The 72,089-nt window shown below is 35.0% G+C and overlaps 1 protein-coding gene across 1 annotated transcript; it reads right to left on the bottom strand.

The window, feature by feature from the left end:
• Positions 1-29,842: 29,842 nt before the first annotated feature.
• LOC131860463 (BURP domain-containing protein 5-like) lies at positions 29,843-55,138 on the bottom strand. The gene is made up of 2 exons (XM_059214865.1): positions 54,929-55,138; positions 29,843-30,805 (listed from the first exon to the last, which is right to left on the bottom strand). The coding sequence occupies exons 1-2, from the start codon at positions 55,136-55,138 to the stop codon at positions 29,843-29,845; spliced, it is 1,173 nt and encodes a 390-aa protein (XP_059070848.1).
• Positions 55,139-72,089: the final 16,951 nt, after the last annotated feature.

Raw genomic sequence — 72,089 nt, forward strand, 5'->3', positions numbered from 1 at the left:
TCTACTCCCCAAAGATATGGGGTCTTTCCATGCCCACAAGGGGCATGATATTTTAAATTTTTGCACATAGAATCCCCGTGTAGGATAACATGCAAGTTATCATACTCTGGTAGGCAACAATGTGCTGATTATAACATGTTATTGACCCTATGTCTAACATCAACATATCATGTCAATAACATGTCATGTTATTGACTGCCTTGAGTATGTGGGAAGCATGTTATTGATCGTTGGGGCAGCGACAGGTGGCTAAATATATTGCAGCATAGGATGAAGTCTTTTCAAGCTCCAAAAATCTATTTTTTAGGTTGACCGGTCTAGCCAGTCAACTCACTTAAGCTTCGCTGTCTAATGGGTTTCATACCATTGGTCGGCTGGTCTCCTAGGCTCATCATTACCAGCTGGCAGTAACATCATTTTTTATCTCGTGAGACAACATGACCAGCCAAAGTGTCATGCGGGATGAGGAAGGTGAAGCAATGAATGGGAAATTTCCCTTATCCCGTAGGGTAAAAGGCGATGAACAAATGTTAAGTGGGATAAGGCCCAAAAGGCAATAAAGGGAAGGAAAGGTTTTCCTTATTCTGTGGAGAAGAAACCAACAAACAAGGGTCATGCTGGACAAGTTAACAAGGGAAAAGTAGAAGGTTTTCTTATCCTTCGTGTCCCCATGGGGATAAGAAGGAACTGAGGTAAAGGGCAAAAGGCTTATCCTGCATCATCATAGAACATGATAAAGAGACATGATCAAGAAGGGAAAATATAAAAGGAATATGAGCAATCTGGGATAACAAAATATCAAAGCAAGAGATGAAAAGACTTATCCACATGGCAACAAAGATCAATACTGCTAGTGTATGAAGACACAAGGAGAGAACATGAAAATACAACATGTGATAAGAATGATCGAAAGATACTAAAGAAATACTTGTCTTGTAAAGGTTCCCATCAACCAGTTAAGGCCAGTGGGATAAGAAAATGTTAAGACAAAAGATAAAAGGGAGACTCGACAGGCTTATCCCATGGCGATAAGGAAGATCTCTCCAAAGGATGCGGGATAAGGAAACATGAAGGTGATGGAGAAGGGGCTTATCTCGTGAAGGAAATAAGAGTACCCCCATGGCTTGTGGAATAATAAAGCAAAGGAAAATAGAGATGAATTTCCTTATCCCCCACATCCCCGCGAGGGTAATGAAAAATGTTGAAGTTGCAGAGGGAGATAGAGCTCCCCATTATCCCACAATATGAAAGAAATATAATGAGGGGCTCGCTGCATAAGTAAGAACAAGGAGAATGACGTAACTTGCTAAACCGTAGTGCTTAAGGCCATGAGATGGAGTCATAGTGCACATGACAAACATGTTATGCGACTTGTAGACAACACTGCCATGCAACCCGATTGTTAAATTGTCCACGTGAAGGGTTGATGAAGGTGGACTAAAGGGTAGGGGGAATATTTTGGAGATGTGGCATGTTCAAATTGGCCAAATTTGATCTATCAAAAGAGGAGATGATGCCAATGAAAATAATTGTGCCGACATGTTGTGCGTAGTTTTCTATGACCGAATCAAATCAGATCACAGCGACAAAGCCCAAGAGGGAGATAACATTTAATGAGGATCGGATAGATGACCAATTGAGAAGCTCCATGAAATTTGAGGATCCTTTGTCTATGATATTTCACTACCTCGAGCATGCCAAACAATCACTGAACAAGGAGATGAGAGGACACAAAGATATAGATTGCTAAGTATAGTAATTTAGGTTTAGAGATCGGTCAGGATGTAGCAGAGGACGAACTTAAGGCAAATTTTTGTGTGGATTAAAACACTTATAATTGTCCTCAAGCTCATGGTCCCAAGTCCCAAAGGCTATCTTCATACCTACTTGCATTAATTGCCTCTTGATGGATTGTGTACAAAGCAAGAAAATAGACATATAGTGGCCCATCTATGTCCGAGGCAATCAAATTTTGACATGTGTATCTCACTTGGCCTATGACTTGTTTTTCTCCCTTGTTCTTATAAAAGGGAATTCAGGGCCATTGTGAATGGGTTGATTTTGAATGTAATTTCTCCTAGAAGAAAGGCTTCCATGTATAGTGCAAGTTTTAATGCTATTTTGAGTTTTCTTTTAGTTTGTAGTTCTTAATGTTTCAAACAGCTGTAACTAGAGTACAAGCAGATTTAGAGGTTTTATTTGCAGCCATCTCTCTTACGTATGCTCTATTTTATGAAATGAAATGATCAAGGATATTTTGTTTTGTCCCTGCAATCCAAGTGTATATCTTGTTGTTTTCTTCTCTTCCAGGAAGAGATTGATTTGCTTCTTCAGGGTGTAGGAATAATGTTGTGTATATCTCAGATTCTTCAGTATGGTTGTTGGTGAAATCAAAAGGGAGAATGTTGATGTAATGCATTAACATTCAAAGCTCAAATGTTGAATTTTTCCCTATTTGACTATTAAAATTTCATGTTGTGAGGTTAACTCTATTTCCCATACAAGGCACTAGTCATATTTGTTGCTTCCAGTTTTCAGAATCATTCCTTAAATCAATTTGTTTTTACTTTCTACATTTCCTTTCTACATTAGGAGTAGGAGTAGTTTAGAAACCTCCTCAATGAGTGCTTAGATGCTTACAAACTAAGGTCAAAGCCATAAAAATGATTTTATACATCTTCCTTAGTATCTTTCATTCAAATGATCTATTGTAAGTTGTAGTTTTCTAAGTAGTGTGAAGCTAAAAGTTGTTAGACATTGCATAGGTTCACTCACCTTGGTCTCGCAAAGCCAAAAGTGCATGAGATCTTAATCTTGTGATTGAATCCCATTCGTTGGCCAAAAACCTTCACCGAGTTTGTCAATGAGTTAGTGGCAATTCCTCTAGGGCTCAAGGACTATTGGTTTCGGAACCAACAAGTTCTATTCCTATTAGAGATCCTAATTTTATTAATCTTGATGAAGAATGGGTGAAAATGTTGTTAATGATGAAAATTTTTATCCTAACATTTTTTATGATGAATATAAATATGTTGATGTTAACAATGATTTATCTACAAAATTTTCAAAAGCATTTATCCTAGCTCCTAGTAACGAACATAGTGAATCATTATTAGAGCATGGTCCTTGTTTGGAACTTGCGATAGCTCCATCTACTGTGCTCAATGTTGCTAGGACAATGTTGTGTTGTCCACCTTCCCAAAATGATGATCAAGAAGATTGAGTGGAGGGTGGTGGTGTAGGGGAACTCAAAGGTGTGCTAGCATCTTTTCAATATGTATTTGAATGCAACATAATGTGTTGCCTTGAAGGTTTCTTTATTAGGTCCAATGCTATGTAATTAGCCCTAAGGCTCCAAGGTGTTTGTACTTGGTCAAAAGCCTTGTATGGGAATTTTATCTATGTTTCTGGTGTTTAGGGGTCATAGAGGTTTTGTGTGTCCACTTTGTAACCTTTGGTGTGAAGGCAAGTTTGTAATGTAATAATTCATCCAAAGTTGCCATGTTGTCATAGGCAACTTTGTCAAAATTTGAGTTGTGGCTACCCAACGGCTAATTTCTTGAACTTGTATGTTGGGAGGTGGTTAGAGGAGTTCTTTGGCATTATTTAATCCTGAGGAATGATTCCCAAAGGTTAGATAGAGACTTTGAATGAAATTTATGCTTCCAACAACTCAACAACTATCACTTTTACTGCATTTTCTTGTGTTCCTGACTTTGGTATGGATTTGTATGGACATCTAGAAGGGATAATTCCTTGAATAAGTTGTAATAGTGAATCATATTTCATTTGATTTAGGTTTGAGGACTTGAAACTCAGTGGTTGCAAAGTTATTGAATTTTCTTTCTCGTTGCCTGGGGAAAAAAATAATGGTTTGGATGCAAAAGGTGCCACCATTCAACATTCCTATATGGGGATGGTCTAAAACCCTGGGGAATGTTGGTTCACCATGTATACTAAATTATTTTCTTTTTTTTGGAAGCAGGAGACTTCATCTTGCATTTTTGGAGTGATGCCCTAGACTTGACATTTCCCATGTGGCAAGTCTGTGCAGTGAAGGATTGATTGAACCCTTGGTACAATGGACCAAATAGTGGTCAAAGCTTGCATGGAGGGGACACTTAGACATTTTCATACCTTTTCCTAAAGTCCAATATTCATTCCCATATGACTGGTGAAGACTTTGAAGCCAAAAACCTCTATGTCGACTAACAAGATCAAAGTAGGCACAATAGGGTTTGAATATTTACGTTCAAAACCCAGATGCATAAGTTTAAAATCCTTTAGGGGATCCAATTGGGTGTCTAAATATAAAAAAATTTCAAGGGTTTGTTTGAAGAGATTGGTAGATAAAGAGGAAAAATCCCAAACAGAGGCCTAATTGCTTGTAGCCATGTTTGCTAGGTCACTAAGAACAAAGGACATAAGGGGATTGTAGAACAAACCAAGGAGGTCCAAATCAATAAAAATACCATGTCAAACATGTTCAAACACCAACACATGACATATTTCACCATTTTAATAAAAGGTCCTTTTGGCAAGGATTTGGGGTTGTGAGGTGCCTTGGTTTAGGGGGTTGAGCACATAGGAGTAGGAGTCTCCTTGTGAAACCAAGTTTTCCTAAGTGGATTGATACTTGGAAGGGGTCAAGGGAAAGTTTAATAACCTTTGGAAGGATGAAGGTATTGGACCATTGGTTAGTGCCAAGTGCTAACCCATAGAAGAAGCACAAGGAGATTGCTCATTATCACCAAACCCTTTGCATCATATTGTACCAGAGTTATACCAAGGGTGGAATAGTGTATTTCAGACACAAAATTTGGAAGTGAGGCTGATACAATGCCTCCTAAGCCAATGAACCCATAGGCCATCAAGAAGATGGTAGAGGAGTTTCTTGAAGAGAAACTCAAAGAGACCAGACAGACCAAGGGAAATGAAAAAAATTGTGATGATGAAATAGAGGAGGAGAATGAAGAACAAGAGGCCATTTATAAAGAGGCTCAGAATATGGCACCTGATCAAAAGATTCTCTTGGATGCCTCAAAATCAGTAAATAGAGACAATGTGGAAAGTTTACCTATCTATGGTGGTAGCTTGAATTGAGAAGAGGTTCTTGAATGGATAGAAGCACTCAACAACCACTTTGATTACAAAGAAGTTTTTGAGGAGAAAAGAGTGAGTTTGGAAAAGTCTAGACTCAAGGGGTCTACCTTGTTGTGGTGGACAATGTTTCAAAAATAAAGGATAAATATAGGGAAGAAGAAGATATCCTCTTGGGAGAGGATGAAAAGAAAAATCAAGGATCAATTCCTACCAATAGACTATGAGGTTAAGATGTACAAGAAGCTGAAAAATATCATATAGGGGGAGTTAGATGTGAATGCATATACTAAATAATTTCACAAACTAAGTCCTAGGTCAAGGAAGCATGAAGAAGAGGCAGAGAAGGTGGCTAGATATCTGAATGGGTTAAAGTAAAACATTCAAGATGAGATCAACATCATGGCTTAGGACACTATGCAGAAATGTTTCCAATTGGCATTAAGAGTGAAGATAAGATAAAGAGAAGAGGAGAGAAAAACAATAGAGGAAGAGGAGGTAGGAACTTTATAGGTAGAGGTGGCTATGGAGGAAGTATTGAGATAATCGATGAACAAATGAGAGAGGGGGGTGAATTAGTTGTTAATAAATTATATCAATCAAACCACTTAATAACCTTTAACCAAAGAACATGAACATTGAATACGGGAATAGAAGAAAAAGATATTGGTAAGCAAAAAACCTTAAGAATGAAATAGATAATTAACACAATGCAACCATAGAACATAACACCCTGATTTGTACTTGGAAAACTTAGTAAAGGGAAAAACCATGGTGGGAAGCCTACCCACAGTCAGATGATACTTTTGCAGAAAGTATGCGATACAATAAGGGGCCTATACATGTAGGAAGGAAAATTGCCTAGAGCGTACTTCTCATTACAAAGAGGTTATAACCACCTTAAGATAATTGGACAATAATCCAAAAGAGTGAACTACCAGAGATAACATCTACCATGCCTGATTACAGTCCCAATTAAGCTCAATACTAGAGGCCTTTGACCTCTTCCTTAAACCCAATTCAATTACCTATGATCAACCAAATATCCTTCACATATGATATTTCATTCCATGACCATGACACACTTATTTCATTCTCATACCATACCATGATCTACAACGAGATCTTACATTAATTTATACAAACCCTAAGGCCTAAACAAATTAGGTCAACCACCTAAAGATATTATAATAAGATCATTACATACATCCATATTACAATGATATGCCATGTCAGATTTAGACCAAAACAACAATAACTAATCCATAAATCATCCCAGTAACGTGTATAGAACATGTTAACATGAGACCGATCCATAACCTAGATAGGTACCAAACCTAGTCTCGGTCCACCACGCCAAAGAAATGTCTTCAATCAGCTGAGGCACAATGAAGGATCACCTTTTTCATCCTGGATTCCATCTAGAAGCCGCACCAACACCACTTAGCATTCTATCAAGGATTCTCAGTGAAAGCTCTATTGGTTAAACCTTAAACCCATGTCAGTAAGGGTTTACAAGAGTGTATGATAGCATCCAATCACCAAGTCAACACCAACTGACCAAAATATCCTCCAAAAGCATGTAACACATAAAACCAAACATACTCCATTGATACAAACATGCCGAAAGTGTCCAACAGATTGTCCCTTCGACTGGTAACACTAGATCTTCTGTCGGTAACCAACCATAATAGCTAGTGTTGACATCAATGACAAAATATCAATGCAACACATAATTAATTCATCCATATTGCTAACAATCTCCCCCTTTGGCATTGATGGAAACACTAGATGTGAAAAACATCTAAGTAACAAGAAATGCCAAACAAGTCTCCCCCTATAGAAGACAACCAGCAATCTCTTGAATATCAATAACTCTCCTCCTGTGAATAATATTTTTGTAAAGTTATTTTTCACATCACTATCACTCCCCCTTTGACATCAATGCTAGAAATCTGACAAAAATATAAATGCAAGAATATAAGCCTTTAAATCTCAAATCTGACCACTCCCCCTGAGTAATAGGACCACTACATTAGTGTCAAAATGAATAGTATCTCTGATAATGCATGTCAGATTGATTCCAAACTGCATCAATCAAGTCTCTAGCAGAGGGACAGAAACCCATAACCTATCTCTCAAATACTCAAATGAATCCTTAGATAGTGGTTTAGTGAATATATTTGTGATCTTCTCTTTAGTGTTCACATAAACCAATTTGACTTCCTTTTCTTCTACCTTGTCCTTCAGAAAGTTATATTCTATTTATATGTGCTTAGTCTTAGAGTGAAATACTAGATTCTTAGACATGTTAATAGCTGCAGAGTTATCATAATAGATAACTACTAGTTCACTATAATTTACCTTGATATCCTTCAACATTTGCTTCATCCACAAGACTTGAGTGCAATTAGTTGTTGCTGCAACATATTCAACTTTTGCAGTAGATAAAGAAATGCATGACTATTTTTTGTTGATCCATGAAACCAATTTCTTTCCAAGAAAGAAAGCTCCACCAAAAGTTCTCTTCTTTTCATTTGTATCTCCTACCCAATCTGAATCTGTATATGCACATAAAGTGAAGTTATCATCTCTATAATACCATAAGCCATATTCTGTTGTTCCTTGCAAATATCAAAATATCCTCTTTACAACACATTCATGATTTTCTTTAGGATTACTTTGATATCTTGAAACAATACTTACTACATTCATAATATCTGGTCTAGTCTTAGTTAGATATAACAAGCCACCAATCATATACTTATACCTTTTTTCGGATTTACTAGTGCAGATGTATCTTTGATAGATAATTTCTCACTTGTCAACATAGGAGTACTTACCGGTTTGGAATTATCCATACCAAACTTCTTCAGCAATTCCCTTAGATACTTAGATTGATAGATAAAGATGCCTTTGTTAGTTTGATTAATCTCCAAACCTAAGAAAAATATCATCTCACCAATCATGGACATTTCAAATTCATTCTTCATATTAATAGAGAATTCCATGCACAATTTATCTTCTCCTCCAAAAATGATATCATCAACAAATACTTCAATAATCTGAATATCATCATCAATGATCTTATAATATAAATCAATATCATCACTACCTTTAGTAAAACCAACATTCAAAAGATATGCATCTAACCTTGCATACCAATCTCTAGGAGCTTGTTTCAATCCATATAAAACTTTCCTTAATCTAAAAACCATATCTTTATCATCCTGTTAGTGAAAATCCATTAGGTTGCTTAATATATACTTCTTCCTCAAGTTCACATCCATTTGATAGACCTTATAGTTCTTATAAGTTGCATAAGAAAGAAGTAGTCTAATAGCTTCAATTCTAGCTACAGGTGCAAATTTCTCACCATAATCAATTCCTTCCATTTGAGAATATCTTTTACAAACCAGTCCAGCCTTGTTTGTTACAACTTGACCATCCTCATTTAGTTTATTCCTAAAAGACCATTTAGTTCCAATAACATTCTTATTTTTAGGTTGGGGAACTAAAGTCCAAGTCTCATTCTTCTCTATCTGATCTAATTCATCTTCCATAGCCTTTAACGAATTTTTTATCTTTACAAGCTTCAATAACAGATGTCATTTCAATTTGAGAAATAAGACATACCTCTTCATTTTCCAGTCTTCTTATTGTCATAACTCCCTTGTTCCTATCTCCAATAATTTGATCTTCAGAATGATTTAACCTCACATACCTTGGTGTCTTCTAAACTTTAGGTTCACTGATCTGATCATCAGTCACAGTTGAAATTTTAGATTGTGTTGGTGTAACTGTCTCAGTATCTTGTATCGATTGAGGCATTGTTGGTTTAGTTATGATCATTTCCACTACCAGTTCCCTACCATATGATATAGATTGATTTCTATATTGCTCATCCACTTTCACATTTGTGCTCTCCACAATTTTTTGCAATCTTTTTTTATAATATCTATATGATTTACTTTGAATTGAATATCCAAGAAATATCCCTTCATCACATCTAGGATCAAACATCCTAATTGAATCATTCCTTTTGATATAACATTTACTTCCAAAAATTCTAAAATATATAATAGTAGGTGTATGTCCAAACCATAATTCATAAGAGGTCTTACCGATTTCACCTTTGATGTGAACTCCGTTGAATGTGTAGACTGTTGTACTCACTGCTTCTCTCATGTAGATGTGAAGCAATTTGGCTTCCATCACCATAGTTCTTGTTACATCCAAAATGGTTATGTTATTTCTTTCCACTACTCCATTATGCTAAGGAGTCTGAGGTGCAGATAATTGTCTCCTAATTCCATTTGTCTCACAATAACTATTAAATTCATGAGAAGTGAACTCGCCGCCTTGATCTAATCTCAGACATTTCATTTTCAATCTGGTTTCTGTTTCTACCTTAGCTTTAAGATCTTGAATTTCTAAAAGGATTCAAACTTCTCCCTAAGAAAAGTCACCCACATCATCCTAGAATAGTCATAAATTATCAGCATGAAATACCTATCACCTTGAAAGATTCTAGTCGTTGTCGGACCACATAAGTCAGTGTGGATCAAATCAAGTACATCATTAGATTTATCATGTATGCTCTTAAAATAATTTCTAACTTTCTTTCCCAATTGACATTCCTTACATGCCGAATTATGAGGCATCATAATCATAGGTATATCTCTAACTGACTTAGTTGAACTGATCTTAACAATAAATTTTTTTAAATTAACACGACACCTCTTATTCCATAACTAACTCTCATCAATATGAGCAATCAAACATGTCTTATTACCAGTGTTCAAGTGAAAGATATTACCTCTAGTTTGAGTACCAGTTGCAATCTCCAAACTAATTTTTTTAATGATTTTGCATTTTCTATCATTAAACTGAAGTTGGAAACCCTTGTCCACCAATTGACCAACACTTAAAAGATTATGCTTTAAACCTTCTACATAATAGACATTATCAGTATTATGCTTTCCCTCTAGAGAAATAATACCTCTACCTTTGATCATACATACTGTGTCATCTCAAAATCTGAATTGACCACCATTGTATTCTTGCAGGGACAAAATTTTTCTTTTATCTCTTGTCATATGATGCGAGCATCCACTATCAATTACCCATTCATCCTTGTCTTCAACTTTTACTGCCAGGGCCTTTTCTTCATTTTTGATATCCGGTTCTAGTTCATCTTCCTTTAAATCATAGAACACCCATTCCTTTCCATTGCCAGATCCACTAGCAGAGTCTGTTGTTGGTTCATCCTCAAGTCATCACTTACTCCTTCCTCATTTGCTATGTAGCATTGTTTTCTTTTCTTGAATCTATATCTGTTCTGATTAGGCTTAAATGATTTCTTAACTCTTTCTTCAAATCTTACATTCCTTTCAAGACATCTAGATGCAAAATGACCAATCTTATTACATGCAAAACATTTAAAAGGTGCTTTTCCTTCATACTCACTTCATGTCGGCCCTTTAGGTACTGTTCTAGCAAATAAGGCTTCAAGTTGCTCAGATTCTTCATCCTCTTTCCTCATATCTTCCAATTCCTTTGCATATAAGGCTTTCCAATCACTTTTACCGATAGATGATGATGCATGAAAAGAAGGTTCAGACTTTGCAGCTTCAAAAGGTCCAAATTCTTCAAGCTTAAAAGCAGATAATTTCCCAATCAGAATATCTCTATTAACTAAAGAGTTTTCCATTGTTCTCAGTTCATTAATTGCAGTTGCCTTCATCTTGTAAGTCGATTGAAGGGTTCTCAAGACTTTGGAAATTATTTCATCTTCACTTAGAGATCCTCCACAATATAGAAATCCCATGACAATCTCATTTACTCTTTCCATAAATGTAGCAATTCTTTTATTATCTTCCATCTTCAAGTTTTCATACCTTACTCGGTAACCATCAAGTTTAGCAATTTTGATAGTAGGACCACCTTCATTCAGAGTTTGCAATTTATCCCACATGACCTTTGCCAATGATTTATCAGTCAGTCCCATGATTTGTTGATCAATAAGTGCACACAAGAGGGCTTCTCTAGCTCTGCAATCATTTTTAATATTCTTGTCCAGGTCTGCAGGAGTAGGATTTCTAGATGCCAGATCATAAGGTGTATATCCTTTTTCAGTGATCTCCCAAATGTTCTTTCCAATACATCTAAGATGAGTCTCCATTCAGATTTTCCATATCCCATAATTTATTCCATCAACCTTAGGAATTTCTCTTCTGAAAATAGTTGTTGGTGGATTTGAAGTATTAGGTACCATAGGATCTACCTCAAGAGGTTAAGCTTCTGCAACAGAGGACCAAATCTCTGATACCAATTGTTAGGATAATTGGTGAACAACTAAGACGGGGGGGGGGGGGGGGGGGTGAATCAGTTGTTAACAGATTATATCAATCAAACAACTTAATAACCTTTAATTAGAGCACATGAACATTGAATACCAGAATAGCAGAAACATATAACAGTAAGCAAAAAAAATTAAGAATGAAATAGAGAATTAACACAATGCAACCATACCACATAACACCATGATTTGTATGTGGAAAACTCGGTAAAGGGAAAAAACATGGTGGGAATCCTACTCACAGTCAGATGATACTTCTGCAAAAAGTATGTGATACTACACATGCAAAAAGGCACACTACCTAGAGCGTACTGCTCATTACAAAAGAGTCTCATTGACTATAGAGAGGTTATAACCACCTCAAGATAATTGGACAACAATCCAGAAGAGTGAAATACTAGAGATAGCATCTACCATGCTTGATTATAGTCCCAATTAAGATCAATACCGAAGGCCTTTGACCTCTTCCGTAAACCCAATTTGATCACCTATGATTGACCAAATTTCCTTCATATATGATATTGCATTCCACGACCACGACACACTTATTTCATTCCCATACCATACCATGATCTACAATGAGATCTTACATTAATTTATACAAACTACAAGGCATAAACCAATTAGGTCGGCCACCTAAAAGATATTACAATAAGATCATTACATACATCCATATTACATTGATATGTCATGTCATCTTTAGACCAAAACAACAATAGCCAATCCATAAATCATCTTGATAAAATATAGAGAACACGTTAACATGATACCAGTCCATAACCTAGATAGGTATCGAACCTAATCTGGGTCTACCATGCCAAATAAATTTCAATTAGTTGAGACACAATCGAGGATCACCTTCTGCAACCAGAATTCCATCTAGAAGCCACACCAACACTGCTTAGCATTTTGTCAAGGATTCTGAGTGAAAGATATGTCGTTTAAACCTTAAACCCATGCCGGTAAGGGTTTACAAGAATGTATGATAGCATCTGATCACCAAGTCAAAACCAAGTGACCAAAACATGCTAAAGAAGCATGTAACACATAAAACCAAACATACTTTATTGATCCAAGCATGCTGGAAGTGTCCAACAGATAGTCCCTTTTGCCGGTAACACTAGATCTTCTGTCGGTAACCAAAACCATATTGCAACACATAATCAATTCATTCATATTGCCAATAGGAAGAAAAACTCCTTCAAAAGATGGTGACTCTAACCAACAAGAGTCCAATGGAGAGTTCAACAATAAGAATGGGTGCTTTAGAGGAGGAAGAAGACCCTTTGGTAGGGGTAGACAAGGAAGTCAAGGCAGAGGTCCTGGTGTTTTCACTAGCAAGTGCTATAATTGCAACCAAGTGGGTCATACCATGAGTAGATGCTTGGAGAAAGCTTCTAGTTCACATGGACCAAAAAGAAGGAATCAACTTGTACAAGAAGATGATGGAAAAAGTGTCAATTCACCCATGGGAAATGTAGGTCCTACCTTGGATGGAGAAAGCCTCATGCTAAGGAGGACATTATTGAAGGTACCCCAACATAAGGAGCCACCACAAAGAAAGTCACTCTTCAAGACTACTTGTAAGTCTCATGGTAAGGTTTGTAAGGTGATTGATCCATTGAGAATATTGTTGCTTTGGAAATTGTAGAGAAGTTAAAATTGAAAAGGTTACCACATGTGAGACCTTATAGGGTATCTTTGCCTAAGAAGGGGCAACATGTAGTAGTAGATGAAAAAACTTGGGTGGATTTTGAACTAGGAGACTATAAGGATAGGATTTTGTGTGAAATCCTTCCTATGGATGCTTGCCACGTGTTGCCAGGCCACCCTTGGTAGTATGATATCAAAGCCCAACATGATGGGGAAAAGAATCTGTATGTCATTTCCAAGAATGGTAAATAGTTTAGGATGAAACCTTTTCCTAATCAAGGGGAAGAGAAGATTGTTAGTCCAAGTGTCATCATGGTTAGTGGGAAACAATATCAGATGTCCTTAAGAAAGAGGAGACCCAAGGCTATGCTTTAGTCTAATACCCAAAGGATAAACCTCAACAAGAGAATGGTGCAAAGAGGGATATTCGTAGTGAAGTACAAACCATTTTGGATAGGTATTAAGGAGTTATAGCCAAAGACATGCCTGATAACTTTCCCCCAATAAGAGAAATTAGTTATCAAATTGATTTGATCCCTGGTGTAACCTTGCCCAACAAAGTTGCCTACAAGATGACTCCCAAACAGAATGAGGAGATATCAAGGCAAGTGCAAGAACTACTGGATAAGGGGTTGATTAGGAAGATTTTAATTCCATGTGCTATACCTATTATGTTGGCATCCAAAAAATATGGAACATGGAGAATGTGCACTGATTCTAGAGCCATTAACAAGATCACAATTAGGTACTGATTTCCTATGCCTAGGATTGAAGACCTAATGGACTATCTTGGGGGATCTTGCTACTTTTCAAAGATTGATTTGAAATAAGGTTACCATCAAACTAGAATCAAACTTGGTGATGAGTGGAAGACATCATTTAAGACAAATGAGGGCTTATATGAGTGATTGGTGATGCCCTTCGGGCTCCCAAATGCACCTAGTACCTTTATGCACCTCATGAATGAGGTATTGGTTGAATTTATTCGCAAATTTGTTATTTTTTATCTTGATGACAAATTTGTGTTTAGCAGGTCCAAGGAGGATCATTTGAAGCATTTGGATCAGGTTTTGAGGAAGCTTCATGAGGAGAAAATGGTAATCAATCTTGAGAAGTGTGACTTCATGAAAACTGAATTGGTGTATCTACATTTTGTGGTTTCTAAGGGATGTTTAAAAATGGATATTTCAAAGGTTGAGGATATTATCAATTGTCCTACACCTAGGATAGTAGGTGATGTTAGGAGCTTTCATGGATTGGCTTCCTTTTATAGAAAATTCATCAAGGGTTTAAGTCATATTTGTGCTCCAATTCTTGACACTATAAAAGGAGGAATCAAATGCATGTTTGAATGGATAGGGAGGGCATCCCAAAGCTTTGATATTTTGAAGAGGAAGGTTGCAAAACTTCATACCTTGAGGCTCCCTAATTTTGATCAACTTTTTACAATTGAATGTGATGCAAGCAAGTAGGCAATAGCTGTAGTTCTTAATCAAGAAGGGCATCCAGTGACATTCTTTATAAGAGAAGTTGAATGAGGATAAGAAAAGGTATTCAACCTATGATTTGGAGCTCTATGCTATTGTGAAAGCACTCAAAACATGGCACCATTACCTTCTTCCAAAAGAGTTCATTGTTTATACTAATAACCATGCATTGAGTTTTCTTAATGGGCAGGAGAAGTTGAATCAAAGGCATATCAAGTGGGTTAAACAAATCCAACCTAAAACCTTTAATATCAAGCATAAGAAGGGTGTGTCTAATAAGGTTGTAGATTTCATGAGTAGAAGAGTCCTCACTATCCAAGAAATCCAATGGCAAAGTGTTGGTGTTGATTCTCTTAAAACCATGTATAAAGAGGATAAATATTTTAAGGATGCTTATGATGTATGTACTAAGTTTTTTTATTCCTTTCATGTTGAGTTCCCTGATTTCATGTTGCAGGATGGATTTCTCTTTAAGGGGAATCAACTATGTATTCCTCAATGCTCCATGAGGGAGAATGCCATTAGGGAAAAGCACAATGGCAACCTTGCCGGTCATTTTGGTTTGGATAAAACTTTGGAGTAGGTATCAAGGTTTTAATTTTGGCCTAAGATGAAAGTAGAGGTAAGAATATTTGTGGAGAATTGTCCCATTTGTCAAAGGGAAAAAGGATTTTCTACTAATTTTCGATTGTATCAACCTTTACTGGTTCCTACTAGGCCTTGGGAAAGCCTTAGAATGGATTTTGTACTTGGTTTGCTCAAAAATCCTAGAGGGTTTGATAGTGTCTTTGTAGTTGCTGATAGGTTCATCAAGATAGCTCATTTTGTGCCATGTAAATGCACAAATTATGCATCTCATATTGTAGGTCTCTTCTTTAGAGAAGTTGTAAGGATACATGGTCTACCTCTCAATATTGTCACTGATAGAGACTCCAAGTTTGTGGGTCATTTTTGGAGGACTCTCTGGAAGAAATTGGGTACCAATCTATCATTTTATTTAGCATAAAATCCTCAGACTGATGACCAAAGTGAGGTGGTTAATAGATCTCTTGGCAGTCTTCTTAGATGTCTTACCAAGAAGCATGGACAAAGTTGGGATTTGGTGATTGGACAAGTTGAATATGCATATAATGATTTAGTTAATAGAAGTAAAAAGAGAAGCCCATTTGAGGTTGTATATGGATTACATCCTAGAGGGATACTTAAACTTAGAGACCTTGGAGGTATGGAAAGAAGGAGTTCCCAGGGAAAGGACTTTTCCATCACTATGAAGGAGATCCATGATCAAGTAAAGACTTCACTTCACCAAAGTGCAAAAAAATACAAACTCAGGGAAAATGTTAAGAGAAGGGATGTTTAGTTTAAGGTAGGACATTTTGTGATGGCCTACCTAGGGAAAAAAAGCCTACCCAAGGGCCAACCATATAAGATACTCATGAAGAAGATAGGACCTCTCCGGGTGGTTCATAAATTTGGTAATAATGATTATGAGGTTGAACTTCTGGCAGATTTGGGGATCTCTCCTATTTTCAATATATGTGATTTGACAGCCTTCAAGGCTTTTCTACCTAATGTAACACCTGGTTCATCTCTTGTGGAAGAGGATGTAGATTGGGTGAAGAATTTTCCACCTAGAAAATCATTGGAGTTGGAGAGTATCCTTGATTCCAAGGTAATCAAAAAATCTAGAAGAGGGGTCTACAAGGACTACTTGGTCAAGTGGAAGGGCCTCCCTAAGTTTGAAGCTACTTGGATGTCTGAAAGTAACATCAGAAAGTATGGAACCTCAGTCACCCAATTAGCAACTCAAGGGACTTGAGTTTTCTTGTCCTAGGGAGTATGGTGTAGGGGAACTCAAAGGTGTGTTAGTATCTTTCAACATATGTTTGAATGCAACAATTAGTGTTTCCTTGAAGGTTTCTTGAGTAGGTCCTAAATGGATGTGGTAGGTCCAATGCTATGTAATAAGCCCTAAGGCTCCAAGGTGTGTGTACTTGGTCAAAATCCTTGTATGGGAATTATATTTATGTTTTTGTTATTTAGGGGTCCTAGAGGTGTTGTGTGTCCACTTTTTAACCTTTGGTGTGAAGGCAAGTTTGTAATGTAATAATTTTTCCAAAGTTGCCATGTTGTCATAGGCAACTTTGTCAAAATTTGAGCTGTGGTTACCCAATGGCTAATTGGTTGAACTTGTACATTGGGAGGTGGTTAGAGGAGTTCCTTGGAATTATTTAAGCCTGAGGAATGATTCCCAAAGGTCAGATAGAGACTTTGAATGAAATTTATTCTTCCAACAACTCAGCAACTGCCATTTTTACTACATTTTCTTGTGTTCTTGACTTTGGTACAGATTTGTATGGACATATAGAAGGGATAATGTCTTCAATAGGTTGTAAAAGTGAATCATATTTAATTTTATGTATGTTTGAGGACTTGAAACTTAGTGGTTGCAAAGTTATTGAAATTTCTTTCTCGCTGCCTCTCGAAAAACCCAAAAATCAAGGTTTGGATGCAAAAGGTGCCACCATTCAACATTCCTCTATGGGGATGGTCTGAAACCCTGGGGAATGTTGGTTCACCATGTATACTAAATTATTTTCTTGATTTTGGAAGTAGGAGACCTCATCTTACATTTTTGGAGTGATTCCCTAGACTTGACATTTCCCATGTGGCAAGTCTATGCAGTGAATGATTGATTGAATCCTTGGTACAATGGACCAAAAAATGGTCAAAAATTGCATGGAGGGGACCCTTATACATGTGTAGACCTTTTAATAAAGTCTAATCTTTATTCCCATATGACTTGTGAAGACTTTGAAGCCCAAAACCTCTATACCAACTAACAAGGTCAAAATAGGTAAAGTAGGGTTTGAATACTTACATTCAAAACGTAGATGAAAAAGTTTGAAATCCTTGAGGGGATCCAAATGGGTGTCTAAATATTAATTTTTTTCAAGGGGTTGTTTGGAGATATTGGTAGGTAGAGAGGAAAAATCCTAAATAAAGGCCTAATTGCTTGTAGCACTATTTCCTAGGTCACTAAGAACAAAAGACAGAAGGGTCTTGTAAGAATAGACCAAAGAGGTCCAAATAAATGCAAAGACCATGTCAAACATGTTCAAACACCCATGCATGATATATTTCACCATTTGAACAAAAGGTCCTTTCGGCAAGGGTTTGGAGTTGTGAGGTGTCTTAGTTTAGGGGGTTGAGCACATAGGAGTAGGAGTCTCCTTGTGAAACCAAGTTGTCCTAAGTGGATTGATCCTTGGAAGGGGTCAAGTGAAATCTTAAGAACCTTTGGAAGGTTGAAGGTATTGGACCATTGGATGGTGCTAAGTACTAACCCATAGAAGAAGCCAAGGAGATTGTTCATTATCATCAAACCCTTTGCATCTAATGGCATGCTTGATTAGCTTCATTAGCACCATGGACTCTCTTTCTCTCTCCTCTCTTTCTTTTTTGTGGTCCTTCTTCTATTTGTTTCCCTATTCTTCTATTTGTTGTCCCTAGTGTTTTCTACTTGAGGATGATGCAAAGAATTGAGATATCTTTTGGTCTCTCCCATGTTGTCTCAAAAGACACATGTGTTCCCTTCTTCCATGGTGGTTTCCTTTCTTTGGGGGATGATGACAATTCTATGTACACACATATATATGATGTACATGAGCTATCATAAAAAGCATGCTGAATCCAAAATTAGGTGAAACCACCTCGTGCTTTGTGTTCTTCATTCATTATCTATTGATTTTCTCTCTCTTGGAAGCTAAATTATTGTGATAACATGCTTGTCTTTTGGGTGAATTCTACCTTAAAGCCATTTCTCCTAGCAAGGCATGTGCAATTTCTTTAACGTGGGGGCATACACTTTCCTCATGACTCTCTCTTTTTCATGCTTAGTGTTACTTAGCGAACTTTGTCTTTGCTTTGTAATTTTTGGTATTTCTCTTGTTCATGACTCATAGTAAGAGAACCTTAGTATTTCTAGTCATGGTTCTTTATTTTCCTCTCATGATCTTCCCTTCTACCTTATCATTGAAGTTGTAAGATCTTGAAATCAACTAGGGGCTTGGTGTATCTTTCCTCTTTGACATGGTGAAAGTCTTTCAATCTGAAATCCTTGTACTTTACCATGATTATTTGCATAAGCTGATACTCTCACTAAAGTGGGGGCTAAATGTAGCATCCTAAAATTGCACCCCTTGCAATTTTCGATCGCATTTGGGTCTTTTCCTTAGTGTTTTGTGCCCCTTGACCTAAATAAATACCTAATTATGCTCATACAATTCAAAAACGTCATCTAACTCAAAGTGCACTTCACATGCCACCTTGATCCCGCCCCAAAATAGGGCATGACTAAGGTGTGGCACCTTGGTCCTCCTTAATGGGGACCCATTTTGGACCCCCTAACCCATCTCAAATTTAAGTGGAAAAAACTCCTCCATGTCGGCTCATGTTATAAAATTAGTCAATTAATCCGACAGGCAAGTGTAACATCCTAAAATTGCACCCCTTTCAATTTTTGATTGTATTTGGGTCTTCGCCTTAGTATTTGCACCCCTCAGCCTCATCGAAGACCTAAATATGCTCATTCACATCAGAAACACCTTGTAACTAAACAATGCACTCAAAAGATACCTTGATCCTGCCTCAAAATAGGGCGGGACTAGGGCGTGGCACCCTGGTTCCCCTTAATGGGGACCTATCTTGATCCCCTCCCCTTGACCTAACTCAAACTTATAGCGAGAAAATCCCCCCTATGTTGGCTCAAGTGAAAAAATCAGTCAATTAATCCTACTGGAAAGTATATATGAGGGATTTCCCCTCTCATTTGACATAACATGAAATCCATCGGCAATCATTATCAAGAATTTGAGCATTCAAGAGCAATTGAACATTTTCAATCTTCCTTCAAGATATGAAGCAATAATAGAGTCAAGAATGCAAGCATTGAAGAGGAGATCATCATCCTATTACATGAAATCATAATTCCATGTGGAGGCAACAAAAAATTCACAAGGAAGTATAAGCATTTCATTTTCAGTCAATTCAACATCCCCTCAAAGAGCAGGATTTCTACTTTCAGTCATTTCATTTACATTATTTCAACCACTTGGTTAATTCCAAAATTGGGGTTTGACCTGAAGGCAAACCCCTATTCCCAACATATTTCCCTTTCTTTATGTGTGCAGGAAATAGATCTACAACTGTACTTATGGAATTAACCTTTATTCACAAATATGAAAAACCCTTTTCGACATGCGAAACATTTGGAGGACTGATTGGAGGGTGCCCCTGTCCAAACACATGGTCTCTACAAATTTTTACTGATTTCATGGAGCAGCTCCGAATCATCTCAAACTTCTTTGATCCATGTGCACGACTAAATCCCGAATATGTATCTCATTGTTTTCTCATACTTTGTCTTTATTTCTAGCACTTAATCTTAATTCAATTAATCAAGTTATAAAAGAGGATCAATTGCATTCTAATTTCAACCAATATACATAGTATTCAGTCCTCGCATGTCATTTAGGATTGGATCTAGTAAATTCAACCCCTCTTTTGAATGTAAAGTTTCCCCAAGTGAAAATTGAGCTTACTGAATCCGCATTTCCCATGTGGAGAATTAGCTAAGCTCTCCAATTTTTTGCTTTACATTTTGGTGAGCCCAACTCCTTACACCCTTAATTCTGATTTTATTTTTCAGATCTGAGTGTATGCAATTCAAAATTCAAATTTTCATTTACAAGTTTAATTTCCTTACAATTTTTAAAAATTTAGAGGTGGAATTCACAAAAATCCTAATTTTAAGATTCAAAATTGAGCTTGTCATTTGTCTAAATTGGATTGATTGTTTCAGATCTGAGAACTCTTCAATTTTGTAATTCAAAGTTTTCATTTACACTTTCAATTTTCAAAATTTTAATATTAAGTGGTTAAATCACAAAACCCTAATTTTTAATTTTAAAATTGACCTTGTGGATTGTGTAGATCTTGAATTTGGTCTTTGCTTCAATTTCAAAAATTCATTTTCCCTCCTTGCAAAATTCAAATTTTCAAATTTAAATTTTTAAAATTAAGTGGTTTATGCAACAAATCATAATTTTTAAAATTAAATTAATCTTGCGTAATTTCTTATTTTCCTTTAAGCATTTAATTGGCTGAATTATGTCTAAGGCCTCTTGTTTTACTATTGGCAATTGACACTCATCCTATGAATTTTGTTGCATGGATAATAGTTTTTGGGTTGTCATTGATGGAAACTCTTCATGAGAATCATATCTAGTAATCACAAACCTTGATTACCGGAAGTGGATGTGAATCGATAACCAATTAACCCATATTTCAAGTTGAGCAAAGCAGTTTTGGTGTGGAAGCTTTCTAGTGATTGCGTTGTTATGAATCGTGCATGGGATGATAGGGATAACATAGAGACATCATTTTATCATCTTTTTTATGATCCACTTTTGTTTTTGGTTATCCAATCAAGCCAATTCAATTCTACACTTTACACTATGGGTCGACTTGATAATTATCTATTTTGTGATTGTGGATATATAAGACCAATAGAGAAGATCTTTTTTGATGTATGGTATGAGGTAATATGAGTGAGTAGTGATCAAGAATCCCTTTTGGCATAGTTACACATGCACATTCTTGATCTGGTAGCTGACTGAGATAGTAAATAGAGTAGAGTAGCATAGGTGATACAATCAGAGTTTTGCACTTAATCAGAACTCATCCAGGCATTGTTAGGTTCTATTTTGGAGTTCTTTCATTTTAATTCATCATTGTAATTGATATGTAAAGCAGTGATCCTTCTGGGGTTGTAGCCCTTATTGTAATTAAGTTGTAAGCTCTAGGCAATGTGCTTGAATGCTTGTGCATTCCCCTTCATGTAATATTGTTTTCCTATTGGCCATAGTAGAATAATATTGTGGGTTCAAATCCCACCATGGTTTTTCCCATTTGGGTTTCCACATAAAAATCCTAGTGTTATGATTTTGTGGTTGATTTTTTTATGTTTTTGCATTTCAATTTCATGCTTATGCTTCTAGTGGTTTAAGGTTAAGTCAAAAATTTAATAACTGATAGAACACTAATTCACCCCTCCCCCTCTCAGTGTTCCTTGATTCCAACAATTGGTATTAGAGCCTAACTTCTTGAGGAAGGTCCAAGAGATTGAGTCAATGGATTTCAATTTTCAGAGACAACTTAGTGTGGCACTTGAGGATCTTGACACAACAAGAAATGAGATAAGTTCCTTAAAGACAAACCTGAATGCAGCTGAAGACTCCATTAATGATTTGAAAGATAAGGTCAACACTTCAAGAGACAAGAGGAAATTGTTGATGAACAAGCTATAGGAGAAAGAAGATCAATGCATGGAGAATGAGGACAAAGGTGACAAGCTTGAGAGAGAGACTATTTTTTTGAAGAATAAAATACAATCCATTGTGATGAAGCTAACTAAGGATATTGAAGACCGAAAGAAGAATGAAGAGAATTTGACTCAATCATTGAAGGATAGAGAAGAGGAATGATTTAGGATTACCTATGAGAATGATCAATTGGAGCTTGGGTTGACACAATCAAAGAATAATGGTCAAGAACTTGAGTGACAAATTATTGCCCTAAGAGATGAACTTTCTACTGCAAATGAATACAAAGAAAAATTCAATGCTAGCTTCGCAAGGCTTGATGAGATGCTGGAAAGTCAAAGACATGGAAAGGAAATGAGAGGAATTGGATTTTAGAAAGGAGAATCCTCCCAATCTGGACAAAGCAATGCAAAGCCAAATCAGAAGAAGAGAAAGAACCCTTTGGTAAGATAGCCTAATGATCATAAATTCAATGGTAGATTTTTTATTTGCAATAAATTTGGTCATATGGCAAATCAATGTAGAAGTAGGATGAATAATGAAATGAATAATATGAACAATGGTCCTACCTTTTCCGGTCACTGTTTCATATGCAATAATTTTGGTCACAGGTTAAATATGTGTAGTGCATTAATGAATAATTTTCAAAACAAGAGATGCTATGCTTGTGGGATGTTTGGACATATCTCTAACTAGTGTAGGATGATCTCATCTTGGATGTTTATCCTTAGGTTGTTCAAGTACCTGGCCACTTTCTCTGACTTTTCTTCTCGTCTCTTTGATCTGAGACCAAGTTTATGAAACTCTTCTGTATATGCATTCACATCAAGGTCTCCCTGTTTGAGGTTTTGCAATTTCCTATACATCTGCACTTCATAGAAAATGGGCATGAATTGTGCCTTGACTTTATCTTTCATCCTTTCCTAGGAGGTTATCATACTCTTTCCCTCCTTAACTCTATCCCCTTGTACATAGTTCGACCATGTAAGGGAAAACTCCTTCAACCTCATTTTTACCAACTTAACTCTCTTATCTTTAGGGATTTCTTTGTACTCAAAATGATAGGTCAATGCCTCAATCCATCCCATCACCTCTTCTACTTCCGTACTTCCACTATATATAGGCAACCCATCAATGGTGTCCCTATTGACTAACCTCAAGGCATCTACAAATACCCTCTGATCTGCAGGTATATCCTCTACCCGCTTAGAGGATTCCCCATCTTCTTTATCCCCTTCTTCATCAGTGTCACTTTTGTCTTCCTTATCCTTAGTCTTTTTCAATTCTTCAAGCTTGGACTGAAGCATCTCTTCAATCATCTTCACCGCATCTTATGACATACTCTTAGGAGGCATTTAGTCAACCCCTATTTCAATCTCTTCCTCTGACATACACTAAGACCACACCACCCAAGTGATCTTCAAAAATCCTTCTCTGATACCAATGTGATGAGGAGGCAACAGACCAAAAGGAGGTAAACCTTGAACCTGCCAAACTCTAAGGCTCATAGACTCAACTGGTAATCCCTGTTTCCAAATATCCTTACAGAACATCAATTCAAGAAATAGTTCAATGACACCAAAAAACACCTTGGACAACCCCAAGGCTCTACTATGTCCACTTACAGACAACTAGCACTTCTCAATTTTTCATGTGACTACACACACCTTTGCATACAATGAGTGGGCTACTACTAGGCTTAAGGGTTTGAATGGACCACTTAACCAATTCAAAACACCAATCCTTGGAAGGGTGTTCTCACAACACCTGAACACAAATGAAATAGGATTTCATGGTTTAGTTCCACAGGAATATCCAATTTGACTCACTTGCCCACAAACTTGATCCAATTGCTATTAGGCCTCCTTTTGAACTATTCTAAACAATATCTCAGTTTTCAATACCGGATTAACTTGCAAATATTCCAACCGGTGGTGCACTAACATACCTAATAGGGCTTTCAGACTTATTTGACTGAATGCCTTTCACAAACTAGTTTTCTTCTCCTAATGAGTGACCATAACTGACCATGAAATGTGATGTAAACCTCCAAAGTACTCTTCTACCACATTTAAACCCTTTTCCAGTGCTCTACGACTCAATTTTCACGCACTGCACTCATCAAACCAATTTATCACATAGAGATGTTAGACCTAGGGTTAGTTCTCCATCCTCTTCGACCTATTGTATCCTCTTAATGGATTTGGCTACTGACGTATGATATAGTGGCCTATCATCTCCTATAATGACAAAGTGTTCAATTAAGGATTGATAGGCCAAAACCCATTATTGCAGTCAAACCCTAGGGATTTAAGGGTTTAGGCTACCTGGTAGAGATTTGCTTGTAAAATGGGGAAGCGATCACTTCAAGACTTCACACTGATAGAAAAAAAAAGGTAAAACAATCTAATTATAGGATTTATGCTATGAGAACTCTTACCAATCCACCTTCAGTATGCAATCAATAGAAATTAGACAGTTTTTCCGAGTTTCCAATAGTTCTTGATGCTTCAATTTCTTTCCAAAATCAACCAATAGAACCAACATACATTCTTATATTTCTGGGGCCTTTAAATGTGTTTTCCAAATGACAACAACCTACTCCAAATTTTTTTCAAACCGAACTCACCATTGTAGAATCACAACTTACAAAAAGTGCAAAATTGTCAAGACAAAAAATTGACAATATGACAACTTTTGCATAATTCGACCAACTTAGACTGTAGAGTGTCATAGTCCACCAAAATGATTAAATTTGATTCTAAAACATCAAAAAGGACTCAAATAGACTTGTGGTCACTTGATCCCCCAATTTAGACCATTGTGACCCTTATTAACTCAATTTGCTCTACCAAATGCTAGATGACAATTTGACCCAAACATGGACAAACTTGTCACACTCCTAGGAAATTGAATTACAAAAGGGACCCATAGGGTCTTATTACATTTCTTCTAACTAATAGAAAATCATCTTTTTCCTGGCTCATGCCTTCATAGGTAGGTTCTCCTACACCAATTACACCTCTGGGAGTTTATTGATTTATGATTAGCCTTGAGATGTGAGTTGATTATCAAGCTCTTGGTTATTATTTTGTGGGTGTCATGTTGATTTCCTTGGATGTTAGGTGTCAACCTAGTTCTTGAGTGTGAGCTGGAACCCTATGTCATCTCCTAGCATGAGGGGTGGTTCCTTATGGTTCCCCATGGTCAGGTATTTTGATGCCTTCTTCCATTGGGATGTTCGTGTTGGATACTCTTGTGCATGGATGTGGAATTCTTATCTCTACAGCTTATGGATGGATATTGTAACAGATGGATGCACATGATTCATATAGCATATGTGTTGTGGATCTCCTAAGATAATTGCATATGTAGATGAGAACTATGACCCTATGATATATATGTAATGATAGCAGATATATTGGGATATAGTTATTACTCTAGTAAGAGAACACATTATTGTGTTTTTTGTATCTTGGATATTGATTCATTGATGGAAATGATGTGAATGGATCTATTTATGTGAATTTAGTGTTGTATGTATGTCTAATGTGGTTGGAACTAGATTAGGATGTGGTAGGATGTGACCATTACCCTTGTAATAAAATATAGTGTAGTAATCCTTGTTGCCCCTATATTGTATCCTAGTTAATCAATATCTATGCTATTAGGGATTAAGGTTCATGAATGAATAATGAAGTTATTGGATTGGGAATATGTGTATCTTATGTGATTGAATTGAAAATCATTCTTTCGACTTGTGTTCAATCTTCTATCAGAAATGAGAAAAGTTTACTTTTTAGAATTGAAGATTGGATATGTATGGATAATTGATGATTAGGAGATTGTGTAACTAATATCCAGTGATTGCACATGATAGGACTTGTTGTCAGTTGAGATCATGATATGTTGTAATAGATTATGAATGTCATAAATGGATATTCTTTATGTATGTAGTTCTAGATTGGAAATGTGATTTGGTTATCTTGTGAGTGTGTATCGATAGTATGAATGAATTGGACGTTAACGGTATCAAGGTATATGGATGTGTTTATGTGTTAATGATAGTTAAGTAATGGTGTTGAGATACCCTAGAGAATGATTGCTAGTGAGATGTATTGTTATTCCGTCGGCGTACTATGTTCATTTGTTTATGATTATGAATTAGATGTGTATGTTTGGATGTTTGCTTAGTGAATAATGGGATGAATATGTTGTATTGGTAGATACTTTAAAAAAAAAAATTCTGTTAGTTTAGTTATTTTATCTAGGGTATTTTGGTGGGCATTAGACCCCTCTATTTCTAGGAAGAATGATGCAGTTGTTCAACATGATACAAATAGACCTATTCTTGGCCCTTAGTCTAGAACTCAAAGTTGGGACAAAGGTAAGACTGTTCAAGCCCGGGTTTTCTAGGATGTGCTAAATATCAATGAAAATATTATTAAGAAGAATGCTGAAATTCTATAGGCTATTGGGTTGGGTCGCCGTACTCTTTTTTTGTCTTTTATTTAGTTGGAGCTAGTTGTTGGTTATCTTTTGGCTCTTTACGGCTAGTTGTCTCTTATTGTCAAGAGTTTCAAGTCCTTTCAAAACCTATTTTACTCTAATCAAAAACATAAAAAATGGATAAGCTATATGAAAAATAATAGATAAAATGGAGTGATTGTTTTATATCTTAAAAATATATTTCAAAATAATTATTAAGTAATTAAAATAAAATCATATTATTAAAATAACATCACATTATAAAATCTTTTGGAAACTCATTTTCCTTCCTTGGTTTGAATGAATGTGTGTATTTATTTTATCTTTTAGATATTGATTCATATATGAGGTGTATTAAAAAGAAAGGAATGGTTTTACATAGAAACGTTGAATTAACATCTTACTTGCTGGAACTAGATTAGGATGTGGTAGGATGTGACCATTACCCTTGTAATAAAATATAGTGTAGTAATCCTTGTTGGCCCTATATTGTATCCTGGTTAATCAATATCTATGCTATTAGGGATTAAAGTTCATGAATGGAGAATGAAGTTATTGGATTGGGAATATGTGTATCTTATGTGATTGAATTGAAAATCATTCTTTAGACTTATGTGCAATCTTTTATCAAAAACGAGAAATGTTTACTTTTTAGAATTGAAGATTGGATATGTATGGATAATTGATGGTTAGGAGATTGTGTAACTAATATCTTGTGGTCATAAATGACAGGACTTGTTGTCAGTTGAGATCATGATATGTTGTAATAGATTATGAATGTTGTAAATGGATATTATTTATGTATGTAATTCTAGATTGGAAAGGAATTAAACAATTAAGTAATGCGATTTGGTTATCTTCTGAGTGTATATGGATAGTATGAATAAATTGGAGGTTAATGGTATCATGGTATATGGATTTGTTTATGTGTTAATGATAGTTAAGTAATGGTGTTGAGATACCCTAGGGAATGATTGTTAGTGAGATGTATTGTTATTCCACTAGCGTACTACGTTCATTTGTTTATGATTATGAATTAGATGTGTATGTTTGGATGTTTGCTTAATGAATAATGGGATGAATATGTTGTATTGGTAGATGTTTAAAAAAAAAAAATCTGTTAGTTTAGTTATTTTCTCTAGGGTATTTTGGTGGGCATTAGACCCCTCTATTTCCAGGAAGAATGATGTAGTTGTTCAACATGATGCAAATAGACCTATTCTTGGCCCTTCATCTACAACTCAAAGTTGGGACAAAGGTAAGACTGTTCAAGCCCAGGTTTTCTAGGATGTGCTAAATATCAATGAAAATATTATTAACAAGAATGTTGAAATTCTATAGGCTATTGGGTTGGGTCGCCATACCCTTTTTTTGTCTTTTGTTTAGTTGAAGCTAGTTGTTGGTTATCTTTTGGCTCTTTAAGGTTGGTTGTCTCTTATTGTCAAGAGTTTCAAGTCCTTTCAAAACCTGTTTTACTCTAATCAAAAACATAAAAAATGGATAAGCTATATGAAAAATAATAGATAAAATGGAGTGATTGTTTTATATCTTAAAAATATATTTCAAAATAATTATTAAGTAATTAAAATAAAATCATATTATTAAAATAACATCACATTATAAGATCTTTTGGAAACTCATTTTCCTTCCTTGGTTTGAATGAATGTGTGTATTTGTTTTATCTTTTAGATATTGATTCATATATGAGGTGTATTAAAAAGAAAGGAATGATTTTACATAGAAACATTGAATTAACATCTTACCTGCTGGAACTAGATTAGGATGTGGTAGGATGTGACCATTACCCTTGTAATAAAATATAGTGTAGTAATCCTTGTTTGCCCTATATTGTATCCTGGTTAATGAATATCTATGCTATTAGGGATTAAGGTTCATGAATGAAGAATGAAGTTATTGGATTGGGAATATGTGTATCTTATGTGATTGAAATGAAAATCATTCTTTAGACTTGTGTGCAATCTTCTATTAGAAAGGAGAAATGTTTACTTTTTAGAATTGAAGATTGGATATGCATGGATAATTGTTGGTTAGGAGATTGTGTAACTAATATCCTGTGGTCACACATGATAGGACTTGTTGTCGGTTGAGATCATGATATGTTGTAATAGATTATGAATGTTGTAAATGGATATTATTTATGTATGTAATTCTAGATTGGAAAGGAATTAAACAATTAAGTAATGTGATTTGGTTATCTTCTGAGTGTATATGGATAGTATGAATAAATTGGAGGTTAATGGTATCATGGTATATGGATTTGTTTATGTGTTAACGATAGTTAAGTAATGGTGTTGAGATACCCTAGGGAATGATTGTTAGTGAGATGTATTGTTATTCCACTAGCATACTACATTCATTTGTTTATGATTATGAATTAGATGTGTATGTTTGGATGTTTGCTTAATGAATAATGGGATGAATATGTTGTATTGGTAGATGTTTTAAAAAAAAAATCTGTTAGTTTAGTTATTTTCTCTAGGGTATTTTGGTGGGCATTAGACACCTCTATTTCCAGGAAGAATGATGCAGTTGTTCAACATGATGCAGATAGACCTATTCTTGGCCCTTGATCTAGAACTCAAAGTTGGGACAAAGGTAAGACTGTTCAAGCCCAGGTTTTCTAGGATGTGCTAAATATCAATGAAAATATTATTAACAAGAATGCTGAAATTCTATAGGCTATTGGGTTGGGCGCCATACCCTTTTTTTGTCTTTTGTTTAGTTGGAGCTAGTTGTTGGTTATCTTTTGGCTCTTTAGGGTTGGTTGTCTCTTAGTGTCAAGAGTTTCAAGTCCTTTCAAAACCCATTTTACTCTAATCAAAAACATAAAAAATGGATAAGCTATATGAAAAATAATAGATAAAATGGAGTGATTGTTTTATATCTTAAAAATATATTTCAAAATAATTATTAAGTAATTAAAATAAAATCATATTATTAAAATAACATCACATTATAAAATCTTTTGGAAACTCATTTTCCTTCCTTGGTTTGAATGAATGTGTGTATTTATTTTATCTTTTAGATATTGATTCATATATGAGGTGTATTAAAAAGAAAGGAATGATTTTACATAGAAACGTTGAATTAACATCTTACTTGCTGCAACTATAGATGCTAACAGACATTAATAATAACGTTTTATTGTCTATAAATGCAATATGTGTACATGTGAGACAGTGCTAATTGACAGAAAGCTACTGCTTCTCACTACAAACGATAGTGCTAAATGACAGAAAGAGAGCTATTGCTCCACTCAACAAACTTGAAAAGCATGTTCTGCTGCTCCTTAGGCTGCAAATTCTTTATTTATATATAGCGAGCGCACTTGAGCAGTGGCCTGGATCTCAGTCAGCGGTGAGCCACAAAACGTCCCCTTGGCGAGCGAGATGACAGATAGAAGCGGCACCAGGCTTCACGTTCAACACCTGGAATACCATGTTGTCAGGATTCCAGGAACTGGTTTTCGTGTGACAGATGGCTGCCGCCTCCACCGTGCTGCCATCTTCGCCCTTCACCCAAACTCTTGCGGTCCTCGTACCTTGCAGATCGTGGCAGAGATACACCGCATATGGATATTGTGAACTGTGGCAGTAATACACTGCCTTGTCTTCTTTGCTCTCGTATTTCACTCCCGTAATGGTATACTCCTGCCTTACAGATTTTGACGTCTTTGAAAAATTCGTCGCCAGCACAGTCAAGCGATTGCTTCCCAGCTTCGACGTGGTGAAATCAATCATGGCCTCCAACGATGTTGGGCAGAATTTGGTTTCGCCCTTCATAGCAGGACTTTCACAATCTTGTAAAGTCTCCTTCATAGCCAGGGCCGTGATGGAATCTGGCGCTATGTTGAGCTCCTTCAACGCTACGGAAAGCTTGTCGGAGGAGAAAGGGATTTCGTCTGCAACGGCGCGTGGAAGAAAATACTTCTGATGAGAATTGGGAATGCTTTCGTGCAGAAAGGTGAGAGGCACTTTGGTTCCGCCTACCAAATCTTTCTCCAGCAGAAGCATGCACAGCGATATGTCCCTTGGCATTTGCGTAATTGCAGCGTAATTGATGCCCGCGACGCACCTCCCAACTCCTTTTGCCTGTTTTTGCGTCCCAACTTTTCTCGGAGGCATCCCCACGTTCACCTTCACTCCTCCCTTGCCCACGTTCACCTCCACTTTCTCATCGTTGGCTGAGATGAGTTCCTTCAGAGCTTCTGGCATGGGTGTTGTGGGCAGCTTCTCGTGCCAGTACGCCATACTCGGAGTCCAAGAGACCCTTTCACCCTGCAAATGCGCCGCTCGGATAGCTGCTACTGACTGTCAATTCCAAACAACAAAAAACTCATAAGCAAGCTAGCAAAGAAAAATTGTTTAGATTCGAGTCAAATTAATTACAAACTATATGAACTTTCTTGAGAAAGCATACAATAAGAAGAATGAAACTAGTTAGAATTCCCATCTTGTGAAAGACACCAAGTTCAATGATTCAGACATACCAAGTGAGAGAGGACTTTGTCCATATAAATACTGAGCTTAAGACGAGGGAAGCCGCCATTGTGGATGCAGGCATACCATACATGCATATGCATGCCCATATCTCAAATCATTTCATCCTATTTGTATTGTGGGACATTTTGATATTATCTAGTTTTACTAAGATATTTCTATGCACTCTTACTTTTATTTGAGCTTTATTTATTAAAAAAAAAATATTTATAGTTTTAGCAGCACGACTCTTTTGAAAAGATATATATATTTTTATAACTTTAAGATAGAAAATATTTTATTTTTTCCATAATGTTATTTTGAATAGTTATTAGTTGTATATTTTTTCAAATTATAAATAGACATGAGGTGGCATATGTGGAAGATATCAGATCAGATCGTATGCTACATTGGTTTACAGTGTCGACCAACTTTAGGCAACTTCAAAAATATCAACGTCCATATCAGCTGATGAAGCGGGAGCCACCTTATTGATAATCACGGGCTAGAATTCAGTAACATTATTTTCTCTCACTTGCAAAATTGAAAAGCAACGCTATCAAAGTAAAGTTATCAGATTAATCACAAATTACGTGAATTCTTTTTTCTGTTTTTTCGGTGATCTGAATTATTTTGTCAATTCAAAGGACAATACCCAAAGCAGAATTTGTGGTATTGTAAACACATAACAAATCATATAAAATTTCATTTCATTGAAAATATATAAGAACCATACAATTTTTGGCAAATTCTGTGAAAGAGAGTTGTGTGCCCTTGAATCCATCCCATTTGGGCAAACTCTATAAAAGAGAGTTGTATGCCTAGAATCTATCCAATTTGGGCAAACTCTGTAAAAGAGAGTTGTATGCCCGAGCCTGTACAATTTAGGCAATCTTGTGAAGGAGCGTATGCCTATAACTCTGTAACTCTATAACTCTCCAACTCCTTGCAATTGGATTCGAATTGGGCTTATTTATAAGCTTTCAAAGAAGCTGAACAACCACCACATTTTTGTCCTCATCAGAAGTTGAAAAGATTTAAGGAAGCAGACCATTTTGTTTGCGAAAAGTTTCCTAAGAAGACTGCATAAATACAGGTATGATTTGTCAGCAATTCTTAGTTGCAGAACGCTACCATTGTTTCTCTGTTTTTGTTAGTAAAAATTTTCATTATTTGTTTTTTAATTAAAACCCCTATTTTTTTTATTGCTCAACTTCATTGTTATTACTAATGTGGGTATTTTCCAAAATCGCTGATTATTGCCTGAGACTTTCATTCATTTATTTGTTCACTGACAGGGGTTTTAGAGAACAGTATCCAGACTTTTTTGCAGGAGCTTTGTTTACTGTGACTTAATTTGAAGAATTTTCATTTAGCTTCATTTTCATTTTCAAGACTTTTGGCTCTATGGCCAATGCATAGGCTAAGGCTACTGATATCCTTCTGCACAGACACTTTGTCCTCAATGTCGTTCTTGTGTTGAGAAAAATTCTCCTTACAAAATCATAGATTTCTCGCTTGAAACGAAGCAGAAGAGCGGAAATGTTTTTTTTTTTATATTCCGTTGTCCACAAAATTCGCCACAACAATGGCAGGAATTTGAGGTGTTTCTATAATGCATATGAATTTTTTTATCCAGCAAATCAATATCAGATTGGACATTTTTGTTGTCCACTTGCATTAGGGATCTTTATGAATTTTGAAAGCCGCGATTAAGAGGAATTTTTTTAGTCTGCACACCACTACAGGCTGGTCTCGTTACCCATTAACTACTCTTTGATCCCAACAAACAATTTCGAGGGGCAAACCATCCTCCCACCAAGTCAGCCATTCGCCTATCAAATATTTGTAGGGAAAATTCTATAATCCTATTCAATTTGACCCTTCCATTGGTGTGCACTTATAGGTTAAAGCTCGGGACTCTTTTTTGCAAATGTAGATAGAAATCTGCATAATACCAATTCCATTCTTATTTCCCTGCAACTGGTAGGGGTTTCACCTTCAAGGTTGTTTGTGCAGTTGCAACAAATAACTCAAGACAAAATTTGTGTGTATATTACAACCATTGCATTTCATGGCAGTTACAAAACCTGGGCATGCTCCATTTTTTCCGTTTGCATAATAGTATTACAGTATCAGCATGGCCTGTAGCCTTCTTACATTGCCTACTGGTGCACTAGGCCTATCCTATGCATTCCGTGTTTATTTTTCAAATTCATTTTGTACTGACATTTTGCATTTCTAATTGAATTTGAGGTCTTGTATCGAATATTGAATGAAGTATTCTTTAAATGAAACCCGTGTGAATTTGATAGTGATAATAGCTATCCTTGTTGAACGGAATCATAGGATTATAAATTTATAAATTTAAGCAGAATACAAGGACACTAGGGCTCATTGAGATTGAAGTTGTGTAATTATTTTGCAAGTGGGTATGATAAAAAAATCACAATGGAGTAAAGTGGATTCCTGAACCTTCCTCTTTTTCCTTTTTCCTTTTTCCAGTTGGCTAAAACTTGAGTGAGCATACATCTAGCTTTACCATTCATGGAGTTTGATAGGGATATTCAGTATTTTAATAGTTTTATTATGCAACGCTTTTTGAATGGATTCGGGGGCATATAAATTTTAGCAGAATATAGGGAAACTGGGGTTCACTTTCCTTGAAGTTGTGTTTTTTTTTTTTCTTTATTATTAGACAAGTGGGTTAGGTAAGAAACACCCAATAGAGAAAAATGGATTCCCAAACTCAGCTTTTCTTCTTTGTAAAGGATAATATTGTGATATGAATTGACAATATAAATGTGTTTTTGTCTGGCAGGGTATCCTTTGCACAACACAGTCTTACAAATTTCACATGCTTACTGCTCAAGGTAAGTAACTATTTCTTAAAGTTGTTTCTTTTGATTTGTTCTTCAAACATATATGACCAAAATATTAGGCTTTGTTTTTTTTTCATCTAGCCTAGGTAATAATTCACTGAGATGGAGTTTATTCATTTGTAAATCCTAGAGTTCTTGTATTCTGTAAGAGAGAGAGATTGTTGAACAAGTGTAGTGTAATTCTTTTAATTTTAATAAAGAAATAGATACAGTTTTTAAAGTGATATCTGAATAATAGTAAATTTCTCTATGTCTTTTGAAATTACCTTAAGGTCATATCTTTGCTTCTACCAGTGTTGATAAGTTAGAGAGATGTAGCTTTCCATGCTAATTTGATAGGTGATGTGACACTTCTGAGGTATCAATAACAGTACACAATAGTTTTCTCCCTCAAAGATAGTTCAATATTAATGTGAAGCTCTTCAACATTTAAAGTTGTTTGAAAACAATAACAATACACAATGGTTTGCTCTCTCAAAGATAGTTTAATATTAATGTGAAACTCTTCAACATTTAAAGATGCTTGAAGACAACTTAGGCTTCAGATAGCTCATCTTGTAGTGTACTCTAGTTCATTTCATGTCATGTTGCTTTCTTTGCCAAGTTAATTGGTTTAGATAAGAAACATTTTCTTATTTATCTTTTACCTTTTGCTAGGATTTTCACCAATTGAATGATTTCATTCAATCAAGAGCATTAGCATAATTTCAATGTTCTTTTCCAAATAAAAGATAAGATATTACATAGTTGTTAGACCATGTATCCCAAATTAGATTATTTTTGTTTTGTAAATAACTAGTTAATTGTCTTTCACAACAAACTTTTGATATTATGCTTAGTTTTTGTAAATCCAAATCTTTTGCACTATTCAGTTGCATTCAGAACCCGCATGGTATTACACACTACACTTTCCAAACTGCCACTTTATACTAGTTTTGAAAACTAGTTCTTAGAACACCACAACCAGTTATCAGTTTTGTACCAAATATCAGTTGTAAATTGTTTTTAAAATCATATTATATATGTATTTTTTTAAAGAAAGATTCCTGCAAGCAGTAAAGTGAGAAAAGTTGTTACCTTTTCATATGTAGTATTATTTATTTTTATACATTTTTTACATGCTCAAAGTAACTTTATACTAGAAAATTGTTCTTAACCTTTGACGGTTCTCATGACAACTTATATTTGGATATGATTTCTTTTGTTGTCCACTAATACATGTCTGTAGCTTTCTGTGACACATCACTGCAACTAAAGTCAATAGCATTTTGTGCTATGCTTATTTATTTATTTATGCCTCAAAGACTATAAAGATAAATTTCAGTCCATGTTCACCTACACGCTATTTCAAGAGAATTAAAAATCTTTTCTTCTCATATTCATACGGTTTTTCTTATTTTGATGCCTTCAGTTTAACCCATCAATCTTAATCCACCTAAGCACAAAAAATACAGAGTTGAATAATCAAGATGTTAAGCTCTAAATCATGAGACAGTTTGAGCAATCTCAATTCGACTATGATTTTATAGCATAGTACTGATATTTCTTCATTTCCCATATTTCATTTTCTCCTAGTGCCCACAATCTCTACCTTTCCCTCACCAGATTTAGCATAAGGCAGGGACTCTAGCTGTATATCACAGCTCTTGTTTTTATTGATCTTTTGAATTTAATCTGGATAATGTTTAAAAACAATTATAGTACAACAGCAAAATTATGTGAGATATTATTTTTGATGGGGTTTGTGGTTGCAATGTGTATAGAGACGTTAGCAAGGAATTCATATGATTTTTTTTATTTTCTCTTTCCAATTAGAAGTATTAGTTCATATAACTTTTTCTTGTTTTCTCCTCTTTCCACATTACTTGTGTAGAGGGGTTAGCAAGGAATCCAATAAAATTCTTATTGTAAAAATTGTATGGTGAGGGTTGTGCTCTTTACTGAGACCCTATAGTAGTCAATCATTGGTCCAAAATTAGTGGGAAATAACTACTTCATTACCCTAATTTGAATCCAAACAATTTAAATACCATTATTCAATGTGTCAACTACTTTGTTAAATTAATAAAATTCAATAAGTAATTAAAAGACTAAAACTGAAAAAAAGAAAGAAAAGAAAAAAGAAAAAAGATAACAATAAAAAAATATAGACCATACATTGCAAGTTGTTAATTGAAGTTCACCCCTTGAGTGCTATGTCTCTATTTTTGCTTCAAATGTGCAACCGATCTATTAAAATTCCCTTGTTTAAACATAGGTATACTCTTGACAAAATCTATAAATACACTTTCCCATAAATGAGAAGGTATTGGAAGTGGCATGGGTAAACCTATTATTTTGTTACCGAGTTCACTTGTAGAACAAATGACACACCCATTTACATATTTTTACATAGTTTCATTCATTTGAGGAAAATAACAATAATGTTGCAACTAAGCTACTGCTTTACGTGCACCAAAATGACCAGAAATAAGAGAAGTATGTGCTTCTCTAGTTACATGTACTCTTTCATCCCTTGGACCACACAATTTACCAAGATCATATAGCAGTTTGTCATGAATGTGTAATCTAGAATTCTTATACTTGTGTACCATGGATTGGTGTTTCATATACATCCTTGAAATTTCCATCTCTAGCATACTATTCGATATAACTTTCATGAGCTAAAGAACTATGCTATAGGATAATACATGGATTAATATAAGGACTTTTTGTCGATGTTATAAATCATCAATTTGGATCAATTAAGGGAATCCTCCTAGATCAATCATCTCTTTGGTGTTACTCATAATTACCTCCTAGTTTCGTATTAGTTAAGTCACATATGTAGACTTCCAGCAGGGTTTTTTAGTCTCTTTATTGATACTTTTTTATTCCCTTTGTAATAACCATCCATCTCTGGAATATTTCAGCCATTTATTTATTTTTCTGCCAAGACCAGTTATCAATTTCTTCATTTAGTCATTCCAAGCTATTTTTGGACACCAAATTTCCTAAACTCTAGATTTTTAATTTATCCTAGTGTATTTATGTCATTTTCCATTTAAAAAGCTCCATATAGGTATTCAAGGCACAAAAAAATCCCTCTGTTTTTTGTTGCAACTCAATGTAGATAATGCAATGTGTTTAGGTAGATTTAAGGTTAGGGTTGTTGGAAATTGACACTATTGGTTAGGTTTCACTATGTTGTCATTGATGGAAACATTATTTTGGGTTCCGACTTCATATGGTGTACCGGCAAGCACTTTATAGACTCTACACCGGCACTAGCACCGACACCGACAGGATAAAATATTTCTTTGGTCACCAGCAATGCAGATCGACATGGTATGGTAAAGGTCATCGGTATTAGAGGCCGACACATCTTGGATCCGGCATCAGCAACTTGTTTTAATGCTTATTCATTTATGTTATATGGCCAACATGTTAATATGATATTGTATATATCCTTGTAAGCCGACATAAGGCATAAATTTGTATAGGGTATATAGGGGAGATTGATTAGATCATTTTGAATAAGGATAGATATGTGGAAGTGATACATGGATATAATGTAATGTGAAATATATCATAGAGACTGTGTATGCGAGGAACTCATTGTAAGGGTTATTCTGGTACTGAGGTTTAGGGTTTTAACTGGAATAGACTGATCTTAAAACATAATTGTATTCTTGCATAGGAGATGCTATATTAAGCAGTTCATATTTCTCTAGATTGTTGTCTGGATTGTTATGTAGTCAGTGAGGCTCCTATTGTGATGAGCAGTGTGGTCTAGGTTGTAAGCCTTCTTGCAAGTGCAGGCCCATCATATATTTTAATATCTCTTCATATGGCCAATGAACTGATATTGTGGGTCACAAACCCCACCATGGTTTTTCCTCTTTGAGGTTTCCCATGTATAATAATGTGTGTTATGTTTCTCATTTATGTATTTCTCTTAATGGTTGCATTGCTTTTTTCAATTTTGTTTATATCGATATACCAATTGGTGAATGAATGTTTTGTTAAGGCTAAAATCTTATATTCTGGTATAACACTAATTCACCCAACCCTCTCAATGTTATTGGTTTCCAACAATTGGTATCAGAGCCTTGTGCGTCAAAGGAAGTTTGACAACTTGATAAAGATCCTGAAACCAGAACCATTGGATATGGATTTGGAGAAGTAGCTTAAGATGGCACTTGAAGATTATGATGCTGAAAGATTGAAGAACTTAAAGCAACAAGATGAGTTTAATTATGCTAAAGAATTTATTCTTGTCCTACAAGAGAGACTATCATCTGTTCAAGCTAGGAGAAAGGAACTTTTGCAAAATCAAGATGATGAAAATGCACTTAAGGAACAATGTCAGAAATTGAGTCAGGAGAACATGGTTATGAAGAATTAAATGCAAGCTATGACTATAAGGATGTCTAAGGAGACTGAGGATAGAAAGAAAAATGAAGAAGATCTTGTTGTATCCCTAAAGAACAAATTTGAAGAGTGTGGTAGGTTGACTCATCAAAATGAGATGTTGAGGTCTGATTTGGTACAATCCCATAGCAATGAGCAAGAAATCGAAAGACAAATGTCAATACTAAGAGATTATTTAACTACTACAACTGAGTAGAAAGAAAAATTCAAGATCAGCTCAGCATAGCTTGATGAGTTATCGAAGAGATAGAGGCGGATTGGAGATTCCACTGGACTTGGATTTGAGCAAGGATAGAATTACGGTACTACTAATGAAGATCAAAACCATAAGGCACTGATAAGGAAGTTCAATACTTATAAATTCACTGGTAGATTTTTTGTTTGCAATAGATTTGGTCACATGGCTAGGCAATGTAGAAACAGAGCAAATTAGAACCCTGATTCTGCTCCCTATAAATGTTCTAAATGAAATAAAATTGGTCATAAGATAAAAGATTCCAGAATGAATGTAAAATTCTATGCTTGTGGAAAATTTGGACATATGGCTAATAAGTGCAGTTCAAATTTCACCGGTTTTAGCAAGGTAATTCAAAAGAACAAGGTTACATGCTATGCATGCAATGAAATTGGACATATTGCTAAGTTTTATAGAAGCAAAAATCCATCGGTTAGAAATGTAGGATCAAATGATAAAGGAAAAGAGAAGGTTAGTGAAATCCGGCAAGATCACACTCAAAGATGGGTTAGAAAGATAGAAGAGCAATCATCAGATGGGATTGTCTCAGTTACCTATTTGATAGAAGAAGCTATTGCTGCACCGACAGTGAGCTCATCCAGTAACTAAGGCAAATGCTTTAGGGGTATGCAAATTTCATGGAAGATGTTCTAGATATTGGAGAGGATTATCCAACATTGATATGTTTAGAGTGAGATCCGGTATCTTTCACCAGTAGTCATTTATGTTAATGGAAGATTAGGGTTTTCTCGATGTATAAAATGCCGATTACACTTTATTATCAACCACCTAGCATTCAAAGCAATTTTAGAGCAATTCAGAGCAACTTAGTGCAATCAGAAGCTATTCAGAGGTGATTAGATTTATTCTTGAGCGATCACATCGACATCTGGAAGGATTTGTTGGAGGTTTTCACTGAGAGTGAACAAAAGGTATTTTTCTTGAATCATGGAATTGGGATCATCTTCTGCTCTTGTTTTCATTGCAAATCCAACTATAGGAGAATTTAAGGACCTCCTCAGGCCAATTTTCAAATTCTTTCCACATGTGGCTAACAAGGAAGATTCAGTTGGAGCATTTTCTCACGTCATGGAAGGAGTGCTATATGTGGAAGATGTTAGGGCCTACATTCATTGTCATATAGAAGACTTAGGAACTTCTAAGATCAAGGGGATGTATATGAATGAACTCATGGGAGAATTTGGTAAAATCAAACTAGCATATAAACACATCAAAGATCTAGGGTTCACAGATATTCTGGATATGCCAGAGTTCGAGGATAAGATTGTCAGATATGTAATAATTAGAGTACATGGGGAATTTATATGGCTGGACAGACCCTAGAAAATTACTAAGGAAGCCATCCGAGCAATTATGAGTTTGCCATCAATAGGGAAACATCCGGATAAGAAAGTATCAAATCAATTCGTAAGGAAGATCATCGGTGCCACATCAAGCAAGAGATCGATGAAGGTGAGCACCATCACCGACATTGACATCAAATTTGGCAATATGGTTGTAGACTACAAGGTAACTCAGTCTAATCGACTGAATTCAGTTTCCAGTTCATGCATTTTGGCTGCTTATAAGCTGATGAGAGAAAATATCAAGTTAGATCTTTGTGACTGGATGCTTGAGGAGTTATTGATCAATTTAGGGAAGATTAAAGGTGAGAAGAAGGGCACGTTCTAGTATGGAAATTTGTTAGTCTACTTAAAGTTATACTTTTTGAATGATACTCCCATTTCTGGAAGGAAGTAATGGGTTTTTGACATCTTGATAGGAAGAAAAATAAAGCAATCAATTGTTGCATTGGGAAGTCTTAGAGTTGATAAGGTATGGGGTTACTTCAAGGCTTTTTAGAAATCTATGAGGTCTAGAATAGGAATACCTAAGAAAATAGTAGAGAAATAATCTACCGACATTTGTTTCATCATGAAGAAGGATGTGACTCTCATGGAGGCAATCAAGCCCTGAAAGATTTGGATAGAGGAAACGGGCTATGAGGTAGATGCATTAATCATTGATGCCTATGCAAAAATTTTGATTGATGCTGCAAATTCTTTATTTATATATAGCGAGCGCACTAGAGCAGTGGCCTGGATCTCAGTCAGCTGTGATACCAAGTGAGAGAGGACTTTGTCCATATAAATACTGAGCTTAAGACGAGGGAAGCCGCCATTGTGGATGCAGGCATACCATACATGCATATGCATGCCCATATCTCAAATCATTTCATCCTATTTGTATTGTGGGACATTTTGATATTATCTAGTTTTACTAAGATATTTCTATGCACTCTTACTTTTATTTGAGCTTTATTTATTAAAAAAAATATATTTATAGTTTTAGCAGCACGACTCTTTTGAAAAGATATATATAATTTTATAACTTTAAGATGGAAAAAATAATTTATAACTTTAAGATAGAAAATATTTAATTTTTTCCATAATGTTATTTTGAATAGTTATTAGTTGTATATTTTTTGAAATTATAAATAGACATGAGGTGGCATATCTGGAAGATATCAGATCAGATCGTATGCTACATTGGTTTATAGTGTCGACCAACTTTAGGCAACTTTAAAAATATCAACGTCCATATCAGCTGATGAAGCGGGAGCCACCTTATTGATAATCACGGGCTAGAATTCAGTAACATTATTGTCTCACACTTGCAAAACTGAAAAGCAACGCTATCAAAGTAAAGTTATCAGATTAATCATAAATTACGTGAATTCTTTTTTCTGTTTTTTCCGTGATTTGAATTATTTTGTCAATTCAAAGGACAATACCCAAAGCAGAATTTGTGGTATTGTAAACACAACAAATCATATAAAATTTCATTTCATTGAAAATATATAAGAATCATACAATTTTTGGCAAACTCTGTGAAAGAGAGTTGTGTGCCCTTGAATCCATCCCATTTGGGCAAACTCTATAAAAGAGAGTTGTATGCCTAGAATCTATCCAATTTGGGCAAACTCTGTAAAAGAGAGTTGTATGCCCGAGCCTCTACAATTTAAGCAATCTTGTGAAGGAGCGTATGCCTATAACTCTGTAACTCTATAACTCTCCAACTCCTTGCAATTGGATTCGAATTAGGCTTATTTAGAAGCTTTCAAAGAAGCTGAACAACCACCACATTTTTGTCCTCATCGGAAGTCGAAAAGACAATCCAATATTGAAAGGTTATTACATTTATATGAAGACAAAAATTAATTAAAAATTAAAATATTTAATACTCGGACTTATTTCTAATCCCCATGACCATCTTGTGAAAGACAGTCAGTCCCACCGACAACATGTTGTAGTGATTTAGAGATACAGAAGTAAACGTGAGAGTCATAAAAGGACGATATAATGTCAGGGCGTACGTGTCCATAGTCATTGGGAATATAGATTTCTTATGTGATATTTAAATAATCATCAAACAGTTTTATAGTAAATGGCTGGTTGTGGCAACACTCTATTTAAATAATCATAGTTTTATAGTAATTTTCATATTATTTTATCTTATTTTTATTGATCGTTTGAATTTAATCTGGATAATGTTTAAAAACAATTATAGTACAGTAGCAAAATTATGTGATATATTCTTTTTGATGGGGTTTGTGGTTGCAATGTGTATAGAGAGGTTAGCAAGGAATTCATATGATTTTTTTTCTTTTCTTCTCTTTCCAATTAGAAGTATTAGTCCATATAACCTTTTCTTATTTTTCCCTCACTTCTCATTAGATGAGTTCATACAACTTTTTCTTGTTTTCTCCTCTTTCCACATAACTTGTGTAGAGGGGTTAGCAAGGAATCCAATAAACTTCTTATTGTAAAAAATGTATGGTGAGGGTTGTGCTCTTTACAGAGACCCTATAGTAGTCAATCATTGATCTCAAATTAGTGGGAAATAACTACTTCTTACCCTAATTTGAATCCAAACAATTTAAATACCATTATTCAATGTGTCAACTACTTTGTTAAATTAATAAAATTCAGTAAGTAATTAAAAGACTAAAGCTGAAAAAAAAAAAAAAGAAAAAGAAAAAAGAGAACAATAAAAAAATATAGACCATACATTGCAAGTTGTTAATGAAGTTCACCCCTTGAGTGCTACGTCTCTATTTTTGCTTCAAATGTGCAACCGATCTATTAAAATTCCCTTATTTAAACATAGGTATACTCTTGACAAGATCTATAAATACGCTTTCCCATAAATGAGAAGGTACTAGAAGTGGCATGGGCAAACCTATTATTTTTTTACCAAAATTACCAGAAATAAGAGAAGTATGTGCTTCTCTAGTTACATGTACTCTTTCATCCCTTGGACCACACAATTTACCAAGATGATATAGTAGTTTGTCATGAACATGTAATCTAGAATTCTTATACTTGTGTACCATGGATTAGTGTTTCATATACATCCTTGAAATTTCCATCTCTAGCATACTATTCGATATAACTTTCATGAGCTAAAGACCTATGCTATAGGATAATGCATGCATTAATATAAGCAATTTTTGTCAATTTGGATCAATTATGGGAATCCTCCTAGATCAATCATCTCTTTGGTGTTACTCATAATTACCTCCTAGTTTTGTATTAGTTTAGTCACTTATGTAGACTTCCACCTGGGTTTTTTAGTCTCTTTATTCATATTTTTTTTATTCCCTTTGTAATAACCATCCATCTCTGGAATATTTCAGCCATTTCTTTAGTTTTCTCCCAAGACTAGTTATCAATTTCTTCATTTAGTCATTCCAAGTTATTTTTGGACACCAAATTTTCTAAACTCTAGATTTTACATTTATCCTGGTGTATTTATGTCATTTTCCATTTAAAAGCTCCATATGGGTATTCAATTCACAAAAAAATCCTTTAATTTTTTGTTGCAACTCAATGTAGATAATGCAATGTGTTCAGGTAGATTTAAGGTTAGGGTCAAGGTTACATTATAGTTAGTGTCCACATTGAATTAAGTTAGGGTAATGGTTATATTAGGGTTACAAATTAATTAAGAGAAATATTCAATTTTAGATTAAATTAGGTTTAGGGTTGGGTTTTAATTGGGGTTATAGCTATAATTAGGGTTAACATTAGAATTGCGGTTAATGTTAGAATAAAGATTATATATCAAGTTATAATTATGGTTATGGTCAATATTAGAACTAGGGTTAGGGATAGGGCAAGGTCAAGTTTGAGATTAGGTTGAGTTTTTAATTAAGATTAAGGTATGAGTTCTTAAGTTCAATAAGAGTTAGGATTGAGGTTAGGTTAGGTTAGGATTCTTTTAGGCTTAGGGTTAGGGTTCAAGTTCAATGAGGGTTAGGGTTAGAGTTCAAGTTCAATGAGAGTAATATATATAGCAAGCGTAGTTGAATAGTTATATGGATCTCAAGTGGCTCTGAGCCACAAAACATTGCCTTGTAGAGACTAATGGAAGATATAAGTGACATATAATTGTTTATTAAAATATTTCTATGGATGTAGGCATAACACATGCATGTTAATATTTCAAATTACATTATTTTATTTTTGTCTTTATCTTATTTTTATTGTGGGATATTTTGATATTTTTGGTCAATATCTACTATCACATTATTTTCTTTCTATCTTCATTTTATTTTAATCATGGGAATTTGATATTTTTAAAACACACATACTAATGTACTTTATAAAGATATTTCTATGGATGCATGCATAGCATACATGCATGTGAATGTCAATATCTCAAATTACATTATTTTCTATCTCTCCATCATATTTTTACTGTGTAACATTTTGATATTTTTTAGATATGTAGTAATGTATATTAGTAAGATATATTTGTGTTCTATTAATTTTATTTAAGATTTATTTAATTATTAATTTTTAAAAAAGATATGTGTAGTTTAGTAGCTTGATTCTTTTAAAAAGATGTGTAATTTTATATGTTTAAAATATAATTTTCTTCCATAAGATTATTTTGTATAGTTTTCTGTTATTTTATATATTTTTAAAATATATCATTTATTTATTTTTTAAATAAAATTATTTAATATTAATACATGCATTTTAAAAAAAATGTTTTATATTGAATGCAAAATTCGATAAACTTTCTTTGTAATTCCCATAATTCATATGGCTAAAATGAAAAAGAAAAGACTAGTTGTATTATTTTTTCTTACAGAACAAACAGGTTTTGAAGGGACTCAAAACGCTTTAACAAAGATCTACAACAAGTAGCTGGATAAAGATATACCCATTTTAAAATAGAAACCCAAAGTCAACAAAAAGTGAAAACCTAGCAAAAAGACAGCAAAGAGGAAGAAACTAATACAAAATTTTTAGGGCCTTCGCAACCTTTGTTTCCAGTTGAGTCATGTTTAGAGCAATTTTCTTGAGTTCCTAAATTTTTTGGTTTGCAAATTTCTTCTTCAAGTTGGCTTTGGTTCTTTTGGATGGCCCAACCATTTCCTCCTATTTTTTATCTATGGAATCCACATCCAAGGTAGCTGCTTCTTGATGGATAGTTTCTAGTTTCCCTACCATGGTATTTACACTTTCAACAAAACTCTTCACCACCTTGTGTCTACATGTAACCAGAGAGATAAGGTTCCCATTGACTTTCTAAAATTTATTCTCCATCTGACTCAGTCTGCCTTCATATTCTTTCTTGAGTTTATCTTTGAGAAAAGATATTTTTCTATCATAATCTCTCTTTATATCACTTACAGTGCTCATCGTTTTCTGCACATAGTCCACAATTGATTTTCTCTAGTCCACCATCCACTATTTTACACCTTGATTTTCTTGTTTCCTATTGACTGCCCGAAGTTTGATATTGATGCCCTTGATCTCATGGAAAGCCCATTTAAACATCCTAAAATTATCCACAATTGAATCATGGGTAATGGCCAAGACATCATCTGGGTTCTTTCTATCCAAGATAAGAAAAGACAAATTTGTATTTAGATCATTTGAGAAGGGGGTCTATCACTCCTAATGGGTGCAAAAATGGACTTATTCGGGATAGAATTGTAGGAGGGAAGTGATTCAGAATTAAAAGTGGACACAAGGGATGCTTTGACTCTCTTAAATTTGTGACCAATCTTCAAGGAAGAGTTTGGCTCAGAGGAAGACTAGTTGTATTGTTTACTCATTATAATATCATATTTACAATCAATATGGATCGACCAACTTGATATAGAACTACAATATAATACTAGAGACACACATTATTACTTTAATGAATTCAATCAAATGAGATGAGAAGGACGACTAATTTAATAAATTATTTACTAAATGACCCTGAAACACTGTTTTTGGAAATAACTACAACTGATTCTTAATATAACTAATATTTTTGAAAAGCTATCTATTTGTAATTCAAATTCTACATTTAGGATATGAAACTAAATTAATGAGGAAATCTTATTGAGTCTTCTAATCAAATATTAAAATCAATGAAATTAGATGCATGGATATTTATTTATAAATTATATACTAGATAATATACAAATTAAATGAAATATCTTATATAAATTATATTAGAAGCTCAGTCTAAAATAATAGCATTATTTTTTAATATGTTGGTGTGAATGGAGTGTTATCTAATCAACTCATCACCTAGGTTCTATTGACACTAATTGTGTAAGTTTACTTAGGATACCCACAAGATACTTATCACTTAAAGTCTCAAGTCATAATCTGATTACGACACATGTCATAATATTAGATAATATTATGTTTCATTTTGGTCTATATAACACATTGGCTCTTAATGTAACTGAAACACTATTTTTTGAAATAACTACAACTGATTCTCAATATACCTAATATTTTTGAAAAGGTATCTATTTGTAGTTCAAATTCTACATTTAAGATATGAAATTAAATTAATGAGGGAATCTTATTGAGTCTTCTAATCAAATATTAAAATCAATGAATTTAGATGTATGAATATTTATTTATAAATTATATACTAGATAATATACAAATTAAATGAAATATCTTATATAAATTATATTAGGAGTTAAGTCTAAAATAATAGTAATAGTTTTAAATATGTTGGTGTGAATGGAGTGTTATGTAATCAACTCATCGCCTAGGTTCTATTGACAGTAATTGTGTAAGTTTACTTAGGATACACATAAGATACTTATCACTTAAAGTCTGAAGTCACAATCTGATTACGACACATGTCATAATACTAGATAATCTTATGTTTCATTTTGGTCTATATAACTCATTGGCTCTTAATGAAATTTTATTTCATTATAATTCATTATCATTGTATACTTGCGTCTTGTGATAGATACTCTTATTCTCTCACATTTGATCTCTTGTATATTTTCATTGGAGCTCTTAAATCATGGATGGTTACATATTTAGCAAAATCTTGCATGGTATAAAGCATTCCATAAAAACTCATTCATGATACTAAATCTTGTGGGATTACTTCTTGATAGTATAAGATCTCCACTTTTTATCACGCGATGTCTTGAAAAATTAAGAAAACTTGATAATAATACTAGATCCTATGGGGATCTTTGTGAATTTGTACTATAGGTTCACTTTAGATAATGTTAATGTAAATCTACTATCATCATTGAGTTCAAAGGTCTAATGTCCCAAAATATTAGATTAAAATGTTACAAAATGTAATGCTCCAAAATATAAGATTAAAATGTATGACTTTTTTTCGATAAAACTCGAATAATTTAAATAATTTAAATAATTCTTGTAGGGTATAATATTTATTTAAAGAATAAAACACTCCCAAATTAAACATTGATTTACATCAATCTAGTCATAATTTCAAATAATTGAATTAAGATAGATAATAGCAAATAATAAAAAATATAAAAAAAATTAACAGAATGAAATCAAGAAATTGACACCCTCAAATTCTATTAATATTCATATTTATGGACTTAATTCAGCTATCATATATATATAAAATGATATTATTGCGACAAGTATCACTCTAGTGTCCAAACCATCCAAGTATTAAACTTATTTGGTACCCATTTGATAATTTTTTTATTTTCTTTTGTTTTCCTTACCTCTTCATTTCTTAATTTCTCGGGGTGAGCTTGGCCAATAAAGAAAACTATAATATGGATAAATTCAATCCAAAGTTTATTTCTTTTATTTTACATACTATGAAACAATGAAAGTTAAATGAAGCTATATTTTAAGAAATTTTCAAGTACTCTCATAGATATATGATAAGATTTTCAAATCTTTTCTATAATTTCTTTCTCAATTTATATTGTGCTTATCATACCAAACTTAAGGATTTGTTCTATAAGTTCATGGCGGTCTATTAGAGTGGTTTTGTTAGAGAAATTTTTGGTTGACAATATAGATAGATTAGTGTTAAACTCTTGGAGCATGTGTTAACCCCTAAGGAATTTTTGGCATTAGTGTCAAATGGTTGATATTTCCTTGACATTTGAAGCATTGACATTTTATGCTTGCCGTTGAAAACTTGTGCATATATGGTTGTGACTAAGTCACTAGGTGATGGCTAAGTGGTTAAGCCACCTAAGTGACTACCTGAAACATGTTATAATGTTTATTCACCGCATTGACAAGGACATACCAGGCATATTGGTTTGTTTTATTATTTCCCACTGAAATACTTGGTGAGTAGGACATGACATATCATCGGCATTTTGTAGAGGCATATTATATGGTTTCAAAGCTTAGCTTTGTAAAATCTTTATTTTTGTTTTGAAAGCCTTTAAGATCGAAGTAGGGCACACACATGGAATTCAAGTTTTTGTTCTCAACCAAGGAAGTTGCAATAAGTGTGCATGACAGTTTTTCATGGGCAATGCATGATAGTTTGACTAGGAAAAACATGGAAATGATAGGAAGTTTGAAGACGTCTTTAGGTGTTTTCATTCCAAAACCCATATTTTGTGTTTGTTAATCTCTTTCCAGCATTTAGTAATGTTATTGTTTGAATTCAAACTGTTTGAGCAAAATTGTTATTTTCTGTTGCTTGAGTTATGAAAGTGATTAAGGGGAGTTTGATTTGTGTAGACACTTAAATTAATTATTTGCATTAATTAATTTAATTCTCTCTCACATGATTAATTTATTTAATTTTGTTAATCCTTATTATTTCTCAGTATTGAATAAATTTAATTTAATTAATATTGTCACTATAGTCCAATAATTAATTTATCAAATAAATTAATTATTTCCCTATTCTTCTAAAGTCCCTCCAATAATTATTTCCTCTAAACCCACTCAGTTAATTAATTTTAATTAATTAATCTAGTCATGTGATTCCTACAAATCACTTTTTCCTAATCCCACTTAGCCTAATTAATTCTTCTAGAATCTTTCATAATCCCACATATTATTATTCTTCTATTTTAAATTCCCTGCTCATGTCACATCAACATTGAGCCTCTCAAAGAAATTCAAATTTATTTGAATCCCTCTATGCATCCTCATTTTTAAATTTCAAATTCTTTTCCCCCCTTATTATTATTCTTCAATTTTAAATTCCCCACTCATTTCACATCAACATTGAGCCTCTCAAAGAAATTCAAATTTATTTGAATCCCCCTATGCATCCTCATTTTGCAATTTCAAATTTCTTTCCCCCCTTTTCCCCAAGGAATTTTATATTCTTTTTTATTCCTTCAAGGTATCCTTGATTGATGCCAACTACTTCAAACCAATCCTAGCCCTTCATCATCTTTTGATCTCCACCCTCCATTTAAAATTTGAAAATCTATAAATGGAGGCCACTTCTCTCATTTTAACCATCTCTTTATATTCTATCCTTATACTGTCAATTTTTATCTTTCAATCATAAATATAGCAATCTTCATTAGGAAGACATTGTATTGCTTTACTGTTAAAATGAAATGATTCTATGAAGGACTCATCACAAGCTTTTAAACATAAAGAATCATTTTCATTAACTTCATGTATAAGATTGAAAGCTTCATACTCTGGTTGCATGTAAATCTGAAAATTTTCATCCTTTGTATTTTTTGGAACAAGATAACTTTCCATACTATTAAAACTAAAAGTTTCTATTTCTAGGTAATAGAAAGACCTCAAAAAACCTTTTTCATTCAATCTTGTAGGTTCTCTAATGTTGTCTTGATTATTCTCACTTACCATTGTTTGACTTGCATGAGACTGAACCGTTTCTTGCTGAACTTCTTGCTCATTCATGACAAGGTAGTTGTAGGAGAGAGATGAAACTGAGATGAATGGAGCCTCATCATCATAAAATTTTAATTCTTCTTTCAATTGGGATACCTTTTATTATATTCTTGCAACAACCTTGTCTTTTCTTTTAGCTCTTTGAGCTTGTGAAATCTAACAAAAAGACTTCTCCATAAAAGAGAAGATACATGATCGTCTGTTATACTTAGTTTGGTTTTTACAACATGAGAAATTATTTCTTTGTAGTGATCCCAAAAGTCATGCAACACTTTATCATCCATCTCAAGAATTTACAAGCTGGTGGGACTTGGTCTTTTCCCCAATCTTGCAGCCTTTTGATTTTGCATGATGATTTAATAGAGTCGCCAATCCTACACACACAGAGATAAATCTAAAAATCTAGGGAAACCAAATGCACTAATCTTTGATTCTGAGTCCCCAACAGAGTTGCCAAAAATCTATTGGTAAATAGATTTGTCCCTTTCCTGAAATTTATTTGTTTTCTTTGAACAAAATTATAACTCTTGTATGCCCCTTTATGAAAGGAAACAAATTACCAACAATTGGATGAATTAATTAAAATCCAACCTCTGCATTAGAGGGAAGCTCTTCGTATGATTTGCAATGAATTTAATACAAAATTAAATGTTGACACTTTTTACCAGAAAGCATGGAAAGGCTTTAGCATTCATCCATCAACACAAAACAATGCCTTCAAACTGAAACAAATATAATATTCTGAAGATTAAATAGGAGCTCACTAACTCTAATTCAAACACACGTTCACTTTATAAATTTAGAGCATAGAAAATGCACAACAGTATTGATGTCTAATCAATACTCTCTCATGCCTCACAGGACAAGGGGGATCAACATAACTCAATACACAATAAATCTGCTAACAATTAATAGTAACCATGAATTCAAAAAAAAACATAGAAATAATTGATCATAAAATGATATCATGCCCATAGTAGATTTCTCAAGAAATATTGCTAATCTTTAAACACACAAATTCAAAGACTGCACACCATAACATTTTATTGATAATCATCGATTCCAGTTTAAAGCAATTCATAGAAAAACAAAATGGATATTGTCTGTTGCTCGAAAAATCATAGTTTTTCTAGCCCCTTTCTTTTCTTTTTCCCCCATATATATAGTCTCTCTTGTTTTTAAGAGACTTTCAGTTATCAATAACTAATTCCTAGAAATATTATTAATTAATCTTTTCTTTAATCTTTTATCCACTTCCAAATAACTTTTTTTAAAAAAAATCTTCAAATCTTTTATCTCAGAATTTTTATAGACCCATACTTAGAGATAAATAACTTTTTAACGTGATAATATTTGTCCGATCGCGCCAGTGAGAATTTAGAAAACTAGGTTTTCTAAAACATATTAAAAATACAGCGCGATCCAGCAGTTGAGTTGATAGTTATGCCCCCCGCACTGAGATTGATTTTTTCTCTCTCAGAAAATTCATGGTTATAGATTACATTGAAAATTATAAACATTAGACATGCCAATGTTATTGGATTATTGAACTCGCTGAAATCACTCTGAACCTGCATCTGATGAATTTGAACTCTGAATTTGAACCTCCAAAATTGAACCTTGAACCTTGAACCTGCACGCTTGAACCTGCGCACTTGAACCTTTGAACCTTGAAGAAAAGAAGGTTCAAAGTTCAAGTTCAAAGACCAAAAATTACAATGAACCCAAAATTTGAACTTTGAACCTTTTTTACTTGTGCGCTTGAACCTATGGGCTTGAACCAAAAAGGTTCAAAGTTCAAGTTCAATGAACAAAAATTATGAAACCCGCTTCAGTTGAATTTGAACTTTGAACTTGAACCCGAACTTTGAACTTTTTGAAAAGGTTCAAGGTTCAAGTTCAATGGCAATTGTTCTTTTGGGTTTCCATAGGAAAACCTCCATAACTTTTTACTGAGTGCTCTGTTTCTTATGAAATTTTAACTATAGAATAAATGGGCCTAGTACAGCATAACCTAGAAATAATTTTTTCATAGGACATATAAGACTTGAGATTTAATTGTTTGCGTATATGGGTAACCAAAAAATAAAACAATTAAAATCTCCCAGCCAACATGGAGTTTGGCCATAAAACTTCAGCATTAAAACATTAACAATAACTAATTTTTAGTTGATTATGAGGCTCTAGGAACAAGCAAAAATATAGGGTAAAAAATGAAAAAAGGCATAACCTTTGCATATTAACTCGGATTTTTTATTTTCTAAAAGTGTTGGAAAGATGATTCAAAGATCTAATCTATGGTTTAAACCATTTTTTCAAGATTTGTCTTCAAAAATTAGTTGAACACGTCCAAATTTGACCTTTCCTTTGAGAATTTTTGAGAATTTTTTTTTTTGAAATTTATCAAAAAGTCATAAGGAGTTCACTTTTGAAAGTATGGTTTTTTTTAGATAATCAGTTTGGTGTGTTTTAATCACATTTTCAAAATGGGATTAAAATGAACTCTACACATTTGGATTTCGAATTAAAAAGAGCAAGTGTAGTTTAAACCCAAGACCCACTTATGTATGCTCTCCTCTCGCATCCTAGTGTCGAAGTTGAGTACACTTGAAATAAGTGATCTTGTTTTCATTTTTTATTTTGTATCATTTCATTGTGTTTTTTCATATTAAGTCAAAAAATCCAAAAAGAAATCATAAAACCTAAAAAAGACATAAAATTGAAAAAAAAAAAAAATTCAAAAAATCAAAAAATCATAAAAATCAAAACATTTCAAAAGCCAAAAAAAAAGTGCATTACCCGAGACTACTAACCTATCTTCTACAGGACATCGGCCCAAGATTCCACTCGTCAAAGATTTCATTGATCCAACTTTGAGGCTACTAACATGTTTGTTTTGTAGGTTGCCTAAGAAAATTTGACCAAATGTTGTATTTTCTTAATCATTTTTCTAGGCACTTACTTTCAATTAGGGGTAAAAGATCAAGTGCTTGATTGTGTTTGGGGAAAGTGTAGAGGTAGGAGAGTATACTCTTGTCTATATAGAAAATCAGAAATATAGACCCCAGAATCTTTTTAAGTTTGTTGTGTGCATACCTTCCTAATTTGTTTGACACATTCACATAGGCATTGGTGAGAGTTGAATGACCCAAGTGAGTATGACTAAAACCCAAGCATTCCAATTCACTATAATAAATAAGCCTCTTGGGATGAAAATTCTGGAGGATAGAGCTATTTTAGAGTTCACTCTCATATCGTGCATTCTGTACGGCCTTTTGGCCTCGATCATGCTTACATGACTACATTTTTCTCAGTACTTTGTAAGGCTATAGGCCTTAATCACACTTGGGTGACTACAAGGAGTAGTCTTCAAACAAAAAATCCTTACTAATAGCCTCAGGATTAGAAGCCACCCAGTTCACCTTTAAAAGGTGGATAATCTTTTTGCAAGGGGGATAGTAACTCCCCCAAGAGACTTGCCATTTTGTGCTCCCATTAGTGTTTGGAGTTGGCTAATACAATATTGAGAATCCATTGCGTGAGACTTAGTGGTCATATTCTGATTAGCTATTGGGTGTGTACCTGAGTCAACAAGAAAAGGTTTTCCTCCTCAGCCAACTTCCTAGGGTAACATGATGTTCTTGATGTATTTGTTTGAATCAATGGCTAATGTGTTTGCTATGTCTTCTTGCCAAGAGTATAATTAGTCTATCCAAGTCAACATCCTAATCATCATAATCTGAGTCATTTCTTAGTCCCTAATCATTTCCATGTCCTATTCAATTCATACCCAAATCATACCCTAGTCATATAAAAACATTGAACCAACCTTCATCAAGTCCAAGTCATAACAAAATCCAAGTCTTCCAACTACGTCAAAACTCCGCTCACTTTATATTTAATAAGATGAAGTTGTAAAAACATCCTAAGAAGTCAATCCACCACCCAATCAAGAAAAAGAAGCTCACACAAGCACAACTCATTAGACACCGAAATTTTTGGTATACAAATCGCAAACTCTTGCTTAAACATAGGACCTTTCTACACCAATATCATGATTACATACATGGTCATAGAAATGAGTTTGATGCTAGTCATGAACTAAGAGTATGAGATTTACACTAAGGATCTAGCTTATCTTTCAACACCAACAATCACCAGAATCAGGGTGTTTGCATACCCTCATAAAACTTACCATTCAAACCAATCACTTATTGAGTCATGTTTATACCAAGAATAGTCTAGTTATCAAGTTTATTCTAATCATCACTATCACTTCTCTTTGATCTTTCATCATCAACATTTTCTAAGGACTTAGCACATCAACCAATCTTCAATCAATCATCTTTAATCAATCAATCCTCAATCAAATCAATTCTCAATCATTCGTCAAATTAACCTCACACTAAGGTTTTATGCCTTGTGAAGTTTTATTTAGACCTCATCCTTAATCAATCAATCATCCAGTCTTTATGCTTGGGAAAGAATTCTCCCCAAGTATCTTTGCCACCTCCTTTGGGTCGATCAAGACTCTTATCTTATGTCTTTATTTTTCTTGGGATCATTAGTCAATCCTTAGTAGAAGAAAGGCTTCGATCATTATCCTAAGGGCCAAATATTACCCAACTTGGTTGTTACCTTGCTTGTGGTTTCATCAACATCCCCCACCTAAAATCCTCATCCAAGGACTAAGGTGAAATCCTAATCAAACTTGTGTCCTAATCTAAGGACCCCATTAATCAATCAATCCAATTTCATCAAATCCAAACCAAATCCAAAATCCAAGATGTTTTCTAAGTCCTTTCATCAAATATTTTTCTTCCAATCAATATTTCTAAGGTTATTCTTGTATGGTCACAACTCAATCCTGAAAGAAAAAGATGGCCAAACAACAATATGACATGCTGAACATTAATGCCCTATATCAAGACTCTACATAAGGTTCTGCCCAAAATGCGTAGCCTGACATCCAAGATCAATAAGAAGAAGGGGGCCCTGACATGGTTGACCAAGATGAACTCTCCCCAAAAGTACAAACATTTTGAAAGTACAATCAAGAAATGATGGAGAAATACATCCGATAGAATCCTAGTGGTCTTATAAAGACTCTTATTGAAAATAGAACTCGACTTCCCCCCAATCTTGTTAAATCCATTCTTGATCAACAAACACAAGGAGGTCTTGCTCCTACCCACATCGTCACACCTATCCTTCAACCCCAATCAATTGCACCCCCATCTACCATTCAAACCCAATCAATAGCACTCGTGGCATCCGTGCTCATAGTCTCCATCCCACCTTCTTCCTTCTTGGCTTCCATGTCAATATCCAATCCGATAACATAAATTCTCCAACATGCTTCTATGCCCTCTTCTTCTACCCAACCATATTTCTCCATTTCACAATCCTCCATTTCTCTCAACAATGTCGCTAATTTTATCCAGGCCTCACTTCCCCCCATCACAACAATTAATGGGTCAAAACTGATTATCACTTAAGTCCTCGTGACATCAGTCATCACATCTCATGTCCGCTATTCTTTATCATATCAATATATTAGTGGTGGTAGAACATCTTCCATAACCCATCCAATACTAGATGCGAGCACAATCCATCATGTTCAAAATCCACAACAAGATATCATCAAGGAAATCTAGGACATGACAAACATCATCAAAAAATGAAGGAAGGGAATAACAAGAGGAAACCTTACTCATTTCAGGAATTTTGTCCCTATCTTTATGACCCATCCATATCAGTTGCACCATACCCATCAGGGTTTAAAATGCCTAAATTCACAAAGTACGAGGGCAAAGGGGACCCTCGAAACCATGTCAGTGAGTTTAATATCTTATGCCAAGAAGTCTCTTATAGTGACTTGTATCTTCTTAGGCTCTTTCCTAAGAGTCTCACGGGAGACGCTCTTTCATGGTTCTCATCCTTGCCTTGAGGTTCTATCACCTCCTTCCCAAACTTAGCAAAAACGTTTGTGGTCCACTATGCTTATAACATTGTTAACAATGTTTCTATGATGGACCTTTGTAACATGAAATAGAGGCCTAGAGAAACTTTTGCTAACTTCTTGCAAAGGTGGTGACACCTTATTAGGAAATTCTAGTGGGATATGCCAAAACAACATCAAATTGAGTTATTTCAGAAAAAATCTAGTACCTGAACTATCTAGACCGTTGACATCTCAATGTATAATTTTTTTCCAGAAGTTGACTGACAAGGGTTTAGCCCTTGAACATGTCTTGTTAGAGGAAGGTACCCTAAAACATTATCAAAAATAAAGTCAAAATTTCTCCTCATATCACAATAACAAACCAAAATTTTGGTCCAAAAACAAGAACATAGTCAATGATGGTGTGAGTGAAGCAAAATGGGTCCAGACTGTGGCCTCTCCTCCAAAACCCACTACCATCAATCACCAATTCAACAATCAAAACAATCAAAATCAATCCCAAAAATCTTTTAATAATGTCTCAATTCAAGGGCGACCACCCCAATCTAACAATAGGATTCCAAGAGACTTTACTCCTCTTGCTGAGCCCCTTGAGGTTGTGTTCCAAAATCTTGTCCAAGCAGGTGCAGTAGTCTTCTTGATGACTCACCTATTTGATCCTAATAAACTCAAACCTAGGTGGTACAATTAGAATGAGTATTGTGAATATCATCGTATTAATGGGCATGATACACGAAAGTGTATGAAGCTAAAAATATTCATACAAGATCTTATTGATAAGGGTGATATTGAGGTAGCAACAATAAAACCTATTAACAACAATGACAAACTAAAGATGTACCAAGAATTGTTCCCAAAACATGAAAAAGGCAAGGGATCATCATCTAATGTGGCAAACTATGATTATACCAACCATGTAACAATTTGTGACTCTTTAGTAGGTCGCATTGAGCCTGCAGATACCCATGTCAATGTCATAACTATCCAAGGAGCTAAACCTCCCCCACCCCAAAATAGACCTAGAATTACTATCCAAGGTGGTTCTCCCCCACCCCAACTACCAAGTCGACCTAATCCCACTAAGATAGTCATTCAAGGTGTGACACCATCCCCTTCTCAGAATGACTGCAATGTAACTACTCGTCACATGAGAGTAATTGTTCAAGGAGTCAATCCCCCACCAAAACCTCCCCCATGTCTTCAACTTGTACATGTGACCTCCTTGACCATCTTGGGAAGACCTCTGCATAGATCTCCATCCTAGAGATTCTTAAGACTTCCCCTATCCACAAGGAGATTTTGGAGCAAGCCCTCCCTAAGTCATGTGTCCCTGACAACATCAATGCTACCCAGTTCCAAGATCTCATTAGAAACCTTGCTACCCAACAACACCTTGTGTTCACCTCTAATGATGCTCCTATAGATGAAGACCATAAAAAACCACTTCATATTGAAGCCCTTATCCAAAAACACAAGATTAAGTGGATCTTGATAGATGGTGGATCTGGACTCAATCTTTGTACATATAGATTAATAAAGCAATTGGGGATTTCTTAGGACCTGAAAGATACATCAAGAAGAATCACAATAAAAGCTTATGATGATGCAAAAAGGGTTCCAAAATCTTGTCCAAGAAGGTGCAGTAGTCTTCTTGATGACTCACCTATTTGATCCTAATAAACTCAAACCTAGGTGGTACAATTAGAATGAGTATTGTGAATATCATCGTATTAATGGGCATGATACACGAAAGTGTATGAAGCTACAAATATTCATACAAGATCTTATTGATAAGGGTGATATTGAGGTAGCAACAATAAAACCTATTAACAACAATGACAAACTAAAGATGTACCAAGAATTGTTCCCAAAACATGAAAAAGGCAAGGGATCATCATCTAATGTGGCAAACTATGATTATACCAACCATGTAACAATTTGTGACTCTTTAGTAGGTCGCATTGAGCCTGCAGATACCCATGTCAATGTCATAACTATCCAAGGAGCTAAACCTCCCCCACCCCAAAATAGACCTAGAATTACTATCCAAGGTGGTTCTCCCCCACCCCAACTACCAAGTCGACCTAATCCCACTAAGATAGTCATTCAAGGTGCGACACCGTCCCCTTCTCAGAATGACTGCAATGTAACTACTCGTCACATGAGAGTAATTGTTCAAGGAGTCAATCCCCCACCAAAACCTCCCCCATGTCTTCAACTTGTACATGTGACCTCCTTGACCATCTTGGGAAGACCTCTGCATAGATCTCCATCCTAGAGATTCTCAAGACTTCCCCTATCCACAAGGAGATTTTGGAGCAAGCCCTCCCTGAGTCATGTGTCCCTGACAACATCAATGCTACCCAGTTCCAAGATCTCATTAGAAACCTTGCTACCCACCAACACCTTGTGTTCACCTCTAATGATGCTCCTATAGATGAAGACCATAAAAAACCACTTCATATTGAAGCCCTTATCCAAAAACACAAGATTAAGTGGATCTTGATAGACGGTGGATCTGGACTCAATCTTTGTACATATAGATTAATAAAGCAATTGGGGATTTCTTAGGACCTGAAAGATACATCAAGAAGAATCACAATAAAAGCTTATGATGATGCAAAAAGGGTTTCTAAAGGAACAATCACTTTGCCTCTTCAAGTGGGCTCTATTATAATTGGGACCTCTTGCCAAGTTTTGGATCTTCATCTCCACTATAATATCCTCCTTGGCTGCCCATGGATTCATTCTCTTCAAGATGTTCCTTCCACCTACCACCAATGCATTAAATTCCCTTTTAATGGTAGAGAGATCACTATCAAAGGTGACCCCCAACCCTTGCAGTACTACAAGATCCTAGAAGGGAAGCATCCATATCATTGCCCATTAAACAAAACTACCCCCACTCCTCCATCTGATGCATCAAACGTTGCCTCCACATCATCCCAAGAAAATCCCAACGTCAAGATCCTATACAATGGTTGTGGAAAATACAAACTAGGAGATGTTTTATTAATAGGTAATCTCCCCTTGTCACCTAAGTTGTTTGGTGGACCCAAAGAAATAAAAAAAAATCAGAAACTTCTTATACAATGTAAAGACACCACCTTCAAGTAGTGGGGCCCACTTGATGAAGAAAATTTAGAGACAAATTTTTCCTCTTGGATATATCGTGAAGAGGATGAAGAACCAACAAACATACCCAAGAACATGCATCCAAAAGCATCAGCCATATTGGAGAAGATGGGTTATAAAGGACACAACCTAGGGTGAGAAGAGAAAGGAATCAAAGCACCAATAAATCCCATCTCATACAAATACATAAAGGGCTTGGGTTATACTCCAATGCCTAATATCACTATCATTGGTGCCCCTTTATGCCCTTCCTTGGATGTCAAAGACTCTAATGAAGAGGAGTTCCATGAAATGCATTTTGCATACAAAGATGATGTTTTATTTGATACCCACCTCAACACCATCACCCCCATAATCCCCCCACTCCACATAAACTATAGCTTGTTCACCCCAAGCTCATAGATTGGGACCAATGAGACAGATCGACTTTAGACATCTATGCCGATGATAATGCTCTCATGACTCTCCTAACTATATGCAATTTTGAAGACTGCAATAGAGTTCATGGCATTCAATTACATGAAAAAGGATACTTTGGTAGTCAGGTCAATGCCCTTAGTTGTAAAAAAGATAATAACAAGAAAAATCATAATTCCCTAGGTGAAAACCTCCCTGAGGCACCTTTGGATGAAGAAAAAGTTAAAAACAAAGGGCATATCCGAAAGTGAAAACTTGGATCAGGCACTTGAGGATGAGGGACTTGACCTCCCTACCATTGTTCCTCCTTAATAGGATAGGTAAACTTTCCTAATAGAGGAAACATACACTATTAAAGTGGGTACTAAAGACACTCAAAAGAATGTATTCATTGCCAAGTCCTAGAAAGATCAAGAGAGACTGAATTTTATCAATTTTCTTACACAAATGAAGATCAATTTTTCTTCGTCATATGCTAACATGCCAGGCCTAGATCCTGACTTGGTAGTTCATAATCTTGTTGTCTGTCTAAATACAAAACCAATAAAGAAGCAGTTATGCAAAATGCATACACACATTGCACTCCTCATCAAAGCAGAACCACAAAAGTTATTAGATGGATTCATAAAACCAATAGACTATCTTGAGTGGAAATCCAACATTGTACCTATTGGAAAAGCTACTAGGAGAATCTGCATTTGTACTGATCTTTGAGATTTGAAAAAATCCTTCCCTAAGGATGATTTCCCACTCCCCAACATAGACATTATTTTAGACCTCATAGTGGGACATGAAATTCTATCACTTATGGATGGATTTTCTAGCTACAATTAGATCAAAATCGTAGAAGAAGATCAACACAAAACAATATTCACAACACCATGGGGCACCTTCTATTGATGAGTCATGTCTTTTGGTCTCAAGAATGGTGGAGCTACATATCAACATACAATGACAAGAATTTTCCATAACCTCTTGCACAAAATCATGGAGGATTATATGGATGATCTTCTAGGAAAATCCAAGACAAGACATGAGCACATCCCTATCTTAAGGAAATTTTTTGAAAGGTTGGAAAAATACAAACTATGGCTCAATCCTAAGAAATGTGTCTTGTCACATCAAGAAAACTGGTAGGATTCATTGTTTCCCATAGAGGCATCGAGATTGATCCAAAAAAGGTCAAATATATCAAGGAAATGCCTCCCCTAAAGACCCTTAAATAGCTACACAACCTTTTAAAAAAACTCCAATCTATCAAATGCTTCATCTCATAGCTTGCCGACAAATGCAACCCATTTGCTCACCTATTACACAAGGATACCAGATTCAAATGGAAATGCCTATGTCAAAAGGCTTTTGATAAACTCAAAGAATATCTTGCATCGCCTCTGATTCTTATGCCTCCTATTCCATGAAAGCCACTTCTTTTGTACATATTTGCTACTCTCGTGGCATTGGGGGCATTATTGGCACAAATAGATGATTAGGGAAAAGAACATGCTATATACTACCTCAGTCGCACATTGATAGGGTATGAGCTCAATTATACCCCTATTTAGAGAGCATGCTTAGCACTTGTCTTTAGTACACAAAATCTTTAGCACTACATGTTTAGCAAAAAACAAAATTGATTGTTAAGATCAACCTCCTCAAATACCTCTTATCAAAGGTTGCTCTTACTGGTAGAACTCCTAAATAGGTCATTTTGTTAAGTGAATTTGACATTGAATATGTGGATAGAAAATCAATCAAAGGACAAGTAATAGTAGATCAATTGGTCGATGCTCCACTTCCAGGTGACCATCCTATCCTCACAGAATTTCTAGATGAGTTTATAATGACCATGACCACATCCTCCACATGGTAGTTATACTTTGATGGTTCTTGTACCCAAAATGGATCGGGGGTAGGAATACTGTTGATCACACCTCAAGGAGATTGCATCCCTAAATCATACAAGATAGCCTTTGCATGCACCAATAACATTGCAGAATATGAAGCACTAATTATTGGACTACGCCTAGCTATCCAATGAAAGATATTGGAATTACATGTCTATGGTGATTTCTAACTTGTCATTAAATAAGTCAATGATGAGTACCAAACAAAAGATGACAAGCTTCTTCCTTACCGTAGTATGGTTGAATACCTCAAGTAGCATTTTACATTAATCAAGTTTGATCAGATTCTATGTACAAACAACAGAGTTGCAGATGCAATGGCCACTATTGGTTCTCTTCTTCAGATGTCGACACATAGTCACAAGTGTGATTTTTTGGTCAAGAAACTCTTCATACTGGCATATGACCTTGTAGAGTCTAAAATAGTGTGTGTACTTGTTGATTCTCAATCCCTTAGTATTAAGAGACTTTCACTTATCTAAGAGACAACACCTTTCCCCCACACCTTACCAAAACTCAACAACAAACCTTTATCCATTGATGTGCCCACTATACTATCCTTGGAGACCACCTATTCAAAAGGCATTTTGATGGTTACCTCCTAATGTGTTTAGACAAACAAGACACTGAATGGGCACTACGTGAAGTGCACAAAGGTATCTATGGGGAACATCAAGTGGTCTCACTTTGGCTAAGAAAATATTTTGAATGGGATACTATTGGCCTATAATGGGAGTAGATGCATACAATTATGTGAAGAAATGTATCCCCTGCTAGAAACATGGCAACAAAATTCACACTCCATCATAAGATCTGTAGCCTTTCATTACACCATGGCCCTTCTCACAATGGGGCTTGATCTCATTGGGAAAACCCACCCCGCATCCTCTAATGGTCATAAATTTATCATTACCACCACATAATACTTCACTAAGTGGGTAGAGGCCATCCCTCTTACCTTTACCACTAGTAAAAAAATCTCTAAATTTATTTTGAACTACTTAATCTGTGATATGGAATCCCCAAGGTCATCATTATAGATAATGGTAGACCCTTCAAAAAATAGGATGTTAAAGAGCTCTGTCAGAAGTTTGATATCCAATCCCGCTTCTCCACTCCCTATTACCCACAAGGTAACTATCAAGATGAGGCTTCTAATAAAACCTTAATTCAAAAAGACAGTCAATGAAGTTGGTCATGATTGGCACCTCCAAATACATCATTCTATGTGGGCTTACCGCACTTCCATCCGCACACCCACAAGCGCCACCCCATATTCCCTTGTCTTTGGCTCTGGAGCAATCCTCCCTCTTGAGATTGAGATCCCCTCCCTAAGGGTGTCCCTGTAGAATATCCTCCCAAATGAGGAGTATAAAGTTTCCAAACTACAAGAGCTAGAACTGCTGGATGAAAGGCGCCTCAAGGCCTTAAATCATCTCTGAGTATATCAAAATTGCCTATGCTTGATTTACCACAAGAAAGTCAAAACCTGGGAATTTGAATTTGGTGATCTTTTCCTCATGGAAAATCCCAAAAACCTCCAAGAAAAAGAGAAGAAAGGAAAGTTTGAGCCTAATTGGATTGGACCATATGTGATCACAACAAAGTATGGATTAGGGGCATATCAGTTGGCTACTCCTAAAGGAAATCCCTCAGATGAGCCGATGAACATCATGCATCTGAATAAATTCTATGCCTAGTCCTCAAAAGGTCACCAATTGTCTTAAAAATCAAAAAAAAAAGAAAAAGAAAAAGGAAAAAGTAAAGAAAAATCAATTTGTCCAATAGTGAAAACCACTTCGTGGTGCTATGGGCAAGTACCTTGGTGAAAACTTGCATGCAGGAACCAAGGTTAATAATTTGGATCCATTGTCTATCAAGTCAAACTTGCTCACTGCTAGCCCATTTCATATCCATAATCATCGATATCTAATCTTCCAATCACACTCCTCACAAAATAATCACTCCTATGATGATGAGTCTATGCCAAAATCATGAATAAGGATTTCCCCACTAAACTAAACTTTATCCCATAAAGCTAAGCTTGTGTACCCTATATACTGAGCTTGTGCATGTATGTGAGCTTTGTCAAGTCTGGATGTTAGTCCTACGTTTGTAGGTTGGTCCTCATGATCATTTGATCAATTCCCTAGTCGATCGCAGTCACCCCATTTTTTTCCCTTGGGATGAATCATTCCCTTGCCTGACAGTTTAATCTTCCATCCTAATACTACTCTTCGCAAGAGGTATCAGTTGGTCATGTATGGGTGAGTTGTTTGATTTCTTGGATTTTCATTTTTTGACTTATATCTTGTGTCCTATGACTGCATCAATATACGACTTCTTGGATCTTCCATATCTTGGTATGTCTATGATAGGTGCATATTGGGGCATATTTTCATGGCATGACATATTTTGGATCTCTCTTGTATGAACTGGCAACCTGGTACTAGTTTTCATCAACACTTACCTTGTCATGTACAAGGGATATCATTGTGTTTGAGGGTTTCCTTGCACATACCCACAACTTTGTATCATTATTTCTCAACACTTGCATAGCTGTTTGTAAGGAATTTCCACTTGACTATGAGTCAGTCTGTGCCTTGGGTTTCTCATGGCATCCTGGTTCCTATAATAAGTGGTGTGGGTTACCTAGAGCAATATCAAATCTAGGTTTCTCATACTACTGTAGCATTATTCTCCTCCATTTTTCTTCTTATTATTTCCTTCATCATCCTCATCATATTCCCTTTCACCTTTCATCCTAAAGTCTTATCCATTTCGAGAGCACACCTATGTTCTTGAAACCCGCATGTCCTCTCAAGGGGGCATACCATACCACTACCTCCTAGACATCCTTCCTAACCCACCTATGACTAGGGCATCATGCTACTAGTCCTTATCCTTTTCTATCCACTATGTTTTATTCTTCTTTGATATAACATCACTTCATGATGCTATATCAAAGAGGGGCAAAATGTAGACACTTAAATTAATTATTTTAATTAATTAATTTAATTCTCTCCCACATGATTAATTTATTTAATTGTGTCAATCCTTATTCTTTCTTGGTATTAATTAAATTAAATTTAATTAATTTAATTAATATTATCACTATAGTCCAATAATTAATTTATCAAATAAATTAATTATTTCCCTATTCTTCTAAATTCCCTCCAATAATTATTTCCTCTAAACCCACTCTGTTAATTAATTTTCATTAATTAACCTAGTCATCTGATTCTTACAAATCACTTTTTCCTATTCCCACTCAGCCTAATTAATTCTTCTTGAATCTCTCATAATTCCACTTATTATTATTCTTCAATTTTAAATTCCCCACTTGTGTCATATCAACATTGAGCCTCTCAAAGAAATTCAAATTTCTTTGAATCCCTCTATGCATCCTCATTTTGAAATTTCAAATTAATTCCCCCCCTTATTATTATTCTTCAATTTTAAATTCCCCACTTGGCTCACATCAACATTGAGCCTCTCAAAGAAATTCAAATTTATTTGAATCCCCCTATGTATCCTCATTTTGAAATTTCAAACTCCTTTCCCCCACCTTCTCCATGGAATTTTATATTCCTTTTTATTCCTTCAAGGTATCCTTGATCAATGCCCACTACCTCAAACCAATCCTAGCCCTTCATCATCTTTTGATCTCCACCCTCCATTTCAAATTTGAAAATTTATAAATGGAGGCCACTTCTCTCATTTTAACCATCTCTTCATATTCTATCCTTATGCTGTCAAGTTTTATCATTCAATCATCTACATCACGTCGTCATGCTGCTGGATTAATGAGCAAAAACATCTCCAACCAATCATCATCATACCAGGCTACTTGTCATTTTGAGGTTTGCATGTTCTTGTTTGAATAGGCTAAGTTATATGCATATTCATTTTTTTTCAAAACAAATGTGGGTTTAGTGAGTTTTGTGAAAATTATTTTTTCTTTATATATATGCATTCTTGTCAGTTAGAATTTAGGTTTTGAGACAGTGAAATGGGTTAATCATTTTGTTTACAAATGGTTATGAGTCATGCATTTGTAAAAGGGTGTAAAGAATTTTATTTTGTTAAACCCATATTTCTGTTTAGAGTGTATCTCAGTTCTTGAAAAGGGCTTATGATTATTTTTCTGTAACTATAATATTTATCAAACCCTAGTCAAAGTATTTTGGGATAAGGGTTATGCCTACTTGTATAAGTTTTTTGGGGGTTCTAACCCTATTCAAGGGCTTGTCATTGCTTTGCACATTAAAATATGGGTCCTTCTATTTATGAGACAACTTTGGTTTAACCTAATTCTAGGTTGGTTGATAGTTTTACAGATGCAACTTTTGATTTGAAAGGCAATTTTTGAACAATGGCTGATTTTTTGTGTGTCAACAAAAGATATTATATATGCATTTTGTGGAAGGGTTTCCAAGAGATAGTGTATGAAGTTGTCTTAACCAGATCTATCATCTTGTTGTTTTGTACATTGACTTTTGTTTTCACAGAGATATCATTGTGATGAATTACTTAGATTGAATCAGATTTGTGAAAAATTATTGAACATCAAATTAATCTCTTGAATAGTTCTATATAGTATACTACTATGCATTTCTTCTATATGCACATTAGTGTTGTGTATGTGAATAAATTATTCTTTGCATGATACTATTATGTTTGTATATGTAAATGTACAATGGTATCTTGTATTTGAACATTGAGAAATGTTGTACAATTGCTTCTAATGCTCATATGAGATTAGAAGATGATAAGAAGTGAAATAGAGCATAAACTCTATATGTAATTCAAACTATTTATGTGGAAAATTTTGATAAGATGATGTGGCATTGAAAATTCTATTAGTGAGATACATAAATTAGTTAGTGAGACATTGTAAAAGTGATTATTTTTCAAATAATTCAATGAGGCAATTGGAGTTGTTTTATTCCCTAGGAGGGTTTCCACTCAGGACATATCACTGTATCAATTTGTGTTGTATTATTTGTTCATGATGATGCATATACTTGTCATTTCATGTTGATTATATCTATCAAAATTGAAAAAGTTTTTTAAAAGGTAGAAAATATTAATTAACAATAATTCATCCCCCCTCTCAGTGTTGACTATACTCCAACAAGTGGTATCAGAGCCAAACCCCTATTCAAAAGAAAACTAGGGGTTTCCTAGTAGGAGTACTTATGGCTAGTCAAGAGGGTCAATCCTCTGTTAGAGAACCTCTATTTGATGATTTCAATTATTCCTTTTGGAATTTTAGAATGAAAAGGCATTTAACCTCTCTAGGCTATAAAGTTTGGTCTGTTATTTAAAAAGCATACAATGCCACTACAACACCTTCTACTCCTGATGAGGAGAAGGAATATGAGTGTGATGCTAAAGCATTTGATGCTATTTGTTGTGTCTTAACTAATGATGTTCTTGTTAAATTCATGGATTAAAAAAATGTTAAAGTTGTTTGGGATAAACTCTCATATATCTATGACAGTGATGAACATGTTAAAGAAGAAAAATTACAAACCTTTAGAGCTAGGTTTGAAAGAATTAAAATGACTAAAAATGAAAAAAATGCAGATTATTTCTTGAGAATTCAAGAAGTTGTGAACTCTATACGACGTCTTGGTGAAGATTTGAAAGAACCAGTTGTTGTCAAGAACGTGTTAAGGTCATTAACACGTATATTTTATTCTAAAATCTCTACCTTAGAGGAAAGGGATATCAGAAAAGTCACATTAGATGCTTTGCATGGTGTCTTTACTACTTATGAAATGAGGATCAATGATAATTGTTCTACTAGTAGAGAACTTTCTTTTAAGTCTATCAAAAAGGATAGTGATAGTATGTGTGAATCTAAAAATCTAGATGAACATGACATGAATTTTGTCAACAAACTAAGAAGAGGGTCTGGTAAATATAAAGGGAAATTACCCTTTAAGTATTTCAATTATGGTAAGATTGGACATTATGCTTCTCAATGTCCAAATAAGGATCTTGATAGTGATGATGAGAACACTAGAAAATCAGGAAAGAAAAAGTTCACTAATTTCAAGAAGAAGAATGTCTTCAAAAAGAAGATTTTGTATGTAGATGTTACAAACAATCTTTCTGATGAATCTATTGAATAAGGGGAAGAAACATTGTTCATGGCTATTATAACTCCTAATGAAAAACATAAGGAAACTAGTGTAGATCATTCTGAATTTGATGTAAGAGCATCCCTGTTTCTTTACAATCTTACATCAACCAAAAACAAAATATTTTCTTTTTAGTTTGTTCCTATTTTGTAGTGTTGGCATTTCTCATCGGATCTTGTGGAGCTGGATTTTGTAGCTTGTGGATCTTCCATTCATTGTTTCCAATGTTTCTTGGCTTGTGGCCGACCTTCCTTTGGGTCTGCACTTCATTCTATGAATTTTATGGAAGGATATCTTTAGCGGAGGATGACCTTGTTGTTTTACACGTTTTATCTTGTTCTATGGTTATTGTTCCATCTTGAGCTGACACAGATCATTCTTGATCATATAAATCATTGAGCATTAAGAATGAATCGTCAGAACATAGAAGATAAATCTGAAGGTTAGGAGGTTTGGAGTTGGCTCGCATTCTTGCTTGAGCCCAGATATTGTATTTGAGAATGTATGTAATCAAGCCAGTGTGTCAAATCTTGTGAGCCCGTATGTTTCCGACAGATTATAATTGATTTTCAAGTTATAATAAAGTCTATTCTGCATTTCCTCTATCACAATTGTGTTGTTTTTTCTATGTAACTCTTGTTGCATAGTCTGAATTGATCTCTTTGAGGAATCTCCTATCGTGGCTACACCAAGTAGTATCAGAGCAAGTTTCATTTCAGAGATTGTGTTTTCCTACAGGTTTTTTATTAAAGGGTGGCGGATTGAGGATCCGATCTACAACTTCAAAGGACTAGCATAAAGATGGCCTAAAGGGATGCTAAAGGTGGTGGAGCGCATGGAAACAAAGACCCTGATATGATGGAAATGTTGAGAGGAATTGCAGCCCAATTAGAAGTTGTTGAAACGGCCCAGAGAAGAGGTTGACATTTTGAAGATGTGAGTGATGATCGATGAAGAAGAAGAAGTGGCTGGAGAACAAGGAGACAATCCATTGGTGAATGATCCGAATGAGGAAGGGTTTATAAGAGATTTTTCAAGAGTGAATACTAGACCACATTTTACCCCATCGGATTATGATGGCAAGTTGGATTCAGATGAGTTGTTGGATTAAATCATGAAGATGGAAAAGTATTTTGATTTTGAAGGCAACGAGAAAGATAGTGAAAAATACTAAAATTGCACCCCTTATAATTTTTTATTACATTTGGGTCTTCATCTTAGTGGTTGTTCCCCTTGGTCTAATCGGAGACTTGATTATGCTCATACAAGTCAAAAACATCATATAACTCAAAGTGCACTTCACATGACACCTTCATCTTGTCCCAAAATAGGGAAGGACTAGGGTGTGATGCCCTGGTCCTCACTAGGACTAATTCATGGCGCCCTAGTCCTCCTTAACGGGGACCCATTTTGGACCCCCTCACCCATCTCAAATTTGAGTGGGAAAAATTCCTCAATGTCAGCTCATCATGCTAGAAAATTAGTTAATTAATTCGATAGGAAGGTATATAAGAGGATTTCTACTCTCATTTGATAGATATCATGCATCCACAAGAGGTCTTGAAGCATCAAAGAGATCAAGCATTCAAGCATTCAAGAGCAATTTGTTGGCAAATGCACACTCCAATGAGACACTGTAGATGATTGAAGGTTTTGTCATTGATGGCAACCTTACAATCCTATGTCACTGGTAAGGCAATCCACCTGCACTAGCAAAGTTAGAATCTACACTGGCACATAGACCACCGACACCGGCAGTAAAAGCAAGCATACCGCCATAGAAGCCAACAAGATTTTTGTTGTAATATATTTTTTTTATTATTGTAAAATCATTTTAAGCTGACTTGGCAACATTGTAAAATGACTCATATATATAAGAGATCATTGTAGAACATTTGGTAATAGATAGAGGAATGTAATTAGGTGAAATAAGGTAGACCTATTATGCGAATTATAGGTTAAGGGTTTATGTAAGAAGCAGAGCAGAAACCGGTACTGGATCGGGCATTATAGATGCTATTTTGAAGTAGTACAAGACACTGGATTTATATAATCCATTTTGTAAGTCAGTGAGACTTCCCATTTTGTAATTGAGTAGTGAGCTCTAGGCACTTGGCCTTCCTGCATGTGCAGGCCCCTCTTGTAGCAGTAATATTCTCTTATTGGCTAGTAAGTGAATATTGTGGGTCACAAATCCCACCAAGGTTTTTCCTACACCGGGTTTCCTCGTTAAAATATTGTGTTATGGTGTGTTTTCCATGTGGTTGTTTTTATCTCTGTTTATCGGTACATAGTATTAATGCAATCGAACCTGTAACAACTCTCACCAGGAATTTCAACAATGCATTTTCCAGTCAAGTGGGTGCCAAATCTCCTAGTTGCAAAAGTGAAAATAAAGAAAAAAATATCAGGTCTAATGCTGAAAAACCATTTATTGGCAACATTAGACCAGGAAAAAGTAAAAATAAAGGACGCATCTAATGGTGAAAACCTCCTCAAGGCACCAAAAGATGGGAGATTTAACACTTTACTTGAGCACTATCAAGAAAGATCATCCATTTTGAGCAAACCAACAAACGCAGTTAACATTGGCACAAAAGAGCAACCAAAGATTCTTCATCCAACAACTTCTTTGTCTGAGCAAGAAATGTAACAATATGTGGAACTCTTCAAACGATGGCAAATAAATTTTGCCTAGTCATATGTAGACATGCCAAGGTTAGATCCAAAACTTATTATGCATCACTTAAATTTTAGTCCAAGAGCCAAACCAGTCAAACAAAAGTTAAGGAAAATGCATCCGCATATCGCTCTTCTAGTCAAAGCAGAACTAAAGAAATTATTGGATGTAGGATTCATTAGACCTATAGCATATCCTCAATGGGTATCTAACATTGTTCCTATTTCAAAACTAGATAAAAGCATCAGAATATGTACAGACTTTAGAGATCTTAATAATGCATGTCCAAAGGATGACTTTCCTTAGCCTAACATTGACATCATTGTAGATTTAACTGCTGGACACTCCATGTTTTCTCTAATGGATGGTTTCTCTGGATACAATCAGATCAAAATAGCACCCAAAGATCAAGAAAAGACAACTTTTACATGCCCCATGGGGTACTTTCTACTGGAACGTCATGCCTTTTGGATTAAAGAACGCAGGTGCTACATATCAAAGAGCCATGACAACTATATTTCATGACATGATGCATACATTCATGGAAGACTATGTGGATGAGATATTAGCTAAATCATACAATAGAGAAGAACATATAGACATACTGGAAAAGATCTTTGACAGGTTAGAACAATACAAGCTAAAGCTAAACCCTAAGAAATGTGCCTTTGGTGTTACTTCAAGAAAGCTATTGGGATACATTGTTTCAGCAAGAGGAATTGAAGTAGATCCAGCTAAGGTAAAAGCAATCATGGAAATGACATCTCCCAAGAATATCAGTCAACTAAGATCACTACAAGGAAGACTCCAGTCAATCAGAAGATTTGTGGCTCAATTAGCAAATAAATGTCAACCATTCACTTACCTATTACACAAACATGTTAATTTCAAATGGGACCATCATTGCGAAGAAGCATTCAACAAGATCAAGGCATATCTCATGCAACCACCTATTCTAATGTCACCAATTCCAGGAAAACCATTATTACTCTATGTATCAACTACTGAAGCATCATTGGGAGTTTTGCTCACACAAGAGGATAATGAAGGAAAAGAACGAGCCATGTACTACATCAGTAGAACACTAGTGGGATATGAGGTTAACTATTCATCAATAGAAAAAGCATGCTTGGCAGTAGTTTTTGCTTCTCAAAAACTATGACACTATCTAATATCTCACTCCATCAAGTTGATAGCTAAAATTGATCCTCTAAAGTATTTACTCAGCAAAGCCACATTGACAGGACGACTAGCAAAATGGATCATGATTCTAAGCGAGTTTGATATCAAATATGTTGACAAAAAATCTATCAAGGGACAAGTCATCGCAGATCAACTAGCAGAGACACCACTTCAAGATAATCATCCTCTACAGATTGAATTTCCTAATGCTGATATCTTAACAACTATAACAAAAGCATGGCAACTATACTTCGATGCTTCATATACACAACACGGATCAGGAGCAGGCATTCTTTTCATCACACCACAAGGGCATATAATCCTGAAAGCATACAAATTAAGCTTTCCATGTACAAACAATATAGCAGAGTATGAAGCATTGGTAATAGGTATCAAAATTACTGTAGAATGGAATATTAAACAACTTCAAGTCTCTGGAGACTCTCAGCGTGTCATTAATCAAATCAATGATGACTATCAAACAAAAGATGACAAACTAATGCCTTACAAAAAGATAGTGGATGATATCAAGAAATACTTTGTAGAAATAACTTTTGAACAGATTCCAATAAATGATAACAAAGAAGCAGACGCCATGGCTACACTTGCTTCTCTATTGCAGACATAGGAAAATCAACAACATTATGAATTCCTGGTTGAAGAGTTGTTTCATCCCACCTTTAATTGTCCTGATTCCCAAACCATCTATCAACTTATTGGACATGATTCCTCCCGCTATGGCCAAACCTACACATACCTGAAAGACAACATCTTACCTCCTGACTTATCAAAGAACCAAAAGAGAAACTTTATTCACCAATCTTCCCATTATACTCTCATCATAGATACCCTGTATAAACGAGGTCTGGACAGTACTCTCTTAAGATGTCTCGAACAAGAAGAATCTAAGAAGGCCTTACATGAAGTCCATAACAACATTTGTGGCACTCATTCAAGTGGTCTTACCCTTTCAAAAA

This window comes from Cryptomeria japonica, unplaced genomic scaffold, assembly GCF_030272615.1.
Source record: "Cryptomeria japonica unplaced genomic scaffold, Sugi_1.0 HiC_scaffold_12, whole genome shotgun sequence".
Lineage (NCBI taxonomy): Eukaryota > Viridiplantae > Streptophyta > Pinopsida > Cupressales > Cupressaceae > Cryptomeria > Cryptomeria japonica.

What these genes read in the sequence shown, in the direction of transcription:
- LOC131860463 (XM_059214865.1), bottom strand. Translation starts at nt 55,138, where the DNA reads ATGGGGGGAAGTGAGGCCTGGATAAAATTAGCGACATTGTTGAGAGAA. An exon ending in CCACGAGTGCTATTGATTGG is followed by an intron (nt 30,806 to 54,928) that starts GTTTGAATGGTA and finishes TGGAATTGACAG; the next exon opens with TCAGTAGCAGCTATCCGAGC.